Below are 70651 nucleotides of genomic sequence, written 5' to 3'. Positions count from 1 at the left end.
TTCCACCCCCTCAGTGTGCTTCCATGGCCTTGCTGGGGAATTGAACCCAGGTCTTCTGAGTCCCAGTCTGTCATTCTATCCATCACACTGGGTACCCTTAAGTCTTCTACTGACAGGCATATTTCGCTCCAAATTCAGTATATAGTTTCGCTCTCTCCCATCCCTTTTTGCTTTGGGCACAGTTTTTGATGGAAAAATTCTTCTTTTTATTATTATTATTTTAAAGAAGGTAAATGTCAAATGCTTTCTTCTTTTTCATGAAGGGCTCCTTTTAAGAAAAGAAATAGCAAAAGCTTCACTCCGGGAACATTTTCCTTCTCAACTAAGCACACACACGAAGCACTTTCCCCTAAGTTAGATGGCCAGGCCTATCCAGCTTAGCCTTGACACGACTGGGGAGGATGTGGCCTGACAGATGTTGCTGGACTATGCTGGCGGGGGCTTGTGGGATTTGGAGTCCATTGACATCTGGAGGGGCAACATGTTCCTCACCCCTAGACTAGATTGACGGAGAACAGCACTCTGGGGCTTTCAGATGGGAGTCTTCCCCAGCACAATGTGGACATGGTGGCAGTTGAATCCCACCTCTTCGGCATGTAAAAGCAGGTACTAAGGACTAAGTTATGGCCCTTTCCCAAGAGCTTCTGTTCTACCAGAATTATGGTCTGTATGCGTCTGGTGGATCTGCATCTTTGTACCACCATCTGCCCCGTGAGCAGAAGGACCCGGGTTCATGTTTCGCAGGCACATCCTTCTCAGCCTAGAAGCAACCGTTGGAAAGTCCGGTTGTTTTCATATCCTGCTGGATTAAAAGATGTCTGATCAGATCAGATCCATTTAGCAGAGCCAGTTATGTCTTTCTTAAATGTAAGATCTGGGAAGGAGAACTTCCATGTGTCGAGCAAAGTTATTATGTGCCATCAGGTAACATCCAACATCTAAGGGACTCTATAATAGGGCTTAAGGAATGATTTCACTGTTGTCATCCCCCATTGAGTCTCCGTGGCTGAACAGGAATTTGAGAGTGCAGTACAGTGCTATGTCCCACTCTGCCTGTTACACCACCCATCATTCTATCCACTAGATCTCACTGGGTCTTGTGCGGATGAAAAACAGTTACAGTAGTAAGGGTCAAACATATGAAGAGAACTCTTATTTTCACACCTTCATGCACAGCTAGGAAAAATGCATTTTTTGGGGGGGGCAGGGCTACCACTTGCCATGCTGGCTGCAGGGGAGGGGTTCTGGGAGTGTTTTCCATAAACAAACTCTGGACTGCTTGTGGGCTTCCCAGAAGCAGTGCTTGGACTCTGTGAGAAGCTGGATGACCTTGAGGGTCCTGAGTTTGATCTTCATCCTGCTTGCTTTGTCATTTCCCCAGTCATTGATCAGATCGCTGGAAGGAACAGCAAGGTACAATTGGTCAGAAATGTTTCCTGCATCAGAGCAGCTGAAATGCATGGGATTTTGCACATCTCCCATGAAATTCTGCTGGGCTTGTGCCAGAATGCCTCCTGTTGGGAGGGCACTGAACAATAAAAGCAACCCTTTCTTGGCACAGAAAACAACCAGACAATGATGGTCTCCAAGCAGCTGTTTATTATAAGGACACGTTTCAAATCAGATTGTCTTCAACAAATGGGAACAACGCAAGTGCAACGTCTTAAAATTTTACAAGAAATAGGACATTAGAAACATCATAAATATCTTAAAGAAAATTTCCCACCCCCGATACTTTTTTGTAAAAAAAAAAATACACAATTAATTCTGCCTTGGAAATAGGACCACAAAAGTTACTAGCCTGCAAAAAGAAAAGAACAATGATTTGACTGCTGGGAGCTAGAGGAAGGGGCAGGGAACGCCACCCCTCCCTCCTGTAGCCCGCCTGGTTTCTGTGCTGGATGCAGGGCAGATATTGGGGAAATTACTTTTTTTGAATTACAACTTTAGTAGTCCAACAGTAATTTTTCCAAGGTCTGATGCAAAGGAGAAAAGGAGCTCTCTGGCTCTTCCCTGCTACATTGCTCTCTCGTCTACATGGAATTCCCGCTTGCCTACGGCAGCTGGCAAGTGCATGAATACGTACTAAGCTCAGAAAAATAAACCCTGAGGTGCCTTTTCATCTTCCAGGGTTTGAAACAGGATCCTGAGCTGTTCTTCTTGTTTTCTCCTATCTGTAGCATTTCAACAGCAAATGTTTTGGAAGACCACAGAGAAGCACGCGGAGAGGAACTGATTCATGCTTCCCATTTTTGGTATCCATGTGAACATCCGAGATTCTTGGTAGTGCATTTGGTTTGATCAATAACAATGACCGTACCATAACTGCCCACTGCAAAAAATAACCTTTGCTTTCTGCTTCAGTTTACATTAATTGGCAATGAGACTGAGAAGCTAGAACAGATTATTTTTAAAAAAAGCAATTTACATAAGTTCTCATTTCAGAAATCTTGTTATACAACTCAGCAAGGACATTAGGCTCAGCTCTTCTACTTTCAGGTGTTGCCTAAAAATGAAGAAGGAGCAGAACCCTTCTGGCCTCTGGACAAGCCATTCAACAAATGGGGAAACTGTCGTCAGATCAGACCATCTGAAACCATTTTTGCATTTAGATTCCTAGAAATTATTAGTGTCTATCAAATTCAGGAAAATTGAAGCTAGTTCTGCAAATAAATTCACAAAAGTTAATATTGCCTAGGTTAACCACATGTAGCACAAAACTGGAGTGGGATGGAGAACCAAGTTTTGTAAATCTCTGTGCATTTGCTTGCCTGGAAGCAATCACCACTCTGGGCAATGACTGCCTTATAACGAATGCAATGAAGCCAGCGTTTAGCAGCACCACCTTCATTAGTGCTAAACCCTGTGCACAAGTGCATACATTTGTTTACCTTAGCTTTTTGGCATTTCCCCCCCCCCCCAAAAAAGCTGCACAAAAAGAGAGTAAAGAACCAAACACCAGAGCCTAAAAACAATGTATTTTGTTGTTTAGCTCTTCAGTATATAAGCTTTCTCACTAAACCACAACACTGTTGAACAAACATGCCCTCAACCCAGCAGGGTTCTAAGCCTATGCATAGTAAGTCCTAAGGATTAGTCTCTGCAAAGACCGAGTCACATTGGCTAGTTAAACCTGATCAAGAGAAAAAGGCATGTAAAAAACCTGGAGCAGGAAAATGGTTATATCTGTAGCCAAAAATGGCCAAGCACACCTTGAAACACAGGCTTTAAATTAGGGGTCCCAAACCTTTTTCACCCCGCGGACCGGCTGGGGAAGGCGGGGCACCCCCCAAGATCGTGGACATGTGTGAACGATTGAGTGTGAATGAACGTGTGTGTGCGCACAAACAGTGGTGCGGCGATTATGCACGCTTGCTCACTCGTGTGCATGCACAAATGACGGTGCGGTGCTCACACGGGCGCGCACAGCATGTGCAAATCAGCTGTGCGGGGTGAGTGCGTGCACGGGGGGGGGGGCAGGAAGTCTTTCTCCATGGCCCGGTTAGGCTCAGGCCACAGACCAGCACCAGGCCATGGACCAGGGATTGGGGACCTCTGCCTAGAGGGTCCTATTGTATGTCACAAAGATGTGATCCTTGGAGGCATCCAGTTTGCCAAAAGTTCATAGGAAATGTAACGTAACTGTCATTGTGGCAAAGTGAATTCTGCTGGTAAAGAATCTGCAAAGCAGGAGTGCTGACTGAATTGTCATAGTTTCTAGAAACAGGCATTTTAAAAAAAAAAAGGAATGGTGCCATTGTGTAGCTGCAATTTCTATTGATTTTATTCTGTAGATTAGTCATTGCTTCCAGACGCACTCCCTGGCTGATTCCCTTCAACACTTACAGCCTGGTCTCAGTTAAGCCCTCAACTGAACCACCACAACAATACATAGCTTGGTCTCTGGCTCCCTGTAGTGGCCAGTTCAGGTAAATACATGGTGAAAATACTTATTTCTAGGGTTTTTTCCCTCCTTTCAATCAATTTCAAATTTTCAGACCACAGATAAGTGAAAACATGGATATTCACCCAGCAGAGAGAGAGAGAGAGACCCAAAAGGGTCAAAGGCTGCATTGTGTTACTGTGCCCATCCTTATTCTATTATTACTTTCATTTTCCCCCCTAGCTCAGAGCTTAGGAAAGTTCCTTTTTTGTGCAGATGCTGGAAGATAGCTTTTTGGAGCGCCAGCCTAGAATCAGAGGGATTGGTGACAGGTGATCCATTTATAGGCCACTAATAAAAATATGTATTTAAAAATCATATAAAATGCAAGCTTCTGTGGGTAAATCACATAATAAGAGGGCTTGTTTACATCATCTTCAGGACAGCCAATCCCGAGGATGCTGCTGCTGCTTTGGGAACCCAACCCCATTCTTTGTCACCTCACAGGGGCCCCACCTCTCGGCTGGCAGATGAAAGGGGCTTGCTGGGCAGAGCAGGAGGTCAGAGGGGAGGCCAGTGGCCAGAGGGCAGCCCGGCAGAGAGAGTGGCAGCGATGGAGGCTGCAGGGGACCCAGCCCTTCTGCCCCAAGGCAAGTTCTGAACTTGCTAAGTGGGCTTGCGAGTTAACAGTTCGAGGCTGACGGAGATCCGTGGCTTGAAGCTGGCTAATATCGGCGATGCACCAGGGGGAAGTCGGTGAACATTGGGAGACAGAAGCTGGTGGCATCTCCTTGTCCACCGGTGGCAGTGGATGACCTCGCCTCTTAGCTGTCGTTTTTCTCTCTCTTTTCTCTTGTAGGGCCAGAAGCGTCCTCTTCCCCAGGGTGAGGCGAGGGACCAGAAGGCAGGCGTCCTGCTGGAGCTGAGTCGGGCTGTCTCCACTGAGGACCGAGATCCCCGTTTAGCCTCTTTTCCAAAATCAATAAAAGTATTTTCCTGGAATGGTTTTGAAGTGTTGTCTTGTTTGTCAGGGGCTTTCATGGGAGCATATTTCCCTTCCCCTCATTATAATATCTGGGGCCCAGTGCCGTGGGATGGGTCTCTGTGAGGACATGGTGTGGGGCCTTGTGTTGTCACAAGAGGCGCAAGCTTCTTCAACAGAGGGAACGTCTGTTGAGGCGTGAAGGAGTGGGAGAGGCACCGTTGGTCCCCTATACGACTTCCTAAATATATCATGAGTCCAACACATGCAGGAAGCCAGGGAGCCCTGCTTGTGCCATTCAGAGAGCGTTGGAGTTGTGTACCCAAACACTATGAGCACCCTGTAACAATAAACACGGTGCTCACATGGGCGCGCGCATGCGCAAATCAGCTGTGTGTGGGTGAGTGCGTGCACGGGAGGCGGGAAGTCTGTCTCCATGGCCTGGTTAGGCTCAGGCCACGGACCAGCACTGGGTTGCGGGCCGGGGGTTGGGGACCTCTGCTTTAAATTATTGCTAAGGGCAATAAGCTATTGAGAGCGAAGGAATAGGTGCAGTTTGTGTGCAGGAAGATCTGCTCCTCTCACCTCCGTACCTCATGCTGTTCAAAAAGCAGCACTTTAGCTGAATCCTCTATGCTATTTCTTTTATTAACTTTATCTTCTTTTGTTTTTACCTATTATTATTATTATTATTATTATTATTATTATTATTATTATTATTATTATTATTATTATTATTATTATTATTATTATCGTTGTCGTTGTTGTTGTTGTTGTTTATTGCCGCCGCCACTGCCATCACCACCACCAAATGAGAATGGCGATACTAATGACAATGAAGGTATCACTTACATGTCATGATTTAAACCAAGAATGGGAAAGGTATGGCTTTCTGGATGTTGTTGGACTACAGCTCCCATCTGCCTTAGTCAATTTACCCAAAGGCAAGCAAGGAATGCTTCCAGCCACAATCCAGGAACATCTTGGGGGCCAGACATTGCCCATCCTTGTCCAATTTAAGCCATTTTTAAAAACACTGAAGGAAGGGAAAACAGAATAACATTTTCGAAAAGCTTCCAAAGGGATGTCAGTACAAAACCTAGCATTAAACTACAGACATACACATTCAAAAAACTAAAAACAATTGTACAAATTATAAAATAAATTATAAAAAGACTTATAGAACAATAAGAATAATGGTTTCTAATATCTATTTAAAAATGGAAAGGAAGCAAACATCTCACACTAGGGAGTAAGAATCCCAACTCTTTGGGGCCACTGCTGAGAAGGATTTGCCCCTATGTGTTTACCAACTGAATCTTTTCCATGACATTCCAGAGATAAAAGTCTTTCAATGTTGATCTTGCTTCTTATATCCCTGCTATCCTTACATAAACTCTAGGTGACATAATACAATTTTCACTCCCTAATTTTATTCTAAAAACAATCCTATAAGGTAGATCAGGCTGAGAAAATATGAGTGGCTCAAGATGATCCAGTGAGTGGCATGGCTAAGCAGGAATTTAAACAGGTATCTCCTCAGTCCTAGTTGAACATTTTAACCATTACATCACATTGCCTTCCTTAAATACAGTGGTGCCCCACTTGACGACGACCCCGCTTGATGACAAAATCGCTTGATGAGTTTTTTGTGATCACTATAGCAATCGCAAAACGATGGTTCCTATTGGGTTTTTTCACTTTACCATGATTAGGTCCCTGTTTCACGAACTGATTGTTTGCAAGATGATGATTAAAAACAGCTGATCAGCAGTTCGTAAAATGGCTCCCCGCTGTTTTCCGGACCTATTTTCACAAGACAGTGATTGAAAATGGCTTCCCCTATGGAGGATCTTCGCTGGACGATGAGGTATTTCCCCCATTGGAACACATTAACCGGTTTTCAATGCATTCCAATTGTTTTTTTTTCTTGACGACGATTTCGCTTAATAGCGATTTTCCTGGAACGGATTATCGTCGTCAAGCGGGGCACCACTGTATCTTATGTCTTGGTGCAGATTCATACAAGGTAACCCCCTTAAGATCAGAAGGTGGGAATACTCCTTGACTTGCACTACAAACCCCAGAATCCTCAAGCCACTAGCCATGGGATTCTGGCCATCCAAATTTCTGGGAGTTGTAGTCCAAGAAGTTACTTTTTCAAACTTTGCTTAATCCTCCTCCATATGTTACTGGAACAGAATTGGTCTTAGTGAATCTAAAGACTATCTAATTAAATGCCCTGAAATCCTGTGCATGGCTGCCTGGAAGTAAATCCTACTAAACTAAGGGAAATGTACTTCTGCCTAAAGGACACTGTTGAAATGGGAAACCCCCGTATCTTTTCATGTCTTTGGTATGCAGCCTTGCATACAGCAAGAGAAAAACAGTAAGGCCAGACTTTTGTTGACTTTAATCTTGGAAGACTCCAGTCTGGCCAAATGCCAGGAGATTCACTGCAATAATCAACACAGGAAGTTGGTCATAACAAGAAGCTTTACACAAACCTTTGTTGGGGGGGGGATTTGTAATCCCTCTAAAATTATACACTGCAAAGAATAGTTTTTCAAAAGGTAGCCTTTAAGGCAAAATACTGTTTTAGGTTTGACAGTACCTCTCAAGTAAGTGCTCTGAATCAGCTTTCTTCTTTCTTTTTTAAAAAACGTGATTTATGACAAATCTGAGCATGCACCACAACTTTTCAATTAAAGTTCAGAGAAAACATTTAACGTATCTTACATGCTATCAAGAAATTTTTTAAAAAAAAGTATTAGTAAAAATAAAGTGCTTCCCTCCCTCCCTTTTTTTTTTTTTTTTGGTCTCTGAGGATACATTTTTATTTACACCCTGAAGGTAAACATCCTCTGAATATAACTAGATCAGAACTGTGCCTTCTTAGAAGATAAAGTTACTTATCTCTCATCCTATCTTCATCATCATTCAGTTCTACATCACATATTTCCCACTCATTCTTGACCCTTCTCATGTGCTGCAACATGAGAAAAAAACCCTTCAAGTCCTTGGGCTAAAAGCCAGATCACATGACCCTCATTCGCTCTGCATTCCTATTCAGCCAGTATGAAAAAAAAGTGTTCATGTGTGTGCGCGTGTGTTGTGTCACACAAGTCATACACATCACAAGCAGAGATTACGCATACCATCTAACACCTGCTTAAAATAGTCCTCCTGAGCAATGGCGTGCAACTGAAGCTTCCTATTTTTCTTCCAAGCTCTCCATTTTCTTTCCTCCATAAATTCTTCTTTCCACCCCCTTCAAGCACTGCTCTCTTGTTTCCAACATTCTAGCTCAAGAAAAAGGTAATCCAACACCCAAAATGCAACAAATTCATGGGAACATGTCTTTCTATCACCTTTTAACAACAAAAATCAGATGAAGAAGGTTTGAAAGCAGTTTTCCATCTTGAGATATCATAAGTCTAGCTGACATCAGCCAGTCTAAACCTCTCCTAAGGCACCGGTGGTAAATCATAGTGTTCCTCTTCCGTTTGGCCATTATATAGTTCATGATAACAGAACTGAGTTGACAAAAAGGGGGGGGCAGGGGGAGAGTAGGATGCCCTCCAGATATTTGGTGGACCACATCTCTGAAAGGCCATAACTTGTCCACTTTTGGCATAAAGCATTCCGCACTATAGTACAGGTTTATATATTTAAGAAACACACCCACTTATTTTTCAGTGTAGTTACAAAGCACCAATGACACAACTTTCAAATTCACGGTACTCAGGAACCCAAGGTTTCTGCTGTGCGAGAAAAATGCAACACAAAACAGGGGAACACACACACTGCTGAATCCTACAGACACAAGCAGCACATTCAAACAATAGGAAAAAGATTGGGTGCGAAAGCCACACTGCTGTGATTTGCCAGAGAGCATGGGGGAAGCAGTGCTCAACAGGATTGTGTGGCACAGCAATAAGAAGCAGTCACCCCAGAGTCCCCCCCCACTACAGCTCCTGGAATGCTCCAACGGGGGGGGGGGGGGGCCTGGAAAATTCTGAGAACTCTTGTTAGAAAAAATACAACTTGCCAAACTATGTTTCGATATCCGCCATGGCTCCCTGTTAAAGAAAAAGAGATGAACTACACACAATAACACATTTAACATAACATGTTGCTTTGGTAATCTGCCCTTTCTGCTGAAATTCCACCCCCCCTCCAGAATGTGCCCATGGGTGACCCAGGAGTCCCCTCTTTCTCTCCCAAGAGGAGTGGGCTTATGAAGACACAGCCCAAACCAAGGGTCTCCTGTGGTTTAGAGGTGCCACGTTCAGACAGGATGTTTCCTCCAGTACCTGTGGCCACTGTACATTCCGATGACCTTGGGTGCCTGTTTCCAGGTGTCCAGCAGCTGTGCCGCCACCCTGTCCAAAGTAGGGCCGTCAAAGTCGGCGAGAAGGTTCACCATGGGGGCTTCTTTGAGGATCTTGGGCAGGCTGAGGGCTTCGGGGAGACCAGGGTTGCCCAAGAAGAGGTGCATCAACCTCCGCCTCTGGAGGCCCTCCACCAGGAAGAGCACCAAGTCCTCCAACCTCTCCACCAGAAACTGGTCCTCCCAAGCGGCCAAGGGCCCGCGCAGGAGGAGCCAGAAAAGGGCCGTCTTGAGGAGGTAGGAGGAGAGGACCTGGCTCCACTGAGTGCTCAGGGGCTGTTCCAGGGAGCGCCCACCCAGGTCCCTCAACCCCTTGAGGATCTGCAGGCACTTGAGGTGGCACGAGTCCTCCGGGGCCTGCTCCCTGAGCCAGCCCAGCAAGCGCTGCTCCTGCTTGGCCACGTTGAGGGTCCAGAAGGCACCCAGCTTGGCCGCAGCCGGCGGCTGGACGGAGGAGGGCAGAGGGGTGAGGTAGAGCGCCTCGCCCAGAGGGATGGCCGGGATGAGGCGGACGGCCATGGAGAGGTGGCAGCAGACGTAGTCCGAGCGGGGGGCGATGTGCAGGGCCAGCGGGCGGCCGGGCCCCACGGCCAAGCTGACCCGGCAGCGCTCCTGGAGGCGCGAGCGCACGGCGCCCAAGCACCGCTGGACGTGGCTCTGGAACCAGCGCAGCACCAGCGCCGAGGACAAGTGGCGCCGGCAGCCTTGGGGCCCCGGCAGCTCCACACACAGGGCTTCGCTTATGGGCCCGCCGGCGGCCCCTCGGCCAGGGGGGCTGCCACCCTTGCTACTCCCGCCTCCGGCCTGGTGGTCGAGCGCACCCATGGGTGCCACCTCCAGGGCGCAGACGAAGGCCCCTCGCAGGCCCGGCTCGTCCCGTCGAGGCCGCACGCGGAGCTCCAGGCGGGGTGGCAGGCGCAGGGGCACCAGGACGTCGAAGGCCTCCGGGCTGCGCACCTTGTGCTGCTCGTAGGCGCTGCCCACTTGGACGAAGTCGCCGCGCAGCGCCAGGCGGGCAGCGGGGGCCTTGCCGGCCCTCACCACCTCGCCCACCACCAGGCTGACGTGGGCCTTGCTGTGGCCCAGCACGTGGGGAGACAGGCGCAGCTGCTGCTCGTAGAAGGCCTCCAGCACCGCCCGCCGCCGCTGCCCCCGCCGTCGAGGAGGCCTCCCCATGGCCGGGGCATCATCTGAGCCCGGGCCCTGCCCGCCGGGCCTCGCCTTCTGCCAGGCCCGGTAGCGGAGCGCCAGGAAGGCCAGGAGCAGCAGCAGCAGCAGCGACCCTTTCAGCCGCGGGGCGGGCGCGCCGTCGTCCTCGCCGTCGTCCCCCCAGGCCCTCGACGGCCCCGCCGCCTTGCTCCTCCTCAGGGCCTGCCAGAGGCAGAGCAGCCCCGCGCAAGTCACCAGCGGCCAGAAGACGCGCACGTTGAGGCGATAGGCCGTCGTCATGGCCCCGGCGGGCCGAGGGGTGGCTCTGGAGCCCGGAAAAGCTCAGTCGGCGGGGGAAAGCTTGCGAGGGAGAGGGTGCCTCTGAGCGCCCACGGAGGGCATCGCGCTCAAGAGCGGGCACACTTCCAACGCCCGAATAAATGCCCTTTGACGTGCCGGCGGCGGGTGCCTGAATTCCGCCCCGTCCGTCCGTGGTTTTTCTGAGGGAGGGAGGGAGGGAAGGCGTTTCTTCAGCCCATCGTGGGTGCCCTCGGGTGCCCTCGCCCGCTCCTTTCGCCTCCGCCGGGGCAGCCAGGCAGGAGAACTGCTCGCCCCGCAACCCGACGGATCTCCCCGGCGTCGGGTGACCCTCCTTCCTCCTCCTCCTCCTCTTCTTGGCCGACTCCTCTGTCCTGACTCACACGCGACCGGCCGGCCGGACTTCCGACGACTGCCCAGGCCTCTCGGATCCTTCGGGCGCCAAGGAGACCTCGGCGCCGCCGCCTTCCCGCAATCGGAGCCTCGCTCTGCTCTTCGCTTGAACTCCCTCGGCTCAAACTTCCCCGGTTGGTTCTCCACGCCGGCCGGGCAGGAGGCCTCCCTCCGCCGCCCCTCGTCCCTCACTTTTGTCCTGTCCCGGGACGCAGGGCCGGGGCGGGCGCAAGCAGGGCGTCGCTCTCTCCCGCTCTCGGCCCGAAACTTCTCTGGCGCCCTCCCCGCCTTCGTCTTCTCCTCCTCCTCCTCTTTCTTCAGGCAGACCGTTACTCGACCAGCCCTGGCCCAGCTTCCTCTTCCGAAGGGGGGGGAAAGAGGAACCGAGCCGCCGCGTCACTTAACTCCCGGAGCTCAGAGGAAGTCTGGGATGGAGGGAGAAGCCGGGCGGGGGCGGCGGCGGCGGCGGCGGCGGCGAGGCGCGCCCTGTTTGCTGAGGGACCTTCCCCCGCGGGGACGAGCCATGAGGGAAAGACCTCCAGCTCTGGCACTTCTGAAATAATCTGAACATCGGGGAGTGAGAGTTTCTAGTCTCGAAGAAGGGACAGTTTTTGTGGTCCGGGAGTAGGAGGATGCCATCTCCCCCCCCCTTTCCTTTGTTTAGACTCCAACTCCCATCATCCCCGATTCTGGGCCTGTTTGCCGGGGGGGTCTGTGTGGCGTAATGAGAGTCAAAGCCGGAGAACAACTCTCAGGGCTGCAGGTTTCCCCAGTGCTGACAAAAATATGTGTTAAACGTTACAAAAAAAACACAAAAAAACAGGTCCCTGCCCTCTAGGAGCTTCCAGTTTAAAATTAGGGGCAGGAAAAGCAAAGGTGAGAGAAGAAGAGAAGGCAGGGATGAATAGAGGACTGAGTGCAATGTCATAGGAAGAGTTGGGGAGGAGCACAAGCATGCCAAACCCTTTTAGAAGTGATCATGACTTCCAAAATGGACGGAGGGTTTGGGAATCCATAGCCCAGAAAACAACTTTTTATCCACTCCTTTTCCCCTCCCTTAACGGCATGTTACATTCTTTACAGTAGTTAGGAGAGTAATTGATTTTCCAGGAACAATATGTGGTTGCAAAACATTCCCTTTGGAGTGCAAAGTATTTGAGGGTGATCTGGTCTTGAATGGGAAATTAAGAGCCATTAGATTTACAAAAGACCTGCTCTCCAGTTAGTGTACATAGAGATGGGCACAAATCAGAAAAATTGTGATTTGGGTTTCGGATGTTGAAGGTATACACTTACAAGGAGAGTCCCGTCAGGAAAGTTTGTCCCGGACACCTAGAGACACCAAAACCACAGAGAAGCGTCTACTGACTCTGCTCTACAATCACCCCAAGTTTGGTGAAGATTGGCGCCCACAAAATGGCTCATCCCCAGGAAAGTGCGCTTTAGCAGCTGGCTTGGGAAAACCTTTCTGGCAGGGACTCTTTGTGGGTGTATAACTCAGACATTTGAAACTGAATCTTCATCAAACTTGGAGGGATTGTACAGAAAATGCTGGGGGGATCTTCCAAGCAGTCTTTGTTTCTCTAGGTGCCTGAGGGGACCATTTTATAGCCAAACGAATTGACTAATAAAAAATCACTAAAAATTCATTGATTGGTGTTCATCAGGGTGTTGAGTCATACGAATAGACAAAGTGATTTTTAAAACAAATTTGGTGATGCATTCTTTAAATTCGTGTCCATCTCTAGTTCTAGCTGCTTCCATTTTTGGACTCTTCTTAGGCAGTAAGACTCGTTAAGGGAAAATATCATAGTGATCTCCTGCACTTCCTAATTTACCACAACACCATGATAGGAGAAATGGCCTTTTTGGTGAGTACTCCCAAACTCTGGCTATGTAGTAACACTAGTGGTGGTTTACCACAGTCCACAGCAAATGAATTGCTCAGCTCTTGTAAACGCAAGCCTGTGGCTTCCTTTATGAAGTCCATCCATCTTGTATTTGGTCTTCCTCTTTTCCTGCTGCCTTCAACTTTTCCTACCATTATTTTCTTTTCCAGAGAACCTCGCCTTCTCATCATGTGCCCAAAGTAGGACAGCCTCAGGTTCAACATTTTTGCTTCCAGAGATAATTCAGGCTTGATTTGATCTAGGACCCCCTTGTTGATCTGTCATGCATTCCAGGTTATCTGCAAAGCTGTCCTCCATCATCATCTCTCTCTCCCTCCCCACTCCCCCACAAATACAACATTCCTGCTGATTTTAGTCTGACAAAGGCTAGGTTATACTAAAGGCCAAACTATATTTGAGGCCAGCTTCACAATTAGTAACACTTACTCCTCCAAAGCCAAACTCTTTGCCTGCACAATTGGTTACATGTACTTCAGAAGCCGTTTCTGGGATAAATGAATTTCTTTTACAGCTTAAGGTCGTCTCTCATCTAATGATCTGTTAACTCTAGTGTGTTGTCTGATCCAGAGTTTTTCCACCAGGCTGAAGATCATTCGGAGAGATTCCTGGCTGAAAAGGAATTTGAACCTGAGTCTTTGGAGTCTAACCTCTCCGTGTCTTCCTTTGGGCTTCCAAAGTTAGCCTTTGCAGGAAGATGATGCTGGGTTAGCTCCAACAGGACCCTTCTTATGTTTTTTTAAAAGTATTTTTAGGATACTGTAGCTTTGAAAGGACCAGCTGGCTGGATAGCTCAGGGAGCTGGATATCTGGCTGTAGCACCATACGTTGGGAGTTCACGTTATCCACTTCTGTGTATTCCCAACATGGAAAACCCTGTGATACAGAATCCTACGGTCCTCCAGTCTTTTCCCTCCTTCCCAGTAGGGTCAGTAGAAAGGCATGCTAGGTGTTGTTGCCCAAGATAGCTGGAGATCAAAAGTTCCCTTACCCCTTCACTCGACAGTAAGGGCAGTGTATGAATCGTGCGCGTACAAGAGAGTCACGTCAAAACTGACTTACAGCAATCCTCATAGACTTCTCAAGGTGAGTGGGGCATTTAAGGTGTGGTTTTATCAGTTCTACCCACCCCAGTGAGTTTCCTTTGTAGAGCTGGAAAATGAAACCAAGCTCTCCGGAGTCCTAGTTCATTAAAAATGTGTGTTGTTTATATTCCATCCCATACTGTTTAAAGCACTCTCTGGGGAGTTTAATTATGCAGGATACACATTACCACCACCACCACCCCTCAAGCTGGGCACTTAATTTACCAACTTTGGAAAGACTGAGTCAACCCTGAGCCTGTCAGGATAGAACTTGGGTTGCAAGGAGTCTTGACTGCGGAATTGCAGTTTAACCCATTGCACCTATCATTACTCTGTCCACAACACTACACTGGGTCCTGGATACTTGTATACAGTAGACAATCATTTTAACAAGGATACTGTAGGATGCAGTGATGCTGTGGCAAATTTTGAAAGACCCCCCCAAGCTTAGTTTGGAAAAGCCGGTATTTGTGTTGATTCACATCAAGAAATCAACTCCAGCAGTATTTTTGTCTTTATCAGGAGGAGGTCTTCTGTAAAGCTAACAGAACTTAATTGACTGTTCAAGACCAAGGCATTTCAAAATACTTTGCACTATCATGTCTTGGTTTCAAGGGGGTAGGATAGCCATGCTAGTCTATTTTAGCAGAAGCAACAAAGATTAGTGTAGCACCTTAAGAATTAGCAGGAGGCATCTGATGAAGTGAACTGCAAGACTGTACTGTGAAATGGGCTATAAAATTCATGTTGAATATAACTAGTTACCCTTTAAGCATCCAAGAGAAAATTGGACGTCCATCTGTCAGATCTGCTTTGATTCCTGCCTTGAGCAGGGGGTTGGACTAAATGGCCTTATAGGCCCCTTCCAGCTCCATTATTCTGTGATTCTATGATTTTAGGTATTGCAAGACCCTTTGATAAGGAGGTTCCCAACAATATAGCAGTAACTCCAATTAAATCCAGTTTAATTGTTAGTCCCAACTAGAAGAGATTAGTGAATGTAACCTTGTAAGGCAAGAGTCTCAAGTCTATTCTGATTAGTTTTAGCCCAACATATTTTTGCCGGGGGCGGGGATCGTCAAACTACTCCCTACTTGTTGTATACTCAGAAGAAATTCTGAATCACCAATTGTTTTATTTGGTGTAAACTTTCACAGATTGCTATAGCCAATTCGTCAAAGGCAACCTGATAGAAAATAGAAAATCCATTTCCTTCCTGCTATTTTGGGGGTTTTTGCTAAACGCAAGACTGGGAAGCTCCCACCTCCACCAATTTCACATAGCTCTAGGCCCAACTTCAAAATGTTTTCTGCAACCAATTAACCCAGGCTGAGCTTTTTTGATTAGCTCCTTTTTATTAGCATGGGCAGTGATACCATCACGTTTCCCTGTTGCCTCTGAGCTGTGCTAGTATCAGTGTGAACATTACATGTTCCAATGCAAAATATTACTTCTTTGAAAGGGCAGGTGGAACACATTAACTTCACTAAAGGTATGTTCCTGTCTAAAGTCAAAACTGCTGTGCCAGTTTGGAGACAAAATATTTGTATCTTTGTCCTTGGAAAAGAAACACCTGACAGACCTTGACCTGGTAGTTTTATATGCTATTTGGGGGGCATACTCTGTCTCTCTCTTATCCAATCTCAGCTCTCCAGCTCATTTCTAAGAAGCTAACCAGGACATTGTACCTTTTTTTGCTTGCTCACGCTTCTGCGACTGATGTATGATTCCAATAAATAAGGCCTTATTTTTGCATGCTATGCTTCAGGATGGGGGTGTGCATCTATCTACACAGAGGCAGATATAGGTCTATGTTGCTGGCTTTATTTTTGGACTCTTTATTTGTGGTTGCACCTCTGGGAACTGGCTTATTATCCACACCTGGACTTGGTCAGAATTAGGGAAACTTACTCTTCTGGACATCAGCTCCAAGAGTCCCCCAGCCAGTACGATCAGTCCAGAAAAGTATTGTAACACCGTCAAACTCTGGACTCTGCACTACCACTTCCTCCTTATCCCCTTCGTCTGAAAATGAGCCACTCTTGCTCACCCTGGGGATGGCTGTGGCAAGAAATGTATGACACATAAAGCAACTGTTTATTTTGGAAGAACCTATTTAAAGGAACCTTTCCCCTCAATTCAGTTCCACAGTGCTCTTGTGTGTACATAAAACATTCCAGGTACTCATTATCCTCTCAAAGTATACTTAGCCTCCTAAGCAGCCATACACAGCCATGCCTGCAACATGCCTGAGAAAGGCGGCCCTTTTCTTCATTCACAAATGACCAAATGGGCTGCCCAAAGGCATGCATAAGTGGATAGAAAAAGGTTACAGATTTTAATATTCTCTCTGGTAATTCTCTTTTTTTCTCCCTACTGCTCTTCCCATTCTCTTTTTCCCTTTATGTTATTTTGTTGTTTAGTCATTCAGTTGTCTCTGACTCTTCGTGACCCCATGGACCAGAGCATGCCAGGCCCTCCTGTCTTCCACTGCCTCTCAGAGTTGGGTCAAATTCATGTTGGTAGCTTCGATGACACTGTCCAACCATCTCATCCTCTGGCGTCCCCTTCTCCTCTTGCCTTCACACTTTCCCAACATCAGGGGCTTTTCCAGGGAGTCATCTCTTCTCATGAGATGGCCAAAGTATTGGAGCCTCAGCTTCAGGATCTGTCCTTCCAGTGAGCACTCAGAGTTGATTTCCTTCAAAACGGATAGGTTTGTTCTCCTTGCAGCCCAGGGGACTCTCAAGAGTCTCCTCCAGCACCACGATTAAAAAGCATCAATTCTTCGGCGGTCAACCTTCTTTATGGTCCAACTCTCACTTCCATACATCACTACTGGAAAAACAATAGCTTTGACTATGAGGACCTTTGTTAGCAAGGTGATGTCTCTGCTTTTTAAGATGCTCTCGAGGTTTGTCATTGCTTTCCTCCCAAGAAGCAGAAGTCTTTTAATTTCGTGGCTGCTGTCACCATTTGCAGTGATCATGGAGCCCAAGAAAGTAAAATCTGTCACTGCCTCCATATCTTCCCCTTCTATTTCCCAGGAGGTGATGGGGCCAGTGGCCATGATCTTAGGTGTGTTTTTTTTTATGTTGAGTTTCATACCGTTTTTTGCACTCTCATCTTTCATCCTCATTATGAGGTTCTTTAAGTCCTCATCACTTTCTGCCATCAGAGTGGTATCATCTGCATATCTGAGGTTGTTGATATGTCTTCCGGCAATCTTAATTCCAGTTTGGGATTCCTCCAGTCCAGCCTTTCACATGATGTATTCTACATAAAGGTTAAATAAGCAGGGAGACAATATACAGCCTTGTCGTACTCCTTTCCCAATTTTGAACCAATCAATTGTTCCATATCCAGTTCTAACTGTTGCTTCCTGTCCCACATATAAATTTCTCAGGAGATATATAAGGTGGTCAGGCACTCCCATTTCTTTAAGGACTTGCCATAGTTTGCTGTGGTCCACACAGTCAAAGGCGTTTGCCTAGTCAATGAAGCAGACATTTTTCTGGAACTCTCTGGCTTTCTCCATAATCCAGTGTATGTTAGTATTTTGGTCTCGAGTTCCTCTGCCCCTTCGAAATTCAGGTTGTACTTCAGGGAGTTCTCAGTCCACATACTGCTGAAGCCTACCTTGTAGGATTTTGAGCATAACCTTGCTAGCATGTGAAATGAGTGCAATTGTACGGTAGTTGGAGCATTCTTTGGCATTGCCCTTCTTTGGAATTGGGATGTAGACTGATAATTTCAAATCCTCTGGCCACTGCTGAGTTTTCCAAATTTGCTGGCATATTGAGTGTAGCACTTTAACAGTGCCATCTTTTTAAGATTTTAAATAGTTTAACTGGAATGCCATCACCTCCACTGGCCTTGTTGTTTGCCATGCTTTCTAAGGCCCACTTGACTTCACTCTCCAGGATGTCTGGCTCAAGGTCAGCGACCACACTATCTGGGTTGTACGGGACATCCAGATCTTTCTGGTATAATTCCTCTGTGTATTCTTGCCACCTCTTCTTGATGTCTTCTGCTTCTGTAGGTCCTTACCATTTTTGTCCTTTATCATGTCCATCTTTGCACTAAATGTTCCTTTAATTTCTTGAACAGATCTCTGTTTTTTTCCTTTCTATTATTTTCCTCTATATCCTTGCACTGTTCATTTAAGAAGGCCCTCTTGTCTCTCCTTGCTATTCTTTGGAAGTCTGCATTCAATTTTCTGTAACTTTCCCTATCTCCCTTGCATTTTGCTTCCCTTCTCCTCTCTGCTATTTCTAAGGCCTCGTTGGACAGCCACTTTACTTTCTTGCAATTCCTTTTCTTTGGGATGGTTTTTGTTGCTGCCTCCTGTACAATGTTACGAGCCTCTATCCAAAGTTCTTCAGGCACTCTGTCCACTAAATCTAGTTCCTTAAATCTGTTCTTTACTTCCACTGTGTATTCATAAGGGATTTGGTTTAGATTATACCTGAGTGGCCCAGTGGTTTTTCCTAATCTCTTCAGTCTAAGCTTGAATTTTGCTATGAGAAGCTGATGATCAGAACCGCAGTCAGCTCCAGGTCTTGTTTTTGCTGACTGTATAGAGCTCCTCCATCTTTGGCTGCAGAGAATATAATCAATCTGATTTCGGTATTGCCCATCTGGTGATGTCCATGTGTAGAGTCGCCTCTTGTGTAGTTGGAAAAGAGTGTTTGTGATGACCAGCTTGTTCTCTTGACAAAACTCTATTAGCCTTTGCCCTGCTTCGTTTTGAACTCCATGGCCAAACTTACGTGTTGTTACTTTTATCTCTTGATTCCCTATTTTAGCATTCCAATCCCCTATAATGAGAAGAGCATCTTTCTTTGGTGTCAGTTCTAGAAGGTGTTGTAAGTCTTCATAGAATTGGTCAATTTCAGCCTCTTCGTGCATCGGTGTAATTTCAGCATCAGTGGTTGGTTTGGTGTTGAAAGGTCTGCCTTGGATTTGTATTGAAATCATTCTATCTTTTTTTAGATTGTATCCTAGTACAGTTTTTCCCACTCTTTTGTTGACTATGAGGGCTACTACATTTCTTCTATGGGATTCTTTCCCACAATAATAGATATGGTAATTGTCTGAATTGAATTTGCCGATTCCTGTCTATTTTAGTTCACTGAGGCCCAGGATGTCAATGTTTATTCTTCCCGTCTCCTGTTTTACCACATCCAGCTTACCAAGGTTCATATATCTTACATTCCAGGTTCTTATGCAGTATTTTTCTTTGCAACATCGGACTTTCCTTTCACTTCCAGGCGCGTCCGCAGCTGAGCATTCTTTCGGCCTTGGCCCAACCACTTCATTAGCTCCGGAGCTACATGTCCTTGTCCTCCACTCTTTCCGAGTAGCATGTTGGACACCTTCCGATCTGAGGGGCCCATCTTCCAGCGTCATATCTTTCAGCCTTTTGTTTCTGTTCATGGGGTTTTCTTGGCAAAGGTACTGGAGTGGCTTGCCAATTCCTACAGGTGTATCGCATTTAGTCAGAACTCTCCACTATGACCTGTCCGTCTTGGGTGTCCCTGCACGGCATAGCCCATAGCTTCTCTGAATTACTCAAGCCCCTTTGCCACAACAAGGCAGCAATCCGTGAAGAGGCTTTATGTCATAGCTTTTAGATTATACTGTATCTCTGAGCCTGAAGGCAGGGGATGTCTCACTACACAGTAAGCTTCTCAAGGAAGTGATTAAAAAAACTCAAATAAATATCATCTGGACATGTAAACACACGTCATCATGGAAGTAGTGATGGCAGAGAATGATACACCAAGGCAAAATATATAGAATCATAGAATGATGAAGTTGAAAGGGGCCTATAAGGCCATCAGGTCTAACCCCCTGCTCAATGCAGGAATATAAATCAAAGGATGTCTGCCAGGTGGTTATCTAAGTTTCTCTTGAATGCCTCCAGTGTTGGAGCACTCACCACCTTTCAAGGCAATTGGTTCCACTGCCATCCTGCTCTTAACAGGGCATTTTTCCTGACATTCAAGCAAAATCTAGTTTCCTGTATTTGAGCCTATTGTTGCCAGTCCTGCACTCTGGAAAGATTGAGAACAGATCCTGCCCCTCATCTGAATGGCAGCCTTTTGAGTATTTGAAAAGCGATCTACGATTTGAAGATTCTTCTCACTCATAGTATTGCTGAGCCACGTACCTCCGTCTTGTAACTGTCCATTTGGTTTATTTCTCCAAGGTGCAGAACTTTGCACTTATCCATTTTGAATTTCATTCTGTTGTTTTCAGTTCACTACTCAAGCCTATCCAGATCATTTGAATATTATTTCTATCTTCCAGGGTATTAGCTATTCCACTGAATTTTGTGTCATCGGCAAATCTGATTAGCATTCCCTTCACCCCCTGATCCAGGTCATTAATAAAAATGTTGAAGAGCAGAGGGCCTAGGACTGAGCCCTGGGGTACCCCACTTGTTACGTCCTCCCGGTTAGAGAAGGACCCATTAATCATCACCCTCTGAGTAAGATTCTCTAGCCAATTGTGTATCCACCTGACACTTGATCTATCCAGTCCACACCTAGTTAGCTTGCTTATCAAGAACTCATAGGGCACTTTATCAAAAGCTTTGCTAAAGTCAAGGTATGCTATGTGTATCTGGGAGGTTACCCAATTAAAAATGAGATCAGATTAATGTGGCAAGATTTCTTCTTGACAAATCCATGTTGGCTTCAAGTTATCGCATTGTTTTCTAGGTGCTTACATAGTGCTCGTTTTAAAATCTGTTCCAGAATTTTCCATTAGAGTTCCTCTTTTTTGCCCTTTTTGAAGACGGACAACATTAGCCCTTCTCCAGTGATCTGGCACCTCACCCATTTCCCATGATTTTAATAAAATAATGGACAGTGGTTCTGTGAGATTTTCAGCCAGCTCCTTTAATATTCTTGAATGCAGTTCATCTGGCTCTAGAGATTTGGAACTCATTCAAGCTAGTGAGGTATTCCTTGTTCGTTTATCAGTCTCCAGCAGCAGATCTGTCCCCTGCACTTGCACTTCACATAGTCTGTCCTTTGGGAAAAGATTGAGCTAAAATAGGAATTGAACACTTCTGCCTTTTCTTTGTCGTCTGTTATCATTTTTCCATCTCCATTGAATAGCTGAGCCAGTTTCTTTTTTCTTTTTGTCTTTTGCTACTGACATAGCTGAAGAATGCTTTTTTGTTGCTTTTAGCATCTCTAGCTAGCCTTAAGTCATTCTCAGCTTTCGCCATCCTAATCCAATCCCTACAACTCCTTGCTTCTTGTCTATACTCTTCCTTGGTGGCCTGGCCTCCTTTTCACTTCCTAGACATGTCTTTTCTTGTTTTCTGTTTCTCCCTGAGCTTTTTGTGAAGCCACACTAGCCTTTTTTTTTACTATTTCCCACCTTTTTTTCTTCTTCAAATTGTTTGTAGTTGTCCTTTTAGAATTTCCTTTTCTAGAAGCTCCCATCCTTCTTGGATTCCTTTTCTTGTTCGAATCTCTTGCCTTACTCATCCTTGTTCTGAATTTATTAAAACTGTCTTTTTCCAAATCCAGCCTATATATGTGGCTACACTCTGCTTTGGTTTGCTTTGAAATCAAGAATTTTAGAAGGACATAGTCGCTCTCGCTCAGAGTTCCCCTTACTGTCACTTTCTCCACAAAGTCATCTCTATTGGTTAGAATCGAGTCAAGGATAGCAAATCCTGTAGTCTCTTTCTCCACTTTATGTAGGAGAAAATTATGAGTGACATAAGCCAGAAATTTCTTGGAAGGGCCATCTTTTGCAGAATTTACCTCCAAATGGATATCAGGATAATTGAAATTTCCCATCACTATTACATCATGTCTCTGCAATTTGTTTTTCAAAAGTTTTATCTGCATCTAGCCGCTCAGAGTGGTACTGACCTACCAGATGGGCGGGATACAAATCAAATAAATAAATAAATAAATAAAATAAATCTTCTCCTTGGTTGGGCAGTCGGTGGTGGACTTCAACTACCATGCTCCTTTTGTTTTTTGCTCCAGCCACATTGATCCAGATGCTCTGATCCAACAATCTTTTCCTCCTCTATTTCTGTGTATTTTTCACATATACTGCAAGTCCACCTTCCTATTCTTTTTGAACAAATTATATCCTTCAGTTGCTGTATTCCAGTCATGGGAGTTGTCCCACCAAGTTTCAGTTATTCCTATCAAGTCACATTTACCCTCCTGAGCTAAGATTTCCAGTTCTTCTTGATGGTTTCCCATACCTCTGGCATTTGGCTATAGACACTGGAGATTGTTTGATTTGTGGCCTGCTTTTCTTTGTACCTTTAAATTAATATGATTATTAATGTTAATATTATTTACCAGCACCACCCCATTAGAACTGTTCAGCCCATTCCTCTTATTGTGCGTCAGGCATCATCTATCTTTACTTCTGCACTTGTCTCTCCCCCCCCCTTCCAGTTCAGCTTAAAGCCCTCCTGATGAAGCTCCTCATGTTGTGGCCAAACACATTCTTCCCAGTCCTTGTGAGGTGCAAGCCGTCTCCTGCTAGCAGTCCATCTTCCAGGAAGCTTAGCCCGTGGTCCCCCAAACCAAATTCCTCACATTGACACCTTCGTAGCTGGCCATTTACTTGGGAGTATTTTCCTTTTCTTTCCTCTTCCTCTTCGGAGTACTGGTTGGATAGATGAGAAAACTATCTGGGCTCCAAAGACTTTAAGTTTCATTCCTTGGCTATGATGGGCTAGATGTTAGACAAAATATTGAGCAGGAGCCTCCGGAAACCTGATCACAAAACCATTTCTGAAGAAATGACTCAGATCTGTTTCCACATGGACTCCACACTGAGAGTAGATTTTTTCTTGAGAGGGTGACTGAGGCAAATTCATAAATGAGCTGAATTATGATGCAGATAAGTTGCCTGGAGAAAGGAGTCCAAATGCATATTTGCTGGACCCATGCCCATCCTGGCTGCTAAGAGCTACCAGTGCCTGGTAGCAAAAGCTTCTTTGAGGCAGGACTGTCTCTCTCTGAAATGCACCTCCAGAACATATTGTGGCTCCCTCCAGAGTTTCCCAGTGGAAAAAAAATCTCAATTTTGGAATGATGAAATAACATATTTCTACTCCTGGAGGCCTCCAAGAGGATTGCTGTAAGTCCTGGAGCCCACCCAACCTCCAGAAACCAACAATTAGAAACTGGAAGTGTTGGGACATTAAAAAAACAACAACCAGTAATTTCTGGCCATTTCCGGAATGACTGACAGTGAAGTCTGAGGGCAAGCATTTTGCCCCAGATAATCACCTCTCCATACTCTGAAAGCAGCAGTTATCATACCATAGTTGAGGAGACCATTATCAGATACCACCACCTTGGACAACTAGGCCAGAAACTTACCTTTCCTTCTTGAGTAACATTTAGTGCAAGTGGCGGCAGAAGTATAACTCCAGGCTTTCTGGGATAAAATGGAGTAATTGGAATCATTCTGGTGTAAGTTCAGGTCTGATTTGGGGGCAGAAAACATTTGGGTTGTGCTGGTGGACGACTTATGCTGGGAGCTGGATAGGAGAGTTTATCCTTGTAGGTTCTGCTGGATCCCTCAAAGACATTCACTGTTCTGTCCTTTCAAGTTACCTCCTACTAATAGCAACATTATGAAGAAATGACCTCTAGAATGTCTTGTAATTAATGGTCTCGCTCAGCTCTTGCAAATTCAGGGCTATAGCTTCCTTCCATCTCATATTTGATATTTCTCTTTTCTTGTGGTCTTCGACTTTTTCCAGCATTACTGTTTTTTCCCCCACTGACTCTTGTCTTCTCCTAACGGCTTAAGGAACAACACTTCCAGTTCTATCACTCCTGCCTCTAGATAGTTCAGGCTCTCATTGAATGTGTGCATACCCCAGACCACAAGAAAGACCAACAAATGATATTATTCTAGGCTGTCTGGCTGATTATGGGACTCAGGGCTATCATTTTGAACTGGTTCTTCCAGTCTTAATCCGGTGAATGTTCCTATAAAGTGATACGGAGGATATGCCATCTGGTACCCAACTTCTTTTTCCGGTTGATGTGGGAAGGCTTGAATTGCTGTTTGGATTCAGTTAAAGTATGGATATAGCTGGGGCTTAGTTCGGGCACAATAGAAGTCCTACCATTCAGGATGTGGGACGTGGTGGCGCTGTGGGCTAAAACACAGAAGCCTCTATGCTGCAAGGTCAGAAGACTGGCAGTCGTAAGATCGAATCCACGTGACGGAGTGAGCCCCCGTCGCTTGTCCCAGCTCCCGCCAACCTAGCAGTTCTAAAGCATGTAAATGCGAGTACATAAATAGGTACCACTTCGGTGGGAAGGTGTCTAGTCACTTCGGCCACATGACCACGGAAACTGTCTACGGACAAAACGCTGGCTCTACGGCTTGGAAACGGGAATGAGCACCGCCCCCTAGAGTCGGACATGACTGGACAAAAATTGTCAAGGGGAACCTTTACCTTTACCTTAGGATCACATTCTGCTCTGGAGAGCGTTGCACTCTCTTTGGAGGACCCGGTTCACAGCTTGAGGGCACTCTTAGATGCAGCACTAGTGCAGAAAGACTAACGCTTGGTGTACAGCTAGGAGTGTCTTTGCCAAGCTTCAGCTGATACAACAGGTGCATTCTTTTCCAAGGAAGGCAAGTTTAGCCACAACAATTCATGCTTTATCTGGCTCCCAGGAGGGCAAATAATCCCGCAATAGCTTATCCAACATTCCTTAAGTTTTGACCTGCTTTGTTCTAGACCGCAATAACATTAGTTCTGCAGACCTCTCCCTTCTCCAGTTTTTCTTTGGCATAAGACAGGACTAGATGCTGTAGAATAAAATTAGGAAGCCAGCTTCCACCTTCCTAAACTAGCCTTCTCCCTTCAGGCATGGTGGAAAATGCATTCCTGTTGCTTGGTGTGCTGTAACTGAAGAAAAGGACAGCTGTCTCTAGCACAGATTTCTAACTACTTACAGACTGCAAATGCCTAAATTTCCTTAGGATGGAGGCTGAAATAGTGACGTGCTCAGAATCTGACAAAACTGTGTAGTGTACTGCCCCCTCAAGAGCCAACAGCCAGCCCAGTTAGCATCTGCCCATGGAATGTGTGTGCAAGTTAAAGGGCAGTTTTCAGTGTAATTACCATTCACTTACCTTCTAAGACAGGTGTACAGAAGGTATGGCTAAAGGTGAACTGCAACTCTAGTCTAGCTGATGATAAGCGGTAGTGAGAAATGATGGAACTTGTAGACCAGCACCATCTGGTGTGTGTTCTGCATCCGTGTTTTAGGAATACAGTCTGGTCCGTGCTTTGAACTTCTGTCTGAAGCACTGAAGACGACAATATTGCTTTTTGTTTGATACTCACAGATGCAGAAGTAGGCAGCTTGCAGCCTTTTGAACATTTTAACTGCAACACACATCACCTCTGTTGTCAGCACAGCCAATAGTCTGGAATTATGGGAGTTGTCTACCTCTGTGCTAAAGACACCACAGCTGTCTGCTATCTCATCATTTATCCTAATGGTGGTATTCACTGGAGGAAAAGTGGGGGGGAAATGGCCTGAGGATGAAATTCACTTTCAGAGACGTTCGGAGGTGGACGCTGCATTGCACCGGTGGTAGTAAAAGGGTTGTGTTAAACCATACTGGCATATTTTAGTTCCTCATCTAACAACGTCTACAGCAGGACCACTTCTGCTTTGATCCTTAGGCATAAGAGAGGACCATGGAAGCCCCAGGCGCAAGGGGGCAATTTTCAGGTCCAAATCTTTCAAAGGGGTTACAACTAGCTGAAATCCTACTTCTTGCTTTGTAAAATCCCACAATGGGAGAGAAAAATAAGGGGCAGGGGGGACATGGGCCTTGCAGAACCACCACTCCCTGAAGCTTTTCAGAGCAGAGATAGCTATTTTTGATTCTCTCCAGCAAAGTATTGGTGGTGGTGGGCTTTCAGGGGAGATCTGGTTGGTGCCCCCCCACACACACACACAAAAAGCCCTGCTGTCTGTATTTTGACTGCAGAAGTTCAGTTCCTAGATTAGGAAAACATACTTGATTCTAAATGTTTACAAGTTCCTGGCGAAGAGAGGATTAATAACACCAACTTACCATTATCTTCTGTTTCCACAATTTCAGGGAAAGTTTAGTAGAGGACACTAAGAAATAATTCAGTAAGAGCTCAACAACACATGGAGCAGAATATTCAATACGCTCACTGTGCCAACATAATACAGCTTCTCTCTGAGCTTTGCTTCTTATACTACAATTTACTACATCATCCAAAAAATCTCTCTTGGTCAGGATGGAAAACATTTGCACTGCAGAAAATAAAGGGTGTATCACTTGTTGGACAACAGCCGACTACAGAGAAAGAAAATGCTGCTTGAATCTTCCTTTTTCAAGTAGCATTTTCTTTCTCTGTATATATAACTTTCAGAGAGCTCAACACTGAGTCATGAGTCCCTAAAGGCAATTAAAAGTTCAACATTCTCTTTTATCAGTCAAATGCCATCATCTGCGTCTATCAAAAGCCCTTTGCAGCCAGCTATACAGATGCCTCACAAGAACATCAAACAATTCATTTCTTGAGGTGAAAAAGATCTTCCGAATCCTCTAGAGTAAACTGCAGTTGATAGCTCAGAATCGTTTTTTCCCTAAAACATCAATCACAGCATTCTCACTGAAGTGCTAAATGTGAGTTCAGAAGTTGAGGTGGAGGAGCTATAATTTACCAGGACACAGCTTGCAGCCTTGTTCCAGAAAGAGACAAAAAGGCTAAATGGCAGAACATGCTTGAGGAAATTCACCTAAATGTACTCCTCTGCATTTATGTAATTGTTGTGCAGTTGTAAGATTTTTACAGAATTGGCAAGATGATTTTTGGTGGGCTTTCCCCAAATAGAACAGGCAGATGTGGCCGTCTGTAAGGGGAATTTTATTCGAGCACGACGTGCACTTTTTGAAGAGGGGGGGAGGGGTGCCATAAATGGCAGGAGAAAGGGGGAAAAATCCAAATAGTGTACTTATATAGTGTTGATATGATAAATGTTGATTAGAAGAGTTCGAAAACTGAGGAAAAAACAGTCCTAATATTCCTTTTTTATAGAAAAATATGACAAATGCAGCAGCTTGACTGAGGAGAGACCTCATGTGGTGGTGGTAAAAAGGAACTGAGGTAACTCTGAGGACAGGCAGACCTCATGGGCTAGGGGGCAGTCCTTCACGAACACAGCATAAAGCTTTAGAATATTCCGGAGACCTCTGCACAGGTGCAGATGAAACCCATTAGTGTGCATTCACAAAGACAACAAAGAAGAAAGGCTAAATAGCAGATGATGCTTGAGGAAATTCAACCAAATGTACTCCTCTGTATTTATGTAATTGTTGTGTAGTTCTTGTGAGGTTTGCTGGAACCAATTCAAAACAATGTTAGCTGTTATCTGGAATAAACAGCAGAAAGACAGGCCCTTTTTAAAAGCAGCACTGACATTAAAGACTAATTCACTCAGACTTAAACGTGCCACCCAAACGTAGCCAAAAAGTCAGGAGGCAGAAAGTTTACCTCAGGAAGTGGAGGGAAATGGAGACCTTCTAGCTCCAGTGGAACAGGAAGAGACTGATGAGGGTGTTTCAGAAAAAGGTGTTCTAAGCTCCCAATATTTTGAGAAATGGAAGTTGGAACAGGAATTTAGGCTTAGAGAAAAGGAGCTGGAGATTAGAGCCTAAACTGAGCAAAAGGCCAGACAAATGGAATTAAGACAAAGACAATTTGAGCAAGAAAACAGGCAAAGGGAAATGGAATTTCAAATGCAGATGAAAAAATTGGAATTTGCTGATAACAACAACAACTCTAGTGAAGGAAAGCTCTCAAAAATTGACCTAAAGAAATTTCTCCAATATAGGAAAGGAGATTGCCCTGAATCTTTCCTCATTTCATTTGAGAAAAGGGTGAGATTAAGGATGATTAAAGGATGATAGTTTTGAGATCATAAATAAGTAGAGATTTAGCTGAGCTTTGTTCTCAGATGCCTCTGGAGCAAGCTATAGATTTTGAGGCACATAGAAAAATTGTATATTCTAGATTTGTCATAAATGCAGAACACCTTAGAAGAAAATTTTGTTCCCTTACCAAAAAACCTGAAAATTCATATGCTCAAGTGGGGGCTAAGTTGAGTCAGTGTTTGGACAAATGGATGGAATGTGAAAATGTCACTTCTCAGGCCCAAATGAAAAATGTGGTTGGTTTAGAACAATTTTATTCCATTTTGCAAGGGGAATTGTGTTATTTGGTCAAAGACAAAATCCTTTAAAAAAAACCCTAAAAATGTATTACAGGCATCTGAATTTGCTGATTCCATTAGTGAGATTAGAGATCTTCAATTTTCTGAGGTAAAAATTGGTAGAAAAGTGTGGGATGACAGAAGGAGAGGACCTCCATCCGGTAGAGATCAAAGCAACTGCACAATTGCACAATCATTTTGATCCCTTTCCCCCTTATACAGCCACGGGATTGCTTTGATCCTTCCCCCCTCCTTTTGCAGCCCCATAGGACTTAGCAAGCAGAGGGAAAAGCAGGGATAAAAGCATTCCTGGAGCACTTTGATCCCTGCTTTCTTTTTGCTAAGGCTTAGCAAGTGGAGGGGAAAGCAGGGATCAAAAACCTGCAGGATCACTTTGATTCCTGCTTTCCCCTCCACTTGTTTTTTCTCCTCAACTTACGTCCATGTATAAGACGGCCCTCAATTTTTAGTCTAAAGATTTTAAACAAACGTATATTATACACAAAAATATCGTAGTCCATTTGAACTGTTATTTGGCAGGAAAGTGCGTGGGCCCCTAGACCTGCTACAACAGAACTGGGAGGATTATAAAGGAATGGACCCTGATTCTGTAGTTGAATACTTAGACCATCTGATGAATACATTACAAAAGATCCCTAGAAATAGCAGGGGAGAATTTGAGGGATGCCCAAAATAAACAGAAAATTTGGTATGACCGAAATGCTAGAAAGAGGATGTTCAATCCTGGAGAGGAAGTTCTAATGTTAAGACCCCTAAAAGGGAATAAACTTCAGTTGGCTTGGGAAGGACCATACACCGTGGTCTCCAAAATGAATTCAGTCAATTAAATTCTCCAGAGGGGAGAGGAGAATCATAGAGTAGTCCATGTAAATATGATAAAGCCATATTACAGAAAGGAAAACAGAGTTTTATTTTCTGTGAAGGAAGACTTAGAAGAAAAACAAAAATTAATATGCTGGGAAGGCAGAGGGGAGTCTAAAAAATAACCCCAAGGATGTGGTTCTTAACCCTGCTCTTACCCAAGACCAAATAGAGGAAATCTCCACTGTTTTGCAAAAATACCAAGCTGTGTTTTCGCACAAACCAGGAGTGGCAAAAGGGTTTGTGCACAAAATAGATACTGGGGATGCCCAGCCTATAGCGGTTACCCCTTTCGAATAACTGGTCCCTATGTTGATAAAATCCACACAGAACTCAATGAGATGCTGAAAGCCGATATAATCACCTCAACCATGAGCCCTTGGACTGCACCTATAGTCCTGGTAGATAAGCCCGATGGGAGTATCAGGTTCTGTGTGGACTACAGGAAATTAAACCATGTCACCAAGGCTGTTGCCTATCCTATGCCATACTTGGATGACCTGACTGAAACCATAGGTAGATGTCCTTTCATTTCCAGCTTAGATTTAATGAAGGGATTTTGGCAGGCTCCCTATGGATCATAAGGATCAGGAGAAAACCGCTTCCTGCAGTCCCTTGGGGCTGTATGAATTCGGAATCATGAGTTTTGGATTAAAGAATGCACCGGCCACATTTCAGAGGCTGGTGGACAAAACCCTGTATGGCCTGAGAGAGTTCACCATGGCCTACATGGATGACATAGGGATTTTTAGCCAGACCTGGGAGGAACGTAAATCCCACCTAGAGATCGTGTTGCAATGGCTACTGAGTGCCGGTTTGACAATAAGGGCAGCTAAATGTCAAATTGGTAACTCTGAAATAAAGTACGTAGGACATTTAGTGGGAGGAGGAACGATCAAGCCCCTAGATGGAAAGATAGAGGCTATTGATAGGTGGCCCATCCCAAACTCCAAAAAGAAAATCAAAGCTTTCCTTGGACTGGCCAGATAGTATAGGTGATTCGTACCCAATTTCAGTGAAACAGCTGTGTCATTGTCCAACTTGATCAAAAAGAAGCAAGTGGAGAACATCGCGTGGAGTGCCAGGAAGCCTTCGATTATCTTAAGACAGCGCTGACCTTGAAGCCTGTTCTTGTTGCACCAGACTTCAACAAGGAATTCACCATCTACACAGATGTGTCCAGTGTCAAGACTTGGAGCTGTACTGTGCCAATCAGATGACAGCGGGGCTTTACATGAGGTAACGTATGTGAGCAAAAAGCTCCAACCTAGCGAAAGACATTTATCGACCATCAAGAGGGAATGTTTAGCCATTGTTTGGACACTGCAGAAACTACAGCCCTACATATGGGGAAGGACATTCATTCTCTGCACTTTATTCACAATTAAAATGGATGAGGACTATGCAAACTAACAGCAATAAATTGACTAGATGGGCCCTGATTCTACAGGGCTTTGATTTTGAAATCAGAAGCATCAAAGGGTCCCTGAATGTGGCTGCGGACACTTTGTCCTGAAGGCCAAATGACTAATGGGATGATTTAAAAAAGTTTGTAATATGTCAAATGTTCTGTTTAGGTAATAGTTATGAAATATGATTAATGTGCTGTTTGTTTGGATGTTTATGAACTGAGATGTGTATAGTGATGGGAAATAAAAAAAGGTGATGCAATGTAATTGGTATTAATATTAAGCACAAATGTTTATAATTATATTGTCTTAAATGTTTATAAAGTGGTAAGTTTGAACTAGTAAACCTAGTAATGGATAGAAAACTGTATCATAAGGTATGTATAAATATTGGTAAGTTATTGCTATATTTGCATGTACTTAGCTGTTTGTTTATGAGGACAAACTGCTGGGTTTCCCCTCATTAAGGGGGGAGGTATGTAGCGAACACCCTGTCTTCCTATAAATATAACGGTATTGGCCTGCACCAATGGGAACTGTTGGGAGGTGGAGCCAGAGAAACAAGAAGGGAGGGGTGAATCAGAGAGAAAAAAGTTGGTCAGTTTAAGTCAGAGACGAGAGTCTGGCATGAGAAGGGACTGAGAGTCATAGATGAGAGTCTGAAGTAGGTCTGTGGTAGTTAGAGAGGGTAGCAGAGTTAGGAGTTAAGAGTGTGGAACTTATAGAGAGCTAAAAGAATTAAGAGTGAAACAAGTTATTAATAATCAAATGAATACATTAAAGTCTGAAGAATCTGTTTAAGCGAACAGTAATCAATAAATCTGCGTTGTTCAACTTTATACTCAGCTTGGACCTCAATCTTTCTGGATTTTTAAAAAGTCAGTTTTATTGTATTTGTGGAGTGGAATGGGGTGAAAAGTTTTAAAATGATACCTTTAGTCACCTAGTCCTGAGGGTGAAGCTGGAACAGGTGGGGAAGATTAACTTGTATTGTGTAAGAACATGTACTTTGTTAGGTTTTTTTACTGTTACTTTTTCTTAACATTAATTTTAAAAAAATTAAAAGCCAGTTTTTATACTCTCAGAACAAAGATGAGCATGGTTCCATGGTAGGAAATCCTAACAAGAAAAGGAGTCCAAGAAGGATGGGGGCTTCTAGAAAAGGAAATTCTAAAACCACAACTACAAGTATGATCAGAGGGATGTAAACGAAGACTGAAAGAACTAGGCATATTTAGCTTTGAGAAAAGAAGACTGAGGGGAGATATGATAGCACTTGTCAAAGAGTTGAAAGGCTGTCATCCAGAGGAGGGGCAAGATCTGTCCTCAATCATCCCATAGTTCAGGACACATGACAATGGGCTCAAGTTACAGGAAACCAGATTTCGATTGAATATCAGGAAAAAAAACTTCCTAACTGTTAGAGCAGTACGACAGTGGAACCTTGAGAGGTGGTGAGTGCTCCAACACTGGAGGCATTTGAGAGAAATTTAGAGACCCACCTGGCAGATATCCTTTGATTTGTATTCCTGCTCTGAGCAAGGAATAGGACTTGATGGCTTTATTGGCCCCTTACAACTTCCTGATTCTATGCAACACATCATCTTCCCAGTAAAATTTCATAGTTTGTCCCTTTGAAAAACCAGAGGGATTCTACCATTGATTCAAAAGGTCCTCCCTCTTGGCTTGTTTAAATTCCCAGAAGTATAGTGAAGTTTATGACAAATTCAGTTTATTCTCCAAAGGCTGTAAATCTATTCCTCCCTCCCCAGGAATGTGCTCTGTGCCTGGAACAACCTTTCAGTTTCTACCTCTACCTTTCTCTCAACACGGCTCTGATTTCTAGTTTTCCACTTCACACACTGTCTCCTTACTTGTCAGATATTTTCTAAACATCAAATCATTTCCCAGTATCATTGTTGCCCCTTTTCTGGTTGTCATGAACAAGAATAGGCTTAGGCCACTTAAAATCACCAAACACTAAAGTTACTTGAGCTAATGGAACATATTGAATCATGGCCTTTCCATGGCTTTATGCCTCAATGGGAAAACACACATTTGGGACTATTTACTCAGGGGAGACAAGGGACACAGGAAGGAAACTTGTATCTGTCCTGGAGTTGATTAGAGAGGTTACTTGAATGAGGCCATTCCCAGTAGCATAGTGTAGCAACAAGTTCCAATAATTCCAGCAGTGATTATAAAAATCATCATCAAGTAGCATAAGCAGAACTTCCAGAGCTCAAGGCATGATGAAGCTGTTCCCACAAAAAACAATGAAAACTAAGTCTCTAAGTTATACTCACAACCATGTACAGAGCTCTCCATAGCAGGCAGCACACATTGTTGTTGTTTAGTCGTTAAGTTATGTCCGACTCTCCGTGACCCCATGGAGCAGTGCACGCCAGACCCTCCTGTCTTCCACTGCCTCCCGAAGTTTGGTCAAATTCATGTTGGTCGCTTCGATGACACCGTCCATCCATCTTGTCCTCTGTCGTCCCCTTCTCCTCTTGCCTTAGCATAATAGCATAGCCTAGTTTTTTTTATCAAAGCTCAAAATAATTTTGCACACAAGCCCCTGTCTGAAATTTGTCTGATTTACTCCACACTTTAGGATCTATCACATTTCCAGATTTCATCTATAGAGAGAATATATTAGTATAAAAACAAGTTTAGCCATTTTGGTCCACCAGTGATCTAACTTTGCAAATAGATTTCGATCTGGAGCACAAACTGAGTTGGAGAAAACGCAAATTGCTTTGGAACAAAATGAGATACATTCTGAAGCCCTGAATTGGCCTCCAAACTGATTTGGGGAACCATGCATACAACTAATTATGAGTGGAAATTTTACTTCCAGGTTCACGTCCATTTACGATCAACACACAAGATAATTCCACCACATCCAACTACTGGTATAATATATTGTTTATTTCCTCTATTAAATTCTGACAACCTGAGTCTGGAATGAGAAACTTTAGGCTCTTTTAAATCCCAAAGACAAGAGATTTTGGAAGCTGTAGTACAAAATGATGTAGAAGGTCAAAGATTTCCCAACCATGGGGGGAAAAACCACAGTTCAAGATGTATGCAGTGTATATTGTCCTATTTTTGCTGTTGTTTTAGACAACATAAATATTAGAATGGTGTTGGTAACATAACATTATTTATGGAAAAAAAAGCTTACCACCTCATCAGTATAAGATTTCCTTGTTGTAACGAGGACATGAAGATAACCAAACTTGTAGACACAGAAATGGAAGAGACAATGCTGTATGAATTTAGCTTTACATTATTTGGATAAGGCATCATCATCTTAATTTACAACCAGCACCCATAATTTTTTAATTTACAACTGTTACTGTACAATTGCCAGAAAACAAGTTCACTATATTCTTTCTGATAAAAATATTGCAGCTTTACATCCAATTTGTATACCATTTTTCAAAAACAAATATGCTGGAGCCTTTAAAAAGAAAAGAAGGGAAGGAAGGAAATTTAGTAAATTTTATATTTTACTTTAATCAGATTGCAGTAATTCAAAGAATAAAGAATAAAGCTGGGATGCAAAGAAGCTTATATGAAAGTGGTTGCTGGGATTCAATTCCCATCCGCTCTTGCTACTGGGTATTTTGACTCAGGCTGATGGGCAAGGGAACGCAAACATATCTGAAGCAGGGTTGGAAATCCATATGCTGGATATACACAGCCACCAATGAAGGATGGGAAGCACTGCAATCTGAGAATATCTGGTGGCCATATGTTTCCCATTTTTGATATGATAAATCATGCAGAAGCATAGTTAAGTCACAGTCCCACCTAGCTACAATTCCCCAAGTTCGTGAGAAGGAGTTTTTCCCAGATGTTAACTAGAGATTCTGGAACCTTCTGCACACTGAACATGTGCTCTGTCATTTTGCTAGGGGTGTCTGGAAGTAGTATCCAACAATTGTTTCCAGTTCCTGTGATTTTTGTATGTTTGGCTAGAATCTCAATTTCCACCAATTAAAGAGTCAGGCTCAGATTAGTGACACACCTGACATATACCTGACCATCAGGCGTGGACTAAAATTTTGTTTCTAATCTAATAATACAACTTGCAGGCATTTCACACAAAATCTACTCCTGGTGTTTATCCTCCTCGAGTATTCATTTTATCAGCCTGCTTTTAGAGTGGAACATATTTTTGGCTGCTTTTGAGCAAGCAGTTCAGAAAACCTAACATATTGTGACTGACCAGGAGTTCTACAAATGCAGCAGTGCTTGAAGACACTAAAATATTGAAATGATGGGCCCAGTATTTAAGTTTCCCATTATTTCCTGGAACAGCCATATATTAGAGGGGTTTATGAGTACAGGGAGTTCTCACACCCAGTCAGCTACAAGGGAATGAGACCCATCATCAGTGGTGGGCCTTGTAAAGAGACCATTAGGCTGCTCAAGGATGCTAGGTGTTAATGCTGACCCTTATAATTAGGAATAAATCTAAACTACACAGTTATAGCAGTCCAATACCAAACTAAATGTCTTCTACCTTATGGAGTCTTGAGGTTTGGTGATGTTCCTAGAATCCTCTATTAGAGACCCTGAGTACCCCCTCTCCTGCCTTGAACTATAGGAGTGAATTCCTAGTATGCCATTAAACTTACAAACCTCTGAATTATGAAGGATGGAGTCATAGCAGTTGAAGTGTTTGGATATGCTATTGCATTAAAAGTGACCGCTGCACACTTACCAGCTCTGCATCGTGGTCAAGCCCAATGTCATGATGCTCTAGCTCTTCGTCTCGGAATTTCTTTATTGTCTTATTTAAAAAACACAAAAAACAGTATCTGTATGTTTTATATGCAAGTCATCTGAGATGCCAAAACACACATTATTTACCGTATTTGCCGGCGTACAAGACGACTTTTTTGGCCCCCAAAAAACATGCCTCCAAGTGGGGAGTCGTCTTTTACGCCAGGTGCACTTCATCTGGGCCAGGAAGGAGCCGCCGCCGCCGTTGAGTGACGCGGGGCCGTGCTGGCCGGGGAGGAAGGCAGGCGGGCAGGCAGGCAGTTGGTCCGGATGGAGGGAGGGAAGCAGAGATGGCCATGCCTGAGCGGCCAGAGCCCGCCACCCCACGCCGCTGAGCCAGCTGTGCGCTCACTCACCCGCCCCCCGCCCGCTTCCCCTCTTCTTCCTCCTGCCGCCACCTGCCCAGCCTCTTCCCCTCTTCCTCGCCCTCCTCCCAGCCGGCCATGAACTTCCAGGGCGGGCCGGGCAGAGCCCTGGGCCGCCGCCAGCGGCGCCGCAGCAGAGCCATCCACTCTATATTTTGAGTGGAAATGTTGTGGGGGTCGTCTTATATGGCCAGTCGCCTTGTACGCTAGCAAATACGGTATTACAAGACAGGAATGAAGCCTCTGTTCCAGACTGGAAACATGGTTTGCAGCATGAACAGGCAAGAGTGCAAACAATGAATAAACTAACTCACAAAGTCTTCAAAGAGCTTCTAAAAGAGCAAAAGTACCCTTCCAGATGCGATTAGACCACAACTCTCATCTGTTATAGCCAACATACCCTCTAATTTTCAGCCCTGCTGGGCGGGGCTCCACCCCCCCCTCGTGGCTTCACCCCTGTGTGCATGCCCAACTCTGCCCCCCCCCACCGGTGCTGGGTTCTGTTGCAATCTAATGTGATTGCTGTGTGGAGGAGGAAGACAGCTGCACAGAGGAAAGCAGAGTTGTGCGCTTGCCCAGCTTGGTTCTAGCCCAGCTAGCCAATAGTGAAGGGTGCTGGAAGGATACAACTCAATGACATCTGAAGGGCCCCATCTGATCCCTAATCTTAGAACTATTACATACAGCAAATCAGCCATACACATACTATAGCAAGACTGGGGAAACGTTTGTCCAAAATGTCTACAGGACCAAAGGTTTCCAATCTCTGTGGTACGGAGAATCACCACTGCCATTTCTTTTTCTTTCTCAAGATGGCCTCTGTGAAACAAGGGCATCCATTTATCATGACAAAAGGTGATATGCATCTCTAACTGGGCTAGATCCAGCACTACCTTTGCGGGCGCGGGGGGGGGGAGAGGGAGAGAAACTTCCCCACTGACTGCAGTCCCTAACCCAACCTTGGAGGACATTCTGTGCAAAGAGAGAAGGTGATGGATTGCCTAGGGATAGACCAAGGCCAGGAAGCAGAAAGTCCACCAACTGTTCCCATCAATCCTCACCATTCGCCATGTTGGTTTGTGCTGATGGAAACAACAGCCCAACAAAAGTTCTTGGTAAGTTACATTTACATATTAAAGGTACCTCTAATAATTCTCTGTATTTGTCTGGATCTTCTTCCATGAGTGTCCTGATTTGGTTGTTATAATGCTCAGAGATGCTCTCTTCCACAGCCACTGTGCAAGCCATTGCACCTTCTTTCCCAAGTAAAGCGGACCCAGCACCTGTGGCAAATATATTTGAAAATCAAACGTTTGCCTGACTTATGCAGGGGGAATCATAACGAAGAGGAAAAACAAGGAATCTCACCCAACACAAACCCTGCAACATTCCAGAAAGGCAAGAGAACAGTTGGCCGGACTCTGTACAAGATCATTAGCTCCTTGAATTTTTTCAAGTGGTCCTTTTCCTGATTCCACATTTGCTGTATTTTAAAAAATTGCAAATATTAAAAAGATAGCATTCAGCAGCACAAGTACAATAGCCTGCAAGCAATGTCCCCTCTAACTTTCAGCTGCCGGGCAGGACTCTGCCTCTCTCTCTCTCTCTCTCTCTCTCTCATGCAAGTTGAACAACAATCAAAAATATTTTAAAAAACTGTAAGTTACAAAACAGCATTCCTGAGGCAACTCACTGCGTAAAACATTGCTGAAGAGGAAAATCTTTGCCTGATGACAGAAGGACAAGAGAGAGGAGGCCAACCTGGCCTCTGGGGCAGTGCATGCCAAAGCCTGGGAGCAGCCACTGAGAAGCTGTCCTCAGTTTCCTCATTATCTAACCAGTGAAATAATAAATTGCAGGGACTGTTCATGTTTTTAAAAAAGTTGTAGACCTACCCCAGCTGTATCAGCCATTTTTGACCTTTTTTTGGCCATGGCGATAAACACAATGTGAAAGAAATATAGACCAATCTTAACTATTTTATTATTTATTTATTCTGCTTTGGTCAGACCTCACCTGGAGTATTGTGTCCAGTTCTGGGCACCTCAATTCAAAAAGGATGTTGACAACCAGGTTTGTTTTTCAGGGGCTCCAGAGGCTAAGACACAGAGCAATGGTTTCAAACTACAGGAAAAGAGATTCCATCTGAACATTAGGAAGAACTTCCTGATGGTCAGAGCTGTCCGGCAGTGAAAGAGGCTGCCTTGAAGGGTGGTGGGGTCTCTCCTTCTTTGGAGGTTTTTAAGCAGAGGCTGGATGGCCACCTGTTGGGAGGACTCTGATGGATGTTCCTGCATGGCAGGGGGTTGCACTGGGTAGTCTCCGTGGTCTCTTCCAACTCTATGAGTCTATTTAATTATTTTTAAAATATCATATTTATATAGTGTTTTTAAACCTGTTGTAAGCCACTTTGGGTCCCCTATGGGAAGAAAAACATCATATAAATAATTTAAATTAATTTTGTTGTTATTATTTAAGTAATTTAAATAATAACAACAAAACAGCTGGGGGGGTCACATACAGTTCTAGGGCTGCATTTTGCCCAACCTGGCTGTGCGGGGGTCGGGTGGAATACAACTTCTTCCAAATAAAGTATGCAGCTCCCGGGGGGGGGGGTGTCTGTTTTTCCAGGATTCAAGTTCAGTTCATGAGCCTTCATCCAGCCCACCAGACATTGACCCAGGTTGATCTTGGCCACTGTTGACTCAGATGTAACAAAGAGACACAGCATACTGATGGCATCTTGCCCCCAATGACCACTCCATACAAATACAAAAATCACAAGGTGATGATTGTGCCCTGTGATACCTCAGAGCACAGCCGTGAAGGGGGAGAGACGTAATTCCTCAATGCCAGCTTCTGGAACCAACTCAGTAGGTCAGAGCAGAATCTTTGCAACGCAGTGGCTCATATCCAAACGTCACAGAGCAGTTCAAGAGGATACCAACATCAATGGTAACAAAAGCCACTGAGACAGAAAGCAAGGACAATGGGGTTGCACTCTGTCTGGCCCACCCTCACTAATGGTTTTATCCATTAGCGAAACAAGACAGAGTCTGTCTGTAAAGCAGGCCTGCCCTGAACCCAAACTAAACTATGCCAAGAAAATGCATATTCCCCAAGTGCTTCTGCAGCTCGCCACCAACACCTTTCAAGAATTTGTAATCCAATGGTAGTTTTTACAGACCACTAGATTTAGGCTTTTTCAGGAGGAATTGCAAAAGTACCTCTTTCAAGGCAGCTAATGCTGCCCCTTAAATCCAGCCCCCACTATTAATTTTATTAAGCTATGATAGGTATGTGGTTGGCCACAATACTGATAAGTATCTTTTTCACATCATCAGGCATCAGAATCTGAAACTGATCCCAACTGAATAACATGAAGCACTTGGACATGTCTTTAGCACTTTTTCCTACCTTGGTGTTAACATCATTATGGAGAAAACTTATTTTGTCCTCAAAACACTTATGGAGATTCACTGCATTTAATTTTCAAGGTCAACCTTCAACACTTTATTTGAGGGAGGTGGATTATAATTACTCTGGTACTACTGTTGCTATGAAGTAAGCTGGCAGCCTCTACCAGGAAGTAGCCTGGCCATGACAGTGGGACTACTTTGCCCCATCACATCCAAACACCGTTCATGCTGAGGTGCAAAAACCAGTTCAATAACATATTCTGCCCTGTGTGTTGAGCCAACTATACGTACTGAAACAACTCAAAAGTTTCCTTCAAGGCCATTATTCTACTCCTTCAGACACAATGTATGGTTTGGATCAAGCCAAAGTTATTTGCTAGACAGAATGCAAACAGGATTGGGGGAAGCATTTGAGATACAGGAATCCAGGGTTTGTTCCTGATCTGTCAAGCTAAGGCCTGAAGAACTGGGAATGTTATGTCTAAATACAGCTGCACATGTCAGTCCTACAAAACCAGGGCACAGTACGTTGTTCAGTAGCTAGCTTTACACACATATTCTACTGCTGTAGGCATCCTTCAGTCTTTAAAGACTATGGTAACATGCTCTGAATAGAGGTCTTGGAACAGCATCTAGTGTGGCTGAGGAGGCCAATTCGAGAGTGACATCCCTTCCACACTGAAGACAAATACAATCTGCCCCCTGTCCAGTTCCCTGATTTATCTGGTTTCGGGACTGCCTCTTTGCCTCGGCCTGCTGGACAAGGGTCTCTTCAAAATGGGAGCGGCCCCACTGCACCACCTGCCTCCAGGCTGAACGATCAGATGTCAAAGTTTCCCATCTGTTGCAGTCCATTCCTAAGACCTTCAGATCCTGCTTACAGATATCCTTGTATCACAGCAGTGGTCTCCCTCTAGGGCATTTTCCCTGCACTATATTCTATATTGCCATCGTTTAACATTTCTTTTTGAGAAGATGCAAGAGGAATCAAGACTGCACGCATGCACACATTTTCCAAATATACTTACCTGAATAATTGGTCCTACAGAAGTTCTACCCAACACTGCCATTTGCCCTGCATAAATGCGGTTAGCACCATATTCTCCTGCATGATCCACTCTGATTATGCGGTCAAGAACTGGCTTATTGATGTTCTTCATGGTTGCCCCTGTACTACAAAACCTGCAAGGGGAATATATGGATTGCAAAGTCCAACATCCTCTGGCACCTGCCAAACACAGAATATTTTATTTATCAAATTGACAGAACAAGCATTCCATCAGTCCTATCTTGGATTTGGGAGTTTTGTCACCAGACTTCTTTTCCTATTTTTCAAATCTCAAGGTTCCACCATACCTGTCAATATGCTCCTTCTGTACCTAAGTGGTGCTGTGTTGGAACATACCACTGACACTCACTTGGCTGATTATGTGGGAATGTAGGCAGGCCATTCCTTTAGAACTGATAAATTAAGGAAGATGGTTTGTAATACAATGGCCAGAACACATGCTTTGTCTGCAAAACATTGTAACTTTAACTAAAAGGTAACATGTGAAGGGAAAAACCTCTGCTTAGCTGCCACTGCCCATCAGATTAAACCATAGGAATACAGACAAACAAGTAATCTGTATTTGTAACAACACGCTAAGTGTCACAAGAATGGGCTTTTGAAAAGGAAAGGAAAGGGAAAAAAAGCAGCACCAGGCAGAATTCCTTCTTCCATCCCTCATTACAGGATAAGCAGAACTCAGCACCACAGGATGTTTTCACCTCCAGACTGAGCCTCAGAGTAGGACTTAAGGAGGCTCAGTATCAAAGCCCCACAGGCACCGCAAAGCTGACTGGACAATCCCGGCCCGTCCACCTCTCTGTGGCTAAGCGACCTCATCGCCTGCTGTGAAGATTAAACAAGGGGAAAGGCAAACGGTTGCTTCCTCGACAACCCCGAGCCTCTCGGGAAGGAAGGACCGGGCGCGGTGGGCAAGTCAATGCGCCTCTGAGGATGCCCGGAGCGCCTTCCCCCTTCCCTCTCATCTAAGCGCCACTGCATCCCCGACACAACCTGGGATGGAGGGGCCTCTCTCTCTTGCGGCTGCTCAACAGCCCTGCCGGCCCAACAGGCCTATCCCCCCCCACACACAACGGCCCTGCAAGGGAGGACGGCGACGGAGAATCTTTCCAGGGGAGCAAAATGGGGCAGAGGGAGACTTAAAAAGAGAGAGACGGCGGAAGAAGAAACGGGCAAGGGAATCAATGTCCGGATATGTCGGGGGAGACCGAGAGGGCTGGCGAGCCAGACGCGTCTGTCTCCGCCCCCCCCCGCCCCCCAATATATACATCCACACGCCGTACCACGAAGTAGCCCCTTCCAGATCAGGGCCGCGGTCACCGCCATCTTTTTTTTAACCCTGTGTCCGCGCAGAACGTATGGGCGCAAAGTGATGACGTCAAACCAAATACCCCACTCCGCCCCACCCATCCCTATAGGCAGAAAGGCCTTGTTCTTTGTACGGAGACTCATTTTGTTCCATAGAGGTATAAAAGTAGAGCTACAACGGCTGCGTACTTCTGGGTTGCAGGGGGGGGTGGGCTGTTGGGCCAGGAACTTCTCTATGCCCTTATTACATTCGTTCGTTTTTTTGATTATTAGGAACTTTGAATCTATCGTCTGAGGTTTCATTCAGGATGAGATTGTGGTTATTTCTACATTATATTTCATGCATTAATCAGCTCCCCTAGTACCAGGATGTGTGCGCTGTCGGCATTGTTTGAGTCCAGGTAAAAAAGAACAGGTACTTATGATTTCAAATTACAGATCCCATCGATGTCCACAGTGCTTGGCATTGCATAGGTGCAAAAACATGGGCCTGAATCATAGATCCACATGATTTCATATGATCTTTAGATGGAATCCTCTCTAAACCACTAGCAGACCATAGATCCCATCTGTGTCCACAGATTGATTGTTTGTTTGTTCAGTCGTTTAGTCGTGTCCGACCCTTCGTGACCCCATGGACCAGAGCACGACAGGCCCTCCTGTCTTCCACTGCCTCCCGGAGTTGTGTCAGGTTCATGTTGGTCGCTTCGATGACACTGTCCAGCCATCTCATCCTCGTCCCCTTCTCCTCTTGCCATCACACTTTCCTAACATCAGGGTCTTTTCCAGAGAGTCTTTTCTTCTCATTAGATGGCCAAAGTACTGGAGCCTCAGCTTCAGGATCTGTCCTTCCAGTGAGCACTAAGGGTTGATTTCCTTCAGAATGGATAGGTTTGTTCTCCTTGCAGTCCAGGGGACTCTCAAGAGTCTCCTCCAGCACCACAGTTAAAAAGCATCAATTCTTCGGCGGTCAGCTTTCTTTATGGTCCAGCTCTCACTTCCATACATCACTACAGGAAAAACCATAGCTTTGACTATTTGGACTTTTGTTGGCAAGGTGATGCCTCTGCTTTTTAAGATGCTGTCATGGTTTGTCATTGCTTTCCTCCCAAGAAGCAGACGTCTTTTAATTTCGGGGCTGCTGTCACCATCTGCAGTGATCATGGAGCCCAAGAAAGTAAAATCTGTCACTGCCTCCATATCTTCCCCTTCTATTTCCCAGGAGGTGATGGGACCAGTGGCCATGATCTTAGTTTTTTTGATGTTGAGTTTCAGACCGTTTTTTGCACTCTCCTCTTTCACCCTCATTACAAGGTTCTTTAGTTCCTCCTCACTTTCCGCCATCAGAGTGTTATCATCTGCATATCGGAGGTTGTTGATATTTCTTCCTGCAATCTTAATTCCACAGATTACAGTACAGAAATTATGAGTCCTTCAGCACATGACTTAGCAGTGGCAGAAAAAACATGGATCCAAATGGCTCTACGCAACTTATTTTTGTGTAGAATCCTAACTGAACTACTGTCCAATTACAGGCCTCACCTGTGCACACACACTACCATACAGACATTCTGGGTCCTTCTGTTCATGGGTTTGCAGTGATGCAAAAACAAGAATCCCAGGAAGTAAATAGCCAACATTTGTTGTTTTGTGCTGACAAGTTATAATTGATTTATTATGACCATGATAGGGCTTTGGAGGTAAGTAAGGTATTACAATCTCCCTGGAAAAGACCCTGATGTTGGGAAAGTGTGAGGGCAAGAGGAGAAGGGGACGACAGAGGATGAGATGGTTGGACAGTGTCTGCGAAGCAACCAACATGAATTTAACCGAATTCCAGGAGGCTGTGGAAGAGAGGAGGGCCTGGCGTGCTCTGGTCCATGGGGCCACGAAGAGTCGGACACACTCCTAGTCACACGAGGGAAATGTTCTGTAGTTCTTCTGATACTTTCCATACCTCTGTTGTATTAGGTTGTGGTCATGTGATATATATACTGGTATGAACATCCCAAGAATCTTTAGCAACTGCTATTTCTTCCTATTTGAATCAATATGGCTATCTTTAAAATGTTGCTGGCTTATTTTCTCTTTATCCTCAATGGTCCATTTATGCCCTTAAATTTTTTAATTATTCACTTTATCGATGTATCGATATAAGTCTGGGGTTTTCTGTTTTGAGAAGTGTCCTTCGTTGCACTGGTTGATCCCACAGAAACACATTGTGCACAACGGACACGGGACCACCATATGTTACTGTATATCCACTGGAACACCCAAGTCAATCCAGATATGTATCATCTATCTAAAAACCTAGGCATAAATTCAGCCAACTATCAATTTACAGGGCCACAAATACAGTACAAAAAAAGGCACACTCTCGGCAATAAGGGTGGCAGGCTCCACCTACACGTACAAACACGCAGGAAGTTAGGAAGGGGTGACTGAAACGTTTTTCTTTCACACGGCGAACAACGACCACCCACAGCTCAATACGTATATTGTTATTATGGAGATTTTTTAAAAAATCCTGGCTGTAATGTATTTTGAGCAATGGATTGATATACCAAACTGGACAGGAAAAATAATAATAATATGCGAGCTGCAGCAATAGTGGCAACCTTACTGCCTTCGCCTCAGAAAAGAAGCAGTGTGGGTCGTGCACACACACCTTCTGTGTCCCAGATCTGGATCTATCCCACATTGCATACCATGTATTATTGGAGGGCCTGTGATTTGTTCACTAAAAGAAGCCTCCTCATTTCTGTGGCCAACATTGAACAGCCTTGATCAGGTCTGACCCACGTAGTGGGTCTAGTCTTGAAGAAAGGTGTGACTGTCTGTCCAGCCAGCCTTTGGATGTGGGATGGAGTGAACTCCATCTTGTTCTTTGTGAGACTCTTTAGGTCAGCCTGAGATGTGCAACAGAAACACAATCGCCATAAAGCACATGACGGTGTCCTGCATGGCAATACGTACCCAGGGTCAGTGCGAATGGGCAGGATCTGATTTGGGGCAAATCTCACGTAAAAATCGTGTGGATCCATGAGGATCCATGGTTTTCTCCAACTCCAAAGCCATGCATTGGACCCATAATTTCTGTATTGTAGTCTGTGGATGCAGATGGGGCCTAGGATTGGACAGTAGTTTGGGGAAAACCTTACATCAAAACCTATGGGGGTCTATAAGGATCCATGCTTGGGGGGGGGTCCATGTTTTTGCATGGACCCCAAGCATGCAGTGGCATGCTCTGAAGTAGCCATGATTTCTTGTGTTTTTCAGTCTGTGAGTCCTTTTGGATATGAAATGTTGACAATGAAAAATGCTGACAGGGAACAAACAAACAAACAAACAAACAAACAAAATAAACAAACAAACAAACAAACAAAATAAATAAATAAATAAATAAATAAATAAATAAATAAATAAATAAATAAATAAATAAATAAATAAATAAATAAATAAATAAATAAATAAATAAATAAATAAAGACTTTATAGATACCCTGGGCCACATGAGGAAGTGGATCCCACATCGAATCAACTCTGAACTAAGCAAAAACGATGAAACCGAGGTTGTACTTTGGGTATACAGTACTATGTATGAGATGACTGGAAAACTGCTAGGCAAAGTTGAAGACAACAGAAGAAGAGGATGACCAAATACGAGACGGATTAGCTCCATAAAGGGAGCCACAGCTTGGAGTTTGGAAGAGCTGAGCAAGGGCGTGGAGGTCAGGACATTCTGGAGATCGCTCTGCGGAGGCGACTCGACAACATATTGCTATTTGCAATGAAAATGTCTAGTACCCTTTTCATCAAAGGCAGAGAGTGACCGACCCGCACCCTCAGAAGTACAAACGGTCAGAGGTTGGCGAGGTTGCCATTGCTCCCTCTTTATGCATCCTCCCGTTCTCAAAATTACTCTGGCCTAAATCCAGCTCTTATTCCCAACTAGATCCATTTGATCAACAGGATTTATTTAAATAGTGAGCTACCAAAACTCGTCATTAAAAATTAGATGGAATTCTCCGCCTCTATCTTCCCGTAATCTGCATTGGCCGCCTCCCCCTCCCGTACCTTTTCTCCTATTGGAGGAAAATTCCGTCAATCCCTCGGGAGAAGCCTCCCCGGCCGGTTGCCATGGAGACCCGGCGACGCTTTGGCGCAGCTGGCTCAGGAGCCGACGACGTCATGGCGGGAGTTTTGGTGGGCTCGGTGTCAGAACGCGCACTTACTCGCTCGGTGGCCCATAGACTGTAAGACAAACCTATGTGGAGGGTAGTCTCTGGGGATTGTAGTCTTTTTTTAAAAAAAATCTCTTCTGAATTTGGTTTTTAGTTGCCCTTTTAATTTATTTGTATGATATTTAAAAATTTCTCTCTTGTTTTAAATCTGTATTTTATTATTATTAGCTGGTTTGAAAGCATTTGCTTGGTGCAAAGGCAAGAGCTGGGCCCACTAAGTTCTGCCGTCTTACTCCCAGGAAACTAGGATAAGGATAATGACAAAAAGCTTGTGGATTGCAACTTGAACGGTGGATTTGCAATAAAATGATGAAATTATGAAATAGTAAATTTACACATGATTGATAGGGCGGGTCAGCAGACAATTTCCTTTATTTCAAAAAAAACACATTAGCACAACTTGTATTTATGAACTTAGAAGTAAACATTCAGTTCAGTGGGAATTGTTTTTCAGCAAGTGTGCACAAGTATCTTGGTTAATAATCATTTTTCAAAACTTTTCTACTCTTTACAAATACTTGGTGTCTTGCATATAGAGATACTGGTCTTAGAAACCATGTACGGTGAATCAATTTGTATGCAAGGATTACCAGACCAATCTCTAGCACTACAAAGGATTTATTGTGAACGTTATCCTAATCTTGCAAAAGTAGTGCTCAGCATTTAGCAAGGTGCCTTTCAGGGATGTGTTCTTTCTTTCTTTCTTTTCTTTCAGATGCCAACTCCCAGAATTCTGCAAGAATCCCCCAGGCAGACTTGTGGGCATTCCAGCCAGAGATCGACACCTGTGTTTCCCTTATCTGGACCAGAACCCACCTCTGGGGCTGGGTGGCCTTTTGAGACTTTGATTTCCTGTAGTTAAGGTGCAAAAAGGAAGTTGCCACGGTGTGGTGATCACCCTGATCTGGCTCATTTAGGAGGTTATTTGCCTGTACCAATGGGAGCTGTCGGGAGGCAGAGCCAGAGAAACCAGAAGGGAGGGGTGAGCCAGAGAGAAGAGGAGCTGAGTTTTAGTTCAGTCCAATAGTCAGAGATGAGAGTCTGATGTAGAAGTGAGTCGGTGGTAGTTAGAGAGTGTGGCAGAGTTAGGAGTTAAGGGAGGCGGTTAAGAGTGTGGAACTTAGAGAGAGCTAAGAGAGTTGAGAGTGAAACAAGTTATTACTAAACTAATGAATAAAGTCTGTGGAACCTGTTTAAGCGAACTGTAATCAATAAGCCAGTGTTGTTCAACTTTATGCGCAGTTTGGACCTCAATCTTTCTAATTAAAGGGTGTTGACAGAAGTCAACTGGTGGCAGCAGAAAGAGGAGAAAATGTCATGGGCGTCAGGCTAGTGAAACAACCTGTGGACTCATGAGGGGCATCGCAATTGGTGTCAGCTGGTGGGATATGTAGCATGAGCCCTTTTTTGGTGAAACAAGCAGGGGCCACATGGTAAACGTTACACATGGTTCTTCTTGGGAGTGGTAGACTTGCTGTCCTTTAGGCTTTATAGAGGGTGTCTCCCAAAGAATTACCACACACAGGAAGCTCCACAGCAGCTTCGTTTGTTGTACCTTAACAGCAGGAAGTCAAGGTCTCAGAAGGTCGTCCAGCCTCTGAGCATAGTGCAGGTCCAGGTAAGGGAAATCATCATCGTCGTCGAACTACAGAGCTGGAAGAGACCCTGGAAATCATCACGTCCAGACCCTGTCATGGAGGCACAGTGGGGAATTGAACCCCCAGCCTCTGCAGCCAGAGACCTAAACCACTGAGCTATCCAGCAGTGCGGCGTAAGTGGGGGTCTGCAGGTTGGAAAATTCTGCCCGGAGAATTCTTGGAGAATTCTGGGAGATGAAGTTTTAAAAACAACTAGAACAAACCTAAATGGTGCATATTTTGTGCCTGTAACACAACGGGTCACAAGCTAGGCACCTTGCCAGATGTTGTAAGTCACTTGCTTGATCACAGCTGCATGTGTGGATGTTTCAACAGGCTATGGATTGCACAGAAAACAAGATGACATTTTCTTCTAAATGTACTAATAGTAGTAGTGATGATTAATCACAAAATGTATTTTAATCACCCCACAGAAAATATTACATTGATGTGCAAAGAAGAGAAGATTCCTTTGATTCTTCTGGAGTCATCCATGATGAGGCTGAAAGATTGCACTTGGTAAGCACTTGCTAGCATTTGTGTGACTTTCACAATATCATCTGTCACACATTGTAGTGCTGTTATGTCCTGTTTATAGCTAAGCTTCTCTATTGGTCCAGTGGTAGTTTAGCGAATGTCCATGTTAGCCTTGCACAGAAGTATCAGGGCTATGGATTTTTAAGAAAAGACTGGACAGCCATCTATCTGTCTGGGATGGGATGAGGTCTCCTGCCTTGGGCAGGGGGTTGGACTAGAAGACCTCCAAGGTCCCTTCCAACCCTACGACGGTTCCATGATTCTATAATTTCCATCTTTGATCGGAGATTGGCCTTTGGAGATCCTCCTAGGTTTTAGGCTTCTCTAATTCTCGGAAGGTATATTTACAATATTTACAAAAAAGTGGACTCACTGAACTGTCTAATCAAGCATTCTGTTTCCCACGGTGGCCAGCTAAATCCCTCTGAAAGGTACACAAGCAGGACACGAGGACAATACCATCCTACTGCTGTTGTTCCCCAGTAATTGGGAGGAAGAGGTGGGCTTGCCACTAATGGGTGGAATATAAATGTAACTTCTGTGTTTCCCCGAAAATAAGACAGGGTCTTATATTAATTTTTGCTCCAAAAAAAAGCATTAGGGCTTATTTTCGGGGATGTTTAATTCTTTTCATGTACAACAATATGTATTTATTCAAATACAGTCATGTCATCTTCTTCTGGTTGCTGCACAAGGGTGGAGGGCGGGGTTTCACATGACTAGGGCTTATTTTTGGGATAGGGCTTACATTACGAGCATCCTGAAAAATTGTACTAGGGCTTATTTTCAGGTTACGTCTTATTTTCGGGGAAACACGGTAATAAATAGAAACTAAATTTTATTTATTTATTTATTCATCCATCCATTCATTCCACTTTTATCCCGCCCATCTAGTGTCATTGCCACTGCTCAGGGTGTCTATATACATAAAACATAAGAACACCAACCCCACCACCACCCAAACCTCTTAACAAAGAGAGAAAATACCCAGAAATTACAATTCCCCCAGCAGCAACAACAGAGAGAAAACCAATTAAATGTTACAGAAATGTATTATGAGAGAAGGAGATATTGAAAAGCTTCTCTGATAAGCAGCATTTTGACAGATTGCTAAATGCTAGTTGGGAAGGGGCTTACATAAATATTATATGTTGACAATGGACAAAACCCCAAAAGTGCATAAATGTTGTGGGCTGTAGTTGTAAACCTTGTTCACACCAAATAAGATTTTCTTGGGCTTCCCATCTCTGACTCTGAATAAAGGTTCTTGTTGTTTGTTTGTTTGCTTATTGCAGCAGCCAGCATGTCTGACAAACCAGAGGGATAAGAAGGAGCATGATTTTGCCAAAATTAAATTAGAAGCATATCTTCGTGCTTATGTGGGCAATGCTGAAGACTGTGCTAGAAAAGTTCAGAAAAGCCCAGAAAAGCAAAAGAATCTGGAAAAGTCTATTAAAAAGATGGCACAAGTAATGCTTAAATTACCATTATAAACATCTTTGTTACTTTGTATATAAAACCTTAGATCAGCTGAGTTTGCAATATTTGATTAGTTCTGTTTTGCTATTGTGTCTGAACTTATCCTTTCAAACAGTTTATTGTTGTTGTTGTTTAGTTGTGTCCAACTCTTCGTGACCCCATATTAGCTAACTGCAAATCACAATTAGAAGTCATGGTTTGCTGGTGGCTTACACACTGTGGCCTCTTGTTGCCTCCAAATTTTGAATCATGGCTTAATTTCTAAGCTCCCATCTTGAAAACAAGAATAGATAAAAGAGTGGAAGAAAAACAGACCTGAAATGTCAAAGACAAACTCCGGATTGTTCGGTCTTCTGTGAGATTATTTCTATTGTGGGACGATCTGTAGTTAAAGCAAGTTGTGACTAGCATAATGTGGCTCAGCTTGATGTACAAACTTAACAATCCTTTTCCATTTGGCCCAAAGCACGTGACCAGATGGGATATCCTGATATATACGTTGTGGGATTTATGCTAGTAAATTACTTGCAGACTAGTCAAGCATTCTGCTTCTCTGTAAACTCAATACACAAGGGGGGAAAAGAAAAACAGACTAGCTTCTCCCACCTTTATTGCCCTCCTGAAGAGGTTATTTCTATAGTAGGAAGAAGGTGGGAGTCTTTTGTACTCATGTGGATTCTGTATGTGGTTAGAAACCCGATTTTCCAGGGCTCCGGTTCACACAGGACTCTGCTCTACGGGAACTCTGTTGCAACACTTAACTTTCCAACTCCATTGTCCAGTCATGGACAATGAAGCCTGATGGCCAGGATTAGCATCAGAACTATGTAGGTTTTTATACCACACCGTGCTAGAATACAAGTACTGTACAATTAATCAATCCTGCTTTTTTGTTATTGGGAGAGAAAACAGCTACCAAGAGTGCATTGCAATAGGAACATGCTGTCTACTCCTGTAGAGCAGGTGCCTTGTTATTTGAAAGAACGAGGTGACTGCCTCAGGTAGCAGATCTAGAGTTCCATGAAAGTTGTTAATTATTTACTTCACTGTTACTGTATTTTTTACAGCCAGGGATGAGAAGAGATGTTTGTGAGCTGCTTGTGTCTTATGTACTAATTGGCTTAGGGATCATGCACCTTGTCTTGGGTAAGAGTGGGAATACAGTGGACCCTCAACTTACAGACGGCTCCACTTACAGACTTTTCGAGTTACAGACTTCTCTGGCTGCAAAATTTAGGTTTGACTTGCAGCCGGAGAATCTACCTACAGACTGGGAAAAAAAAACCAAAATGGAACAAAAATGGCCGGTTACGGCTTAATTGGTTTTCAGTGCATTGTAAGTCAATGGAGCCTCGACCTACAGATTTTCGATCTGCAGCCACTGTTCCAACACGGATTAATTCCGTAAGTCGAGGGTCCATTGTACCATTTATTAATGCACATCAGGCAGAAAAATATCTTTGTATGCTCCAGAAGCTAATGTCCATGTGTTCACTTTGAGCCCCTTGGACAAATAGTTTGCCTGTTGTACAGGGAACTTGTGGTTTTGTTTTCAGTAGACAAATCAGTGACATGGGTTTTTTCTTTGTAGGATTATGTACCTGACAGAAAGCATGAGCGCAAAGTGAAAGGTATGAAGAGGTAAGATACATTACTGGGCCAATTCATGCCAATGGAAGTCTGCCTGCTCTCCTTTTTGTTCGTGTGCTAGGAAACGAATGCATGTCCTTGAGTGATACTAGATCAATTCCATATTGAAAGGACAGCCGTTCCATTATATTAAAATGTATTGCACAGAGTTCCATAGATGGACAATACCTGCTATCAGGCAGAATGAGGTATTGCCAGGCAGCTGATAGTGGGAGGCAGTGCGGGCAGTTTTCCGGCTATTACTTCTGGATGTCAAAGCTGCTCCCTTCTGCTGTACAATTTGTCCTTGGCCCCTAAACTAGATAAGGTATTTGTCTGGGGTGTAGTGGAAGACTCACCCATCACCAGAGATTAAAGAAGATTGAACTGCCAGTCCATCTGGCTTCTGCACATACGCAGTTATGCCGTTGTGTCTTTTATCTGAGGCAGAAAAATGTCTTAGGCTCACCATGATTAAGGCTTACCAGAATGTCACAGAACAGTGAGCAAGGTTTTGGGTTTTCATCAGATTAGATGAGTTCTGGAGAACTTGTAAACTTGCTCGCTTTTTGTAGCCGTTTAATTGTTCTTGTAAAAATGATTTGCCCACTCATGGATTTAGGAGAGAATTCCCCCCCCCCTTACAGATCAACATAATTATTGTTGCTTTTTATATTACACTAATAGGGTGATTACACAGGCATTTGTCCCGTTGTTTGGCCTGAGGTGAGGTTGGGCTGGTTTGCTCTTTTTGCTGGCAATGAGATGACATATGCTCCAGTGCAAATCAGCTTGCTCCCCACAGTGTTCCTACCCACACTTCTTTGGGTCCCCGTCAGGGGCTACTCTTTTTTAGGTGTGGGTAAGTTCACTCTGTTTTGGTTTGTTTCCATTGTGTGTGATTGCTGGGATTCTTGCTAAAGGTTTAATTTTGATCCCTCCCCCATTGAATACATCTGGCTTGGAAAATGTGTTTCTAAATACATTTGATGCACTGTGTGCCAAAATGTGATACATTGCTGAAGCAATTTAAAATACCAGATAAAATTTAAAAAAAACAACAACAAAAAAGTGTAGTTTACAGCTTCAAATTTTCTTTACATTTGAAATTTCCCAATATAATTAAGTAGCTTAAGAAGTCAGCTTAGCCACTTCACAATATTGGGAAATTAAACACTTCTTCAGCTCCTTTGTGGAGTGGCAGAGGGAGGAAGCAAAAGGTTTTGTTTTTGGAAGCCTGTTAGAACAGTACTGATGCTCTATATCTTTTGGTGGGGGGGGGGGAATAAAAACACATGAAAGCTTTCTCCCAGATGGAGGAGAGAGAAGTCAAGGAGAGGAATCCCCCCCCCCGTTTTCTTAAGAAAGGTGAGCCAAACACGCTCTCTTCAGGTGCATATGCCATGTTGATGCACCAAATGGCATACGAAACCTCTACATGACCTTTAAGCAACCCCATGTAGCCCCCTCCACTCTGCTCCCATTGAGCTATGTAGCCAAGCCCTTGGACACCAAACTGCTTCACTACATCCCCAGCTCTGTATCTGTGAGGTGTTGGTGGCAGATTTGGGAATTTTCATAGTCACAGCTACAGGTTGAGCCACTTTGGATGAGAGTTACGGTATTCCTTGGGCTGAATAGTAGCTAATTTCAGTGGTCTTGATGCTGTTGAGATGATGGCTACACAATGTTAGCACAATGTTAGTGACCTCCTCCTCTGGAGAATAACGCTTGACAGATATGAAGAATTTTGCATGACATGAGTGAACCTTCATCTCTCATTAGGCAAAAGACCATGCAGAGTGCCTCTCTCTGCCTACAGATACCTGCTGTTCCATTTATGTCACTGGAAGAACTACAGAGACTGGTTTCGTCTGCTTCCAAATTAATAGTAGCTGCTGTATGTATCTGATGACAATGTCTTTCTAATTTTTATACCACCTGTGTTTTCTTACTATTTCTATCTTTTTTAAATTTGTTTTACAAATAAAAGTCTGTTGAGAAAATAAAATGAAATAGGTCAGGACTGGGGAATGTTAGATGTTCTAACAGCCAGTCCTATCAGACCCGTTCAGCAAGATTAGCAGTTAGTGGTGATGGGAATTGTAATCAAACATCTAAAGCATCAGTTTGGAAGAATCCAATATTTGGCTCTTTGTGCATTAATTTTTGTATTCTAAGAACAGCAACAATATTTTTTCATGTTTATAACTTTTCCTATGGAATAGATTTTAAAAGTTTTTTTAAAGTTCTTACATTATTTCGATTGCAATAGTGGTTTTGTCTTAAGAATTCCTGTTGATTTTCTCTCGAGACTTCTCAAATCTCTCCAGAACTGGCAGCAACTGAAGTAGATGACTCAGCACCAAAGAGAAGCAAGGCAAAAAGCATCCAGACTTCGAATAATGGCAGCAAGCAATGTCTTTGCTCTACATATTCTTGCACGGATGAAGCAAGGAGGTATGAACTTTGGGTGACAGCACGGAAGCACCTCTGCATTGATGAAACACATAAATGTCATTGTTAAGGTTGCTGTGGCAAGAGGGAAGGTTGGTTAACCTCAGCAGGAGCTCTTGACGTACAAAGTGCTTCTCCTAGTTGGCAAAATTGGAGGGTCTTCTTCCTACCTTCTGTTCAGTCATTCCACGGAGTTGAGTAGAGGATCCTCTGAATGTAAAATGACAAACTCTTCCACACCTCATTGCTGTCAGTGTTATGTCTGTAACGCCTCTTAATATGCTCCCCTAGCCTTTTCCCTTGATTGCTGATCAAAATAGTATTTTCCTCCCTGGATGGCCTTGAACATACATCCCCAGGAGGAATGTATGTTTCCTCAGCAAGGATCAAACCCAAGGATCTGTGTGGATCTTGTGCTGTGTGTCTTCTCCTTCTGCCACTGCATGTATTCGTCATAACAGTGGTTGTGATGAACAAGGCCTCTGCCTGGAGGGATGAATTATATTAGAAAGGGAAATTTCTAGCTGTGCTTCTGGAGGTGATGGCATTGGAAGTGATGTGGCATCTTCCTATGTAACACATAGGATCGTGCAGGTTGTGTTCTTGAAGAAGGGCCCCTCCACTGTCATGAGTTCATTGGCTGATGGGGTGGATGGCCATTGCCTGCCTGTGGTTGTGTGGAAGGGTTTGAGGTGTGTTGATTGCCATGGTCCTGGATTGCAGTGTTTTGCAGAAATGCCTGGAGCTTGTTCATAAAACCTAGTGTTTTCATATTTTCACTAAGCATATATTATGTACAGTAACTTATCTACCGAGGTAGCCAAAGAGCATCTTCAGTGTGATTTGAGTAAAGGATTGCTCTGTGATTCGGATGCAGCTACTATTTGTATGTCCCGTGTCATGCAAAATTACCGTATTTTTCCGTGTATAAGATGCCCCCATGTATAAGACACCCCCCCAACTTTTCTAACCCAAATTAAAAAATCTAAGTGGGGCTTAGCAAGTGTAGGGGAGAAGGGATCAAAGCACTGCAGGATCGCTTTGATCCCTGCTTTCCCCTCCACTTGTGTTTGTTCTCTCCTCAGCTTACTTCCATATATAAGAGACCCTCAATTTTTACTCTAAAGATTTTAGACATAAGTATAGTCTTATACACGGAAAAATACGTTAATACAAGTTTTGATTTACTTATTGGCTTCCTCTAGATATCTTTCTCCAAAGAACACTAGAGTTGATAATATTTTTAAATGCTTTCACCTTTTGTTATTTTTCAGGTCCAAACAAAAAAGAAAAAACGCAGAGAACATAAAGAGAAAAATTGACATTTCAAACATTTCCAGTAATTCTGCTAAATTTTCCCCTCAAACTCTCCCTAAACCAACTAGTAGAAGCTCAACAAATGCTTCATATTTGCAAATTGAAGTAGGCAAAGAAGTTAAGAAAGGTATCCTTAAAAGCAAAATGTCTCCCTCTTGCACTTCTTTAGCAATTTCTGAACCTCAAGATAAGCAGCCAAACATTGGCCAGAACAGTTTCTCACCTTCTTGGCAAAATGCAGAGAATTCTTATAGGTCCTTGAAAATTGAATGGGAGAAGTCATCATCTCTCAGACCTGCCGAAATGGTTTCAAGTGAGAGTAGTCGGTCTAGCAAAAGTCTAGACGCAAGGCCGATTGGGACCTTCAGAAATAACCAAACGACAGAAGCAAACAACGCTAAACAAAAAACAGCAGTTTCTAGTGGGTGCATTGAACTTAATGGACAAGGCACTCAAATGCATGACGGAGGTCATCTGCAAAGCAAGCTAGCAGAAGAGCTTCCAAGACATGAGCAGAACACCCATGATGTTGTTTCAAAAACATCTCCTGAAAGCCATCGGATCTGCTTTCAAGGTTTTGTTAGTGGCATTGACGATTGGGAACATCATTTAAGAGACGAAGATGCAAGTCAGGCACCTGCTACAATGATTACACCCACAAGGGTTACGGCATTTGGTGAAGAAGACCGTCACAGCAGCGACGGTGCGGCCATGGCCAAACATGGGTCATCTTTTCTGTACAAAGTCTGCCAGGAAATGGAGCAAGACTCGCCCTCCAATTTGACAAACAGTCCCAAGACCATAGATGGAAACGTGGTAAATCAAACTGGGCACTGTCTTTTAAACCCACTCTTCTCGCCTAATGACTTAGAAGACCAAAACACAGCTGAGGATATCACCAGTTGCTTGGACATTAATCTGGGAATGCCCTGTGACTCACAAGAGAGCTCCGTTCCACTAGTAACCTCGGGTCATGGCAGATGTTCAGAGCCACTGATCGACTATGCGCATGAAGCTGCTCAAGAGCAAGTTCCAGCAGGATCTCCTGTTGCAGCCACAGCTATTTCAGAAATATTGGGAAGTGAACAGTCAGAAGAGGAATTCTCTGTGTCAACTGCCTCTAGCAGCTTGAGTGCCACATCATTAATTAGCCTACACGAGCAGATGGTAAAGAGTTTGAAGATATGCCTTTGATGAATTCTTTACTGCTTCTAGAGTGAGGCATCAGTTGGGCCAAAGCAATATTTTAGAATGAGAAAGCACATGATGATTTAGCAGTGAACTCTTTGAACCTCTGATCATTTAACTCTAATCACAGCCAAGAGTACCACAGCAGGGTGTCTGCCAGGATACACCGTTTTGCAGGTGGCTCACTGCAAAAAGGTCCCTGGTACATAATGATGGCACCAATTAACCTTCTCATCCCCACTTGCTCATTCACCTGTCCTTTTCCACTAGTGGTTAACTGTGCCTGCAGCTTGTTTGCTCCTTAGCAGACGAGCAGGCAAAAATGATGAGATCAGCCTTCCTTCTGAATCAATAGGTATAATTTTGACTGCACATTCATATTGAACAGCTGGATAGCTCAGTGGCTTAGGCCTCTGGCGGAAATTCCCCACTAGGCCTCCTTGAGAGGAGTTGGACTCCATGATCCATAGGGTCATATTAGATAAAATATGTCCACAGCTGGGCGTGAGTTATTCAACAAAGTTTTATCCACGGTCTTATAATTAAGATCATCTCTTAGTTAAACCGCTGTACTGCAGCTAAAACTGTGTTCACAACCTGGGGTTCAATTCCCAGGTAGCCGGCTCAAGGTTGACTCAGCCTTCTATCCTTCCGAGGTACCCAACTTGCTGGGGGGGGGGGGCAATGTGTAGCCTGCATAATTAACTTGTAAACCACCCAGAGAGTGCTTGAAGCGCTATGGGGCAGTATATAAGCAGCACGCTTTGCTTTAGTTTGTTTGACTAGATCTCCTAGGCGTGCTGTGATCTACCACTTAAGTCTACTTTAATGTTTTCTCTGGCAGAAAATGATTTAGACATGTGCCTATCCGTTTTTTTACCCTAGAATGGAAATGCTATGGATAAAAATGCTGATTTCCCTATCAAAGCCACTCCTGAACAACGTCTAAAGCCAGAAAATCTGATGCCAAAAAATCAAACCACATGGCAAAAAGCAGGTGGTCATGACAATGAAAGGCAAAGGTAAAAAGTACTGCTGATGAATAACTTGCCTTGATTTTTAATTTTTTCCCCACTCCTGGTATTTCTAGCTAGCCACAACACCTGTGGGGTAGTTCAGCCAAAAGGACTATAACAAAGGATTTTTCCTTCTGTAACCAGGGATCATCGTCCCTCTCACACCTTTGGTACAATTTATAGGACAGCGGGTTTCCCTACCCTATTTGTTTTTAAATGTGCCATCAAAGACATGGCATGGGAAGGTCCTTGGGTGTCAGAATAAGGCTTGTGGGTCTCATTAAGAGCTTGCACTACCTTTCTCCCCATAATTCTAGCACTTTTCATTTCCTGCTCACAGATCTTTATCCCGTGCCATTTTTTTTTTTGCTTGCCATTCCTTCCAGGAACTGTGGGCTGTGTACACCGTTCCCGCTTTTAGTCTTTGCAAAAATCCTGTGAGGTATATCCTAGCCAGAATTATCTGACTTGATGTTAGTGGGAAAGCTTTGTGGTTGAGGAAAGGGTTTGATGAACCAAGATCTCCTCAGCTCTCCCCACATTCTAACCCTTAGATACATACATAGGGGAACCTACGGCCTTTTATATGTAGTTCGACTGTATTCCCACCATGTCTGATGGTTAGCCATGGCCTGGGTTGCTGGGAGTTGAGTCTTCTATTATCATCTGAGCGCCGCTGGTTTCCCTACTAGAATACAAAATTGGCTTTAATTCTTCCACTATCACAGTAGTAGCTGCAAATAAGACATTATTTCAGTGTCTGGTGGCAGAAGGTGCAGCTCTCAATTCCTTTATAAGCTTTAAGTTGTGACACGTGATGTTTGATTTTCTACAGGTCTTCTGGGGAGAAGAGAAGAGCCATGGCTTATGAAAATTCGGGTATCAGTGCTAGTCAAATAGTTTATTTTTCTCAATTCCCCAAACCTTTTTAATTCAAAGGGCAAAACTTGAAACATATAGAAAATTTAATAATAGGGCCAATAAACATATGGTTCATGTATTTTCCTCGGGGGATTAATGGCATGGGAACTCTTAAGTAAGCACTCAGCTTGCATTAAGTTAATCCAGTATTTGCTGTGTTCACAGATCAACAAGTGGTATGATTTTAAAATGCATTTTTCCTGATTTTTCTCTTAACATTTCAATGAAGTATGTGTAATGTTATCAGATTATGCTCACTACAAAAATAAAGAGCACACGTGCTATGCTGATTGATAGCAGAGATTGTGATACAGATTTCTGATTTTGCTTTTTTTCTTGGGTATAATCTTATAAAGAATGAAAGACAGGGAAGAACTAACCTAAACAAAACTCTACTCATAATACCAAGAGATTTTCTGGGATGTAGCTTTTTTTTAAAAGCTATTTCAGAAAGATACTCATGAAACAACCAATGGAAATTTCTTTAAAAGGGAATTAGATAGATTGATGGTATCAGTGGCTACTAATCAGAATGGCTGTATGCTATGGCCACGATGCCTTTAAAGATTGGTTGCTTTATTGTCATGCTTGTAGACAACTTAGCTGGCCACTATGGAAAGCAGGATGATGGACTCGAAAGAACTTCTGTTTGGGCGATCTCCCAAGATTGTTCTTATGCTGCCCAACCAAGATCTCTACAGGCAGGACATCACCCATTGTGATTAGTAACCATGAATACCTTTATCCTCTACCAATCTGCCTAATTCTCTTTTAAAGAGGTTCCAGTTGTTTCTTTCACCGCATCTTACAGTAGCAAATTGCACAGTTGACTATCTGCTGTATTTCTGTCTCTCGAAATCTCCCAAACAGAAAGCTATGCCGCACCTTTTAAGTTAATTCTTTCCTGCCCTTCAAAATCACTTAAAATATTTAACTTTGTTTAGATTCTGCTCTGTCTGTGCAAATCTGCTTCATATTTTAGTTCTGATTACAAAGTGCTTTTTAAAAAGTTAATGCTAAGGCTTAGTCCTTGGGTGATATTGGAACAACTAAGAAAGTAGTCAAAGATAAATAAAAGCAAATTGGTCCACATGAAGTACCTGCAGTATATTTATTACAAATAATAAATATTTTACAGCTTTATTTTAAAAAGATCCTAAAGTACATTAGGGAAAAAATAGCATCTCACACTTTAAAGTTAACCCTACACCTGCAGTACCAATTTAGAGCTAGATAGGAAGAGCAGAGCAACATGGAGGCTTCCCCATAACAGCAGTGTTACATACAGCACTGATGTTACCTGTCTGTCATGGGTTTGGAGGGAAAGTTCCATCCTATGGGGAGTGGAAGGCGGGACATCAGGAGGAGGGGCTGTACTGTATATATATGTGGAGCTTGTGTGGAGAAGTTAGGAGAGCCGAGAGAAGCTGAGAGAAGAAGCTTGAGTGGGAGTCTGTGTGTCAGACAGGGTACTACTGTGTGTCAGTCAGTACCAACCTGATAGGTTCAGGTGTCTGTATGGTTAGCCAGAACTGATAGGTTCAGGGTCTGTGCTTCAAGTTAAGTGTTCTGTGTGAACCAAACTGTGTGTATGTATGATTGAGACTAAGCCACGTTACTGTATCTTATCCACTTGATCATTTTATTTTCCCTGTGTGTTATTTAAATAAACCTTATTCCTTTATTTGTTAAAAATCCATTCCTGGTCTGTGTGACTCCTTACAGGGAATGGTTGGTGGCAGCTTAGTGAAACTGTGGCATATCCCAGTAGGTCTGGGGTTGTCACATTGATTGGTGTCCAGCGTGTGGGATACGACTGGTCCAGTTGTCCAGTGGTCCAGCAAAGCCTTGGCAAGTGTGCCCAGAGCAAGGGGGGTCTAGTCAGGGACAATCTGAGGGCGCGTAGGTAATCTTCTAGGCGTACCTCACGGGGAGGTGCGCTAGTGGAAGAACGTGCCAACTGGGGACTAGATTAGGGAGCTCTGAGGCAACCTGTTTTTGGCGGGAAAAAAGCTGAGGCAAAACTGTGTGAAATAGCAGTGATCTAGCTTGTCTGCTGAGAGGCCTGGCAGAGGGGGGTGGACTCTGGCTGGCTACAGTTGCAAGTTAGTGCTGAAGAACAGCAGCAAACTAGAGAAGGCTGGTTCTGAGGCAAAAGAAAAAAAAAGTGGTCGCTTTATTTTGAGGCTTGACTTTTGAAAGCAGCCTGTTCTGGGGGGGGATTATGCCCTTGACTCGAAGCCAAATGGCAGAAATGGGTGAAGTGAGGGAACCCCAGGTAGACCAAGGTTCTGAGGATGAAGTTGGCTCAGTGCAGGATGAGAGCACGGGAGAACAGAACCCAGAACTCAGGAAAATGCTCATAGCCCAACAGCATGAACTGAGGATGAGGGAAATAGAAGAAAGATTAGAGAGAGAGAGAATGGAAATGGAGAGAGAGAGAGAGAAAATTGCTCTGGAAAAAGAAAGGATGGCGTATGAGTTAAGAAAATTGGAACTGATGAATCAGAACAATAATAACAATAGGGATTCTGAGGGAGGCCAATTGTCTAAAGCTGACCTGAAGAAATTCCCTGTGTACCACAAGGGAGATTGTCCTGAGGTGTTCTTTTCCCTTGTGGAAAGAGTGTTTGTGGACTTCTCAGTAAGGGAAACTGAGAAGATGACCATTATGCGATCTTTAATCAGTGGCAGCCTGGCAGAAGTCTATGCAGAGATGCCAGAGGAACTGATGAAAGATTTTGCAGAATTTAAAAAACTGGTGTTTGCCAGACATGGGATAAACGCGGAACAGCTGAGGCAGAGATTCAGGTCACTCACCAAGAAACCAGAGCAGACTTTTACCCAAGTGGGGGCCCAATTGGTGAGGCTGCTAGAGAAATGGCTATCTCAGGAGGGGACAGAGACCTTTCAGCAGCTCAAAGACTTGATAGCGCTGGAACAGTTCTATTCAGTCCTGCATGGGGAACTGAAGTTCCAGGTGAGGGAAAGGAAACCGAAATCTGTGGCAGAAGCAGCCGAAATCGCAGATTTTATTTCCCAAATAAGAAAGCCCTTGGGTGAGGTGAAATCGATGGGGAAACCTAAAGAAACCTACAGCAAGTACTCTCAGGGACCAGGGAAAAACCAGCAAGGGGGAGGGGCCCATGGTGAAGGGAAGCCCTCAGACATGAAACCAAGACCTCAGATTTTGGAGGGAAAACCAAAACAAGATGAGAAAGACTCAAAATATAGCAGAAAATGTTATTTCTGTCAGGGAAAGGGCCATCTAATCTCCGAGTGTGAGAAATTAAAGCAGCTAAAAGGAACTGTGCCTCATGATTCGAGTGGAACCAAGCCAAAAGCTGTGTTCTGTGTCCAGAAAGAGCAAAGCTCCTTGTCACTGAGGGAGCCTGTTGCCATGGCTACTCAATCTGGAACAGTTACATCTGCTGATCAGGCTGAGGAAAATGGTCCTCTTGTGGAGGTCAGGCGCTGCTTACTTGTGAGAACAGATTCTCAGTTGTTTGAAACAGCAGGGGTGGACGTAGGAATACTTGACCATCAGTATCGGGGGCTAAGGGATACTTGTTCCCAGGTGACCCTGTGCCATCCAGATATTATTCCTAGGGAGTATATAATCCCAAATGAGAGCATAAAGGTGGCAGGGATTGAGGGACAGGTGATTTCGCTGCCAGTAGCTGAGGTACCTATGAACTTTCAAGGCTGGAGGGGAGTTTGGCGGCTAGCGATTTCATCGACTCTGCCAGCAGCCGTGCTCGTGGGAAATGACCTGGCTGAACATGTGAAACGGGTGCTAGTGATTACACACTCACAAGCTACCACGGGGACAGTTCAGGGGGGTAATGATGAGCCCGAGACGGAAGCAGGTGAAGGGAGTTCAGAAGCTGAGGTGGAAACCTTGACCACAGACAGCCGATTTGGCCAAGAGCAAAAGGCAGACGCCACTCTCCAAAAGTGTTTTGAACAGGTGACAGACGCCCAGCTAACACCTGAGACCCCAGTGAGATTTTGTGAGAGAAAGGGAATTTTATATAGGGAGTCCCTGAGGAATATCTCAAAAGGGGGAGATGGGATCAGAAGTCAGCTAGTGGTACCTGAAAAGCATCGCCCCATGATCTTACAAAGGGGGCACTCTGACATGTTTGCTGCGCACTTAGGGGTGAACAAAACACAGCAGAGAATCACACAGAATTTTTACTGGCCTGAAATAGGGAAGCAGATCAAAGAATTCTGTAAACAATGTGATGTGTGTCAAAGGCAGGGGAATAGCCGCGACAGGACCAAAGCAAAGTTGTGCCCTTTGCCTGTGATTGACACTCCGTTCAAATGCATAGGGGTGGATATTGTGGGACCTTTGCCCAAGGCCACAAAGAGGGGGAACAGGTTCATTCTCACCATTGTGGACCATGCCACGAGGTACCCTGAAGCCATACCCTTGACTAACATTGAAACTAACACAGTGGCAGATGCCTTGGTGGGGTATATGTCCAGGATGGGATTTGCCTCAGAAATAATCACAGATTTGGGCGCATCGTTCACATCGAAGCTCATGAAACGCTTATGGCAAATCTGTGGAATTAAGCACAAGGAAACCACTGCCTATCACCCTGAAAGTAATGGGTTAACTGAGAAGTTCAATGGGACTCTAATGCGCATGATTAGGGCTTACTTGGCAGAGAATCCAAACAATTGGGACCAGAAGCTGCAATCCCTTTTGTTTGCTTATCGATCAGTGCCACAAGCCAGTACCGGGTTCAGTCCGTTTGAACTTTTATTTGGGAGAAGGGTGAAAGGGCCCCTTGATTTGATCAAACAAAATTGGGAGCAGATCACCCAGGATGACCCACAAGACGTTGTGACATACATAGACACCTTGATGAATGACCTAAAGAGAAACCTAGAGCTAGCAGCAGAAAACCTGCAAGCTCAGAAGGTCAGACAGAAAACATGGTATGACCACAAAGCTAGAGAGAGGCACTTTGACCCAGGGGAGGAAGTGCTTTGGCTTAGGCCCTGCAGAGAGAACAAACTGCAGCTCAAATGGGCAGGACCATATAGGGTCATTTCCAAGATGTCAGACCTGAACTACCTTATAGAGCAGGAGGAGAACCAAGCAAGGAGGGTGGTTCATGTGAATGCCCTAAAACCCTACTACAGAGGGGAACAGAGGGTTTTATTTGCGATAAAAGCAGCTGAGAGTGAGGAAGCTGAATTACCCTTCTGGGAGGGTAGAGGGGAAGTAAAATACAACCCAGAGGAGGTAAAGATCAGTCCTGCACTCACCCAAGACCAGCAGCAAGAACTAAAAATGCTGCTCATTAAATATCAACAGGTGTTTTCCAACAAGCCGGGGATAGTGAAGGGAGTGATGCATCGGATCCACACAGGGGATGCACCCCCGCAGGCAGTATCCCCATACCAAGTGACGGGACCCTATAGGGACAAGGTGCGGAAGGAGCTGGACGAGATGCTTAGGGAGAACATAATCGTCCCCTCTTCTAGTCCTTGGTCCTCTCCAATAGTCCTGGTGGACAAGCCTGATGGGAGCATTAGGTTTTGTGTAGATTACAGGAAATTAAACCGCGTAACCACTCCTGATGCCTACCCAATGCCCAGGCTAGACAACCTGATTGAAACCATAGGGGGTTGTTGGTTCATCTCATCATTGGACCTGGTAAAGGGATATTGGCAATTAAGAATTGATCCCAGGGATCAAGAAAAGACCGCCTTTTGCAGCCCTTTTGGTCTCTATGAGTTTCGAGTCCTGAGCTTTGGTCTCAGAAATGCACCAGCCACTTTCCAAAGGCTGATGGACCAGACCTTAGCAGGGCTCAGTGACTTTACTGTGGCCTACATTGACGACATAGGGATCTTCAGTAATACCTGGGAAGATCACCTGAACCACCTGGAGTTAGTGCTGCAGAGGTTAAGCGCAGCGGGGCTAACGGTAAAGGCGAGCAAGTGTCAGCTGGGTAGCCCAGAAATAAAATACTTGGGTCACATGGTAGGGGGAGGAGTGATAAAACCCCTAGAGGCCAAAATAGAAGCCGTTCGTGAGTGGCCTAGACCCAACACCAAGAAAAAAGTCAAATCATTTCTTGGGTTGGTGGGATACTACAGAAAGTTCATCCCGAGGTTTAGCGAGATTGCGGCTCCGCTGACCGATCTGACGAGGAAGAAGACTGATGACCGCATCCCGTGGACCAGCGACTGTGCGGAGGCGTTCCAGAGGTTGAAGGAGGCCCTCATCAACTATCCAGTGCTGCGTGCTCCAGACTTCGACCGGGAGTTCATCATCTACACCGATGCGTCTAACAGCGGGGTAGGAGCAGTTCTTTGCCAGGAGGATGAGAATGGTGACCAGCATCCAGTGTCCTACCTGAGTAGGAAACTCCAGAAAGGTGAGAGACATTTGGCAACCGTGGAGAAGGAGTGCCTGGCCATAGTCTACGCGATCCAGAAGGCCAAGCCTTACATCTGGGGAAGACATTTTATTCTTTGCACTGACCATTCACCACTGCAATGGTTAAAGACAATGAAAACCCACAATAGTAAACTTATGAGGTGGGCTTTAAACCTGCAAGACTATGACTTTGAAGTGAAGGTGGTCAGAGGGTCAGTGAACTGTGTTGCTGACGCCTTGTCAAGAAGACCTGAAGAATGAAGACGTCGAAAGAAACATGGACTATGTATATATTTTGGTGACCAAAGGTTAAATGTACTTGTTTATTAAACATGTTGGTTTGTATCAATAAAGGTAACTTGATGTATTGTAAATGGTAAATGTTTAACTTAGAGTGTAAGTATAAGTAAGTATGATATTGTATGTATAACTGTTTTTGTGTGTTTTAACCAGGTTGTTTTTTGGTGAAAAGCACCTTAGCTTTCCCCCTACAAAACAACTTATAAAGAGGGGAGGTGTTACATACAGCACTGATGTTACCTGTCTGTCATGGGTTTGGAGGGAAAGTTCCATCCTATGGGGAGTGGAAGGCGGGACATCAGGAGGAGGGGCTGTACTGTATATATATGTGGAGCTTGTGTGGAGAAGTTAGGAGAGCCGAGAGAAGCTGAGAGAAGAAGCTTGAGTGGGAGTCTGTGTGTCAGACAGGGTACTACTGTGTGTCAGTCAGTACCAACCTGATAGGTTCAGGTGTCTGTATGGTTAGCCAGAACTGATAGGTTCAGGGTCTGTGCTTCAAGTTAAGTGTTCTGTGTGAACCAAACTGTGTGTATGTATGATTGAGACTAAGCCACGTTACTGTATCTTATCCACTTGATCATTTTATTTTCCCTGTGTGTTATTTAAATAAACCTTATTCCTTTATTTGTTAAAAATCCATTCCTGGTCTGTGTGACTCCTTACAGGGAATGGTTGGTGGCAGCTTAGTGAAACTGTGGCATATCCCAGTAGGTCTGGGGTTGTCACAAGCAGGAGTCTGTTTAGTAACATCCAAAAATCAGACAAACTCTGCCTTCAGTTTTAATACAGTAAATAGCATGAGCTGAAAATCGTGATTGTCTAGTGGTGTTGAAATGCACCTCTACAACCACAAAGGGCACATTTCTGGACAATTCCAAGCAATGCTTATTCAACAATGATCTGATTAACAGATCTTCTAAAATACTGTAAAAATGTAACAAACTCCAAATCACTTGTTTCAATCTAGAAATTGTAAGTATCTACAGATATTTAGTAGGAGGCACAACAAGAGCAGCACTTTCCTTTATCTTCTCTTGCAAGAGACTAACGAAGATGCTCTGTCTGAGAAAGCACAGTGAAGAGGAGTATTCCGTTGTATACTGGTCCCATGTGGTCCAGACTGGTGGTCCCCATGAAGAACAGAGAGGTACGATACACGCGAGAATCATTTAACGGCCAGCTTATTAGCCCAGAAAATATATGCATAATATTCCCACGTGATCGTTCATAACAGTTTCAGTTAAGGTGCTGTTTTTTTAAAAGACCCTTAAATATAGAGACTCACAGTGTAAACAATAGAGGATAAAATCACAAAGACCCCTACTATAGTAGAGATTTTTTGCAAAAATGTTAAGTTCTGTAGAAATGAAAACAAAAACCACAGAAGTCCTGGAAAAAAAAACTACATGCATGCTTAATGACAAGTGGAACAGCCTGACATAACAAATAATTCTGAAAGTTGATCTACAACTCATTTATGCATATCAGCTAAAACAATGAAATGGAACAGTCTGTTAAAAAATACATTATATGAATGAAATTTGAGTAACAAGGCCCACATCTATCACGAACGAAGCCTGTTCATCATTAAGTTTGCAATGATGAGGTCCCAAATTATTTTCTCAGGTTTCAAGAAACTGCAAATTTGTATTGGGATCCTCGGAGAAGTAGTTCCAGAAATGGTTAAGAAGCAGGATGGATTTGATTTAAATCAAAATGATTTAAAAATAAGATTTGTTGACATTTTAAATAAAAAAATGATCTTTTAATTTAAATTGTGAATTAAATCAATTTGATTTTTTTAAAATCACTGCTTTTTAATCCACCCTGTTAGGAAGACAGCAGGGACTGGAAGATCTACTATATCAGCGAAGCCTCTGAGCTTCAGTCAGTTTCCTGATCAGGAAGAGTTTGTCACGGCTCTCCTAAAAGGCAGTCAAGAGAAGGGAAGAAAACACAGTGAGCAAAGCATATAAGCCTAAAGGCTGAAATCCTGTTGGGTGGGTTTTACCCATGCAACAGGAATGACATAATCAGCAGCAGATTGCTCTTAATTAAAGACTACTTTTTAAAATTTTGTCTCATGCATCTTTGTCTCAGTGTCCACAAGCTGTGTATAACCCGAGATCAAGAAAAAAAAATCTTTTCAGTAGTGGCAGTCTGCAGCAGACAATGACATCATTTCCACTGTGCAGGTTATATTCAACAGGATTTTGGCAAAAGTGAGTCTTTCATTATATAAAATCTGAGTAATTACTGAGCACAGTAATCAGAGGCACATTGCTTCAGAATCTGAGGAAATGTATACAAACATTTTCAGAAATTGTATACAGCAGCTCTTGATCTGACACATTATGTTTTGGTCACAACAGCAACCACAAGCACCAAGGAAACTGATTAAAATCCTCTCAGCCAATGTCAGATAGCCAAGTGCAACCAACCAGTTTCTATTTTCTTCTTTAAAAAACGCACACAAAAACAAAACCTATTCAGCAGGCTAATCTTTACCACAGTCCAAATTTCTTGCCTGCAATTTCTGCTTGACACCAAGTAAATAGTTCTACCTTGCTGGATTACAAGGAAGACTGTCTAGAGTCTAGTGCTTTGTCCATAACTCAGCTTTACAGCTCCAAACCTTCTCGTAGCCATCAGGGTTAATAAGAAAGTATGAACAAAATGAAGAATTTCAAATATTCAGAAAAATATTTCCTCCTACCCAAAAAAGAAAAGAACAAAAACCTGCCAATTAATTCTGTTTTTGCATTTTCTGATTTAAGAGTAACTGCATTTTAGTAGCATTAGGAGAGGAAGGAATGGTAAAATGATGTCACTGGATTAGAACTTACCATGACCAATTGTTCCCTGAGTTGATTGACAACTCGCTTGTGTGCTCCAGCCAAGGCAATGAGATAGAACATAATAAGACTGTAAAACAAGGAGACACCAAAGAACACCTTAATATGGACAAAAGCACAACACACTATCCAGAAAACATCTGTATCATAGTAAGGATTCAAAATAAACATAGAAAAGTACTGAACACAGGAACAACTTTACCAAACTAGCCACAAGCCCATTAAACCCAGTAAAGCCAACCAGATCATTAGACCCAGTGATGCAGCTGGATGACATGAGAGTGAAGAGAGAATTTAAGCATTGTTGTTGCTGTTTTGCTGTTATTTTGACTGTGAGGGATGGGAAGAGGTGTTTGTGGCATTTTCTGCTTCATATGTCAACATTATTTGGCTAGCTTTGGGTTCTATGTACATGACCTGGCTGTGGCGATGGATCTTATCTCCTTGGTACACTCCAAACTCAAGATGTGCTCTTTATAGTTATCATCTTAAGACATGTTATTCTACAACATTGTTTCTAATTAATGATTGCCCAGCAGTCAGCTGAAGTCTCATGACTTCAACTAAATATTAGGCACATTTAACATTTAGATAAGCAACCTTCCTCACTCCCTGCACCCACATGCTGGGTCTCTTTACAAGACACATGATAACACGGTTGCTTGCTAAGAGCACCTCAAACAAGGCGGTCATCTGCAACGGGCCAACATGAACTAAGAGACAAAGGAGGCTGAAGCAACGCTCACCAGATAACCATAAAGAAAGGCACTGCAAAAGCTTCTGACCCAACACCATCCAGGACCTTCTGCAACACGAATGGGAACTGGTCGGCGGTGTAATAAAGGATATCCCAAGAATGCTGGAAGTTTACAAAAGGTCCACAAGCTTTTGAGGAGGGAATGCTGTTTAAGTGGGGGGAGAGGAGAAAAAGGGAGGTTACTCTACTTGTACACCAACATCTCCTGCAACCACCTGTTCGTATGCTAAAACAGGTGTCCTTGAGATGGATTAGACTTGTTATGAGTCTCCCAATCCCCACCTAGAATAGGGGTAATGGAGATGTCGTCCAAAACATAACCGGGGGGGGGGGTGTTGCATCAGATGGAGGCAGACTCAGTATTGTTCTCACCTCCTAAGATTAAATGAGCCACAAAGCATGGAAGAGCTTTATCAGTGGAGGTACTATCTGCCTGTGGAACTTTTACTTTAGGAAGGCTAAACTGGTCCCTTTGATGATCTCTTTGGGCAAAGACATTTTCATATTCCCAGGCTTTTGACCTCTTGTCTTTCAAAAACATTATTTTTGTTGTGATTTTAAACTAAAAAATGAACACATATGATGTCCTTTAGGCTTGTATCTTAAGCACACTGAAATAAAACAGTAGCAGTAACAGCCTAAAAAAATAAATGATAGAGCTAAAGTTCCAAAGCAAAATGTAATTCTTACAACCTACTTCCTCCTTAAGGAAACATTTACTTGCACAACTCTGGAAGTTTGGATTAGATCTGGGGTGGAAAGTAAATACTTTCAGTAAAACTAAGTAAGACTAAAGCAGGACCGCCTTAAAACATTTTGTTGGCGATGGGAAAGAACAAGGTGTTCATCCCATTGCATCGGACAAAAGCAAAGTGTTCTGGCAGATGAATCTTTTCCTGGCGGACAGTCGGATAGCATTCTCCACTGCATCTAGTGGCAGGTTTTAAGACAAAACCTCTACCCCTTAAGCAAATTTGCAGTCTTCCAGATACTGCTGGACTACAACTCCCATCAGCCCTAGTCAGCATACCTGCTGTTGAAGAAAGTTGGGAGTTGCAGCCCAGCAACATCTGGAGGGTCATACTTGGCCCACCCTGGGTGTAAGGCAGGCCACCACTTAGCATACAGCAGCACTTTCTGGTATCATTCACTGTTTCACAGTAAAAATGGCACGATTACAAAACGAGCAACTTACTGTGTCATGCTGAGTCCCACTGGGATGAAAGCTAGGATCAGGCCAATCAAAAGCACAGCCAGGAAGAAAAAGTTGGAGCTGGAGGCCCTGAAGGGACGGGCTGAAGGCTTACACGTATGCATCAGACTTATCTGGAAAGAAGAAAAGAGGACACCTGAAATGAAGTGAGATAAACGTTGGAGAGACGGCTTGTTAAGAAAGAGAATGGCTCCTTATTATTATTTCCACCCCCCTCCAGTCCCTGTAATCCAAGAATGGAGAAACTCAGGCCTTGAGGCTGAATCCGGTCCTCTGTGCTTCCCAAGAGGTCCCTAGCTCCCAAGACATTTGGAGGAGGCCAACCTGGAGAACCTAGAATCAGAATCATAGAATCATAGGGTTGGAAGAGACCACAGGGGCCATCAAATCCAACCCCCTGCCATGCAGGAACTCCATCAAAGCACTCCTGACAGATGGCCATCCAACCTCTGCTTAAAAATCTCCAAAGAAGGAGACTCCACCACACTCCGTGGCAGCCTATTCCACTGCCGACCAGCTCTGGCTGTCAGGAAGTTCTTCCTGAGATTCAGGTGGAATCTCATCCTGTAGTTTGAAGCCATTGCTTCTTGTTCTAGTTTCTGGAGCTGTGGAAAACAAACCTGTCCCTTCCTTGACATGACCTCCCTTCAAATATTTAAACATGGCTACTGTATCATGTCCCCTCTTAACCTTCTTTTTGTAAGGCTAAACATTCCTAGCTCCCTAAGCCACTCCTCACAGAACATGGCTTCCAGACGTTTGACCATTTTGGTCACTCTCCTCTGAACACGTTCCAGGCTGTCAACATCCTTCTTGAATTGAGGTGCCCAGAACGGAACACAATACTCCAGGTAAGATATGATCAAAGCAGAATAGAGTAGTACTATCACTTCCCTTGGTCTAGACACTATACTCCTATTGATGCAACCAAGAATTGCATTGGCTTTCTTGGCAGCCGCATCACACTGCTGGCTCATGTTCAGTTTGTGGTCTACCAAGACTCCTAGATCCCTTTCACAGGTACTGCTGTCTAGCCAGGTGTCTTC

General features: G+C 44.0%; 4 protein-coding genes across 5 annotated transcripts in view; 1 reads left to right on the top strand and 3 right to left on the bottom strand.

Moving 5' to 3' along the window:
• Positions 1-7688: 7688 nt before the first annotated feature.
• ITPRIPL2 (ITPRIP like 2) lies at positions 7689-10841 on the bottom strand. Its single transcript, XM_078381256.1, has one exon. The coding sequence runs from the start codon at positions 10705-10707 to the stop codon at positions 9157-9159; it is 1551 nt and encodes a 516-aa protein (XP_078237382.1). The 5' UTR covers positions 10708-10841; the 3' UTR covers positions 7689-9156.
• Positions 10842-33602: 22761 nt separating this feature from the next.
• On the bottom strand, positions 33603-41762 carry COQ7 (coenzyme Q7, hydroxylase). 2 transcript variants are annotated; one of them, XM_020802994.3, is made up of 6 exons: positions 41626-41762; positions 40302-40455; positions 37223-37337; positions 36998-37137; positions 35428-35496; positions 33603-34158 (listed from the first exon to the last, which is right to left on the bottom strand). In XM_020802994.3, the coding sequence occupies exons 2-6, from the start codon at positions 40431-40433 to the stop codon at positions 34081-34083; spliced, it is 534 nt and encodes a 177-aa protein (XP_020658653.1). In that variant the 5' UTR covers positions 40434-40455; positions 41626-41762; the 3' UTR covers positions 33603-34080. The 2 variants fall into 2 exon arrangements, with proteins under 2 accessions (XP_020658653.1, XP_020658652.3); XM_020802993.3 differs by having other exon boundaries at positions 40302-40501; positions 41626-41738.
• A 4048-nt stretch (positions 41763-45810) lies between these two features.
• Positions 45811-58633, top strand: LOC110083992 (uncharacterized). Its single transcript, XM_020802965.3, has 9 exons — positions 45811-45905; positions 47965-48049; positions 49363-49536; positions 51138-51187; positions 52961-53075; positions 53490-53635; positions 54907-56116; positions 57023-57159; positions 57989-58633. Exons 1-9 carry the CDS (start codon positions 45841-45843, stop codon positions 58083-58085), a joined length of 2079 nt encoding a protein of 692 aa, XP_020658624.3. The 5' UTR covers positions 45811-45840; the 3' UTR covers positions 58086-58633.
• Positions 58634-65549: 6916 nt separating this feature from the next.
• TMC7 (transmembrane channel like 7) overlaps positions 65550-70651 on the bottom strand; it is a 21001-nt gene continuing 15899 nt past the window's right edge. Inside the window, exons 13-16 of the mRNA XM_020802978.3 lie at positions 69588-69718; positions 68382-68537; positions 67627-67705; positions 65550-66705 (exon numbers count right to left, since the gene is read on the bottom strand). Of these exons, the coding sequence (XP_020658637.3) occupies positions 66646-66705; positions 67627-67705; positions 68382-68537; positions 69588-69718 (426 nt within the window). The 3' untranslated portion in view covers positions 65550-66645. The remainder of the gene's footprint in view (positions 66706-67626; positions 67706-68381; positions 68538-69587; positions 69719-70651) is intronic.

Source organism: Pogona vitticeps, chromosome 13, assembly GCF_051106095.1.
Source record: "Pogona vitticeps strain Pit_001003342236 chromosome 13, PviZW2.1, whole genome shotgun sequence".
Taxonomy (NCBI): domain Eukaryota; kingdom Metazoa; phylum Chordata; class Lepidosauria; order Squamata; family Agamidae; genus Pogona; species Pogona vitticeps.
The sequence above is the reverse complement of the archived record's forward strand: the minus strand, read 5'-3'. Positions and strand labels throughout refer to the sequence as shown.

What these genes read in the sequence shown, in the direction of transcription:
- ITPRIPL2 (XM_078381256.1), bottom strand. Translation starts at nt 10,707, where the DNA reads ATGACGACGGCCTATCGCCTCAACGTGCGCGTCTTCTGGCCGCTGGTG.
- COQ7 (XM_020802993.3), bottom strand. Translation starts at nt 41,668, where the DNA reads ATGGCGGTGACCGCGGCCCTGATCTGGAAGGGGCTACTTCGTG. An exon ending in CTGTAGGACCAATTATTCAG is followed by an intron (nt 37,338 to 40,301) that starts GTAAGTATATTT and finishes TTTAAAATACAG; the next exon opens with CAAATGTGGAATCAGGAAAA. An exon ending in TGTTGCAGGGTTTGTGTTGG is followed by an intron (nt 37,138 to 37,222) that starts GTGAGATTCCTT and finishes TATTTGCCACAG; the next exon opens with GTGCTGGGTCCGCTTTACTT.
- LOC110083992 (XM_020802965.3), top strand. Translation starts at nt 45,841, where the DNA reads ATGGCGGGAGTTTTGGTGGGCTCGGTGTCAGAACGCGCACTTACTCGC. An exon ending in CCAAATTAATAGTAGCTGCT is followed by an intron (nt 53,076 to 53,489) that starts GTATGTATCTGA and finishes TTTTCTCTCGAG; the next exon opens with ACTTCTCAAATCTCTCCAGA. An exon ending in TGCACGGATGAAGCAAGGAG is followed by an intron (nt 53,636 to 54,906) that starts GTATGAACTTTG and finishes GTTATTTTTCAG; the next exon opens with GTCCAAACAAAAAAGAAAAA.